This window comes from Cibotium barometz, chromosome 35, assembly GCF_041138505.1.
Source record: "Cibotium barometz isolate CiBa-2024 chromosome 35, ASM4113850v1, whole genome shotgun sequence".
Taxonomy (NCBI): domain Eukaryota; kingdom Viridiplantae; phylum Streptophyta; class Polypodiopsida; order Cyatheales; family Cibotiaceae; genus Cibotium; species Cibotium barometz.
In genome coordinates, this window is record NC_141080.1 from 23,749,219 (window position 1) to 23,821,307 (window position 72,089).

The window sequence follows — 72,089 nt, forward strand, 5'->3', positions numbered from 1 at the left end:
GCCCAGTTGGTGCCGGTCACACTTTTCTCTCCCCGCAACCACCACTCCTCATCACACACCACACCACTATACACTTCATGAACAAGTGTGGTCATCTTTATAGCAATGCTATATACTTTGGCCTCCCATTTGCCCCTCTAGCCACCCTCCCTAACCTTTTACAATCTTCTGCTCTCCATCCAAGCTGATTTTTTTCTAATGAAAATAACACTTTCTCACTATCTAATATCAAATTAATAGTATATTGAGTGTCTCATATAAAGAGATATCGTCAATTACACTATATTTTTTTTCTAAATTAAAATTATATATATATATATATAAGAAATAAATAAAATATTTTAATTAATAATTTATTATAAATAGTAAAAATAAAAAATCAATCAAATTCATCATAAATAGTAGTGATAACCTTATTAAACGTTTCAATATATGTTTTAAGATAAAAACTTTGTGTTATAGTCATTTTATGGTTTTTACTTTCTCACAAGGCTGTTATTTTTTATAGAGTTTCGATAGGTTCAAAAAGTAGAGATATAATATCTTGTCCATTTGGCTAGTTAGCCTTAATAAAAATTCAATACAAGCTTTAAAATAATAGAAATATCTTGTTTCAATTTGAAATCAGATATTTAATGTATTTAGAGCAAATGCCATTTTTCTTGTTTTTAAGCTAGAGAAAATAGAATAGTTATGCTTTTTTAGCATGAACGACCATTTGATTGTTCATTATTTGCCATAATATGCATGAAAGGGATTCCTAAACATTTTAACTTGCAAAAATGTCCATGTAAAGCATGATAAACTGTGTTTTTATCAAAGGCTATTTTTATCTTGTTTTGCTGTCTTTTTTCACTATCTATAAAATAGGATATAATAAGTACTTATTATCTCTCTTTGAAGATTCAAAATAGCTAAACTTATATTTTTCCATGAAATTTCAAGTCTTTGAAAAGAGAACTATGTACATAGAACAAGACATCCAAACAATGCCACTAAGGCTGGCCAAGGGTGTCACAATATTGCCCAACATGTGGGTAGCCAAAAAGTGCCTTGTGCACTCTTGAATGGGCGTACCCCATTACACACCAATTGCCCATGCCTATGTTTATTAAAAAAGTGACTGCCCATGCATGGGCACCTCCTTTACACACTGCCCTTTACACAACGTGCATCTCCACTAGCATGTTAGCCTGCATATACATGCAACAAGTAAAGAGCCAGAGTCAGTGCATGCCTAGTCCCAATCTGGTCATCTTTATAGCAATGCTATATACTTTGGCCTCCCATTTGCCCCTCTAGCCCCTCTCTAACCTTTTACAATCTTCTGCTCTCCATCCAAGCTGATTTTTTTCTAATGAAAATAACACTTTCTCACTATCTAATATCAAATTAATAGTATATTGAGTGTCTCATATAAAGAGATATCGTCAATTACACTATATTTTGTTCTAAATTAAAATTATATATATATATAAGAAATAAATAAAATATTTTAAATTAAAATTATAAATAAAATAAAAATATTTTAAATTAAAATTATAAATAAAATATTTTAAATTAAAATTTTATATATATAAGAAATAAATAAAATATTTTAATTAATAATTTATTATAAATAGTAAAAATAAAAAATCAATCAAATTCATCATAAATAGTAGTGATAACCTTATTAAACGTTTCAATATATGTTTTAAGATAAAAACTTTGTGTTATAGTCATTTTATGGTTTTTACTTTCTCACAAGGCTGTTATTTTTTATAGAGTTTGGATAGGTTAAAAAAGTAGAGATATAATACCTTGTCCATTTGGCTAGTTAGCCTTAATAAAAATTCAATACAAGCTTTAAAATAATAGAAATATCTTGTTTCAATTTGAAATCAGATATTTAATGTATTTTTTTGAATATAGAGCAAATGCATTTTTCTTGTTTTTAAGCTAGAGAAAATAGAATAGTTATGCTTTTTTAGCATGAATGACCATTTGATTGTTCATTATTTGCCATAATATGCATGAAAGGGATTCCTAAACATTTTAACTTGCAAAAATGTCCATGTAAAGCATGATAAACTGTGTTTTTATCAAAGGCTATTTTTATCTTGTTATCTCTCTTTGAAGATTCAAAATAACTAAACTTATATTTTTCCATGAAATTTCAAGTCTTTGAAAAGAGAACTATGTACATAGAATAAGACAATACATCCAAACAATGCCACTAAGGCTGGCCAAGGGTGTCACAATATTGCCCAACATGTGGGTAGCCAAAAAGTGCCTTATGCACTCTTGAATGGGCGTACCCCATTACACACCAACTGCCCATGCCTGTGTTTATTAAAAAAGTGCCTGCCCATGCATGGGCACCTCCTTTACACACTGCCCTTTACACAACGTGCATCTCCACTAGCATGTTAGCCTACGTATACGTGCAACAAGTAAAGAGCCAGAGTCAGTGCATGCCTAGTCCCAATCTGGTGCTCAACACATACGATAAGAGTCCTTGCATGATAAATGATTGTAAATACAAGTGCCTGAAAGAATTGGTAATCAATGATCACTTACCCGCATACTTACAAGCATCACCCTGTAACTTACACGATGCTCCCAAACTTCATCAATACCTTGTAAAAGCAATTTCCATCCATACAAATAGAGAGTGGGGACTTGAACCCCAGCACCACAGTTATTGTGGCTACACCCTGCTCTCTTCGAGAGGAGGGGAGGGAATGAACTAGATTTATCTTACACTCCCCTCCTCCCATCCCCTCCTCCCATCTACAAAAAAAAAATGAGAATCAGTAGGCATATGAGATTTAAAAACCAAATAAACATCCTAATAAAATAATCCGCCTAGTGTTTTGGAGATATTTTATAAAGCCTACAAAATATGATGTCTTAGAGATAAACAAAATACCAACATTGTGTCCAAAGTCATAACATCCAAGCAGTATTTCATCTCCTACTCACTATTATCACTCTCATCAGCCGAGTCATGATGATCACCAAATACAATTCTCACATTTGTCCTCTCTCTCTCTCTCTCTTTAAACATAACTCTAGCAAGATTGTCTCTCCTTTCTACGCCCCCAACCTGGGATGAATCAAGCGGTGCTGTTTTGGATGATTGTGCCCTCTGCACAACCGCTGAGGTCTCGGTCTGCACCAAAGCTGTAACCTCAACAAGACCCACTTGCAGCCCATTCTGAATGATTAGATCCAAAGCCAATGCATCATTGTTTGCTCTCTCCACCTCCGCTTGTGTCTCTCGAACCCAACCCTCATCAAATGAACCTCTATGCACAATGCACATGTTATGAAGGACCAAACAAGTGCTAACCATCTTCAGCACATTCTGCAATAACATGTCACATCTCTTCAATAAAATACGAAAGTGGGCTTTCAACATTCCAAAAGCCCGCTCCACAAGCATCCGTTAACTAGATTGAATGTAGTTCCATCCCCTGCAATACATGGAAGAATGGCTAAATTCCTATGATTACATAACATTAGTGTAATTTACATGTTAAAACTTGAAATTAGCTGGAAAAATTAAAGTGTTTCATTACATGATGATTGATTTCAATTATAGTAAACTTGTTAAAACACCATAATTTTCAGAGATAACAAAGTAAAATCACTCCTTTTTAAAACTTTTCACTACATCATCCAAAAGGCCAGTCACTCACAGCTGAAGTAAGTTGGCCTAGCATTTGCAACTTTTGGGCTTCTGCTGCCTTCTTGCGATCCGCAAGAGAGTCCTTGTGTTGATCTGCCATGACTTTGGCCGTGTTGGCCATGTCGACAAGGGAATCCTCAATCTTTCGATCTTTTCATGGTACATTGGGGACATTGCTCTTTTGTGCTTCTGTTTTGATAGAGGATTGTGTACCCTCTCCTTCATCTACTTCCCCAATTGGGGCATCAGTGTTACCACCCACAGCTGAAGCATGGGTGTAGCCAAGTTTGCCCGATTGTGCGTGTACTCATCAATGATATCAAACCACTAACATGTTACCTTACGATCATTTCCAGAGATCGAATTATGGGCCTTGTCCTTCTTGTAGTCTGCATACACACGACCCTATTTCTTTCTGCAACTTTCAGAGTCTTTGTCACACTCTGGGAATAGCCCTGCAAGTTGAGTGGCAACTTTAGACCATAGAAAAACCCCTTTCTTTAGAGTTTTTCCAAACTTATCGTGCATTAAGCCCCGAATGTGAATGAGCTAAACAACCCATGCATCCTTCCAAACCTCCCTCTTCCGTGTTTGTTCATCTACATTGGTCTTTGGTGTTGAGGCCTTTCTACCTCTCTTGGTCACGGGGGCTTTGTTGGAAACTTCAACCTCTTGCACCTTTGCATCATCTGATTGTTGGACTTTACGTTTTACTAGAAGCTTTTTTTACATTTTCTTACCTTTTCTGGGGCAAAAAACCCCATATTCACATCACTTCTCCCTTCTGGAGGCAAAGATGAGATCTTTGTCTCTGCTTGTGAGGGTTGTGGACTTTGACACATAGACTAGTAACCGATTGGGTTGAGCCGTTTGTCACGAGACCCTTTAATCTTCTTGAAGAAATAATTAAAGGGTCCCGTTTACGGGACCCTTTAATCTTCTTGAAGAAATAGTTAAGAACTCATAAATCATATCAAAAATTAAAACAAAGACTTTGAATTGAATTGAAAATTAAATCACATAGCATAACATAAGGCAAGAGAAGGAATAACATCACCATCAACATAAGATTGGGTGCAATCTCCCCCCCGACTTGTGTGGCTCCACTTACACACGCGGTATTTAAATCATATTAATAAATTTAGCCCTTGGAGCCATAAATAGCATAGCTTTTTTCAAAATTGGGCTTTTACAAAATTGAACCTTAGTTCAATGCTTTTAAAGCATCTCATAAAAAATAAACCTTGTCCAATTAAAATTGCTAGTGGACCTTGTTACATAAAATGACTATGTGCACATTTACACCTATACATTAATCTCGTGCCCACTTGCATATTCCATTAAACTGAATCCTACACAAATTAAATTTAACATATTTTTGTAAGATTATTAATTCATCAAAAATATGAATAAACATATACCTGTAAAAACAATCCTCCCGTTTGGGGAAGCAATTGTCCTAAAGAAAATGCTACAACAACAAAAACAAATTTCGTGCGACACCAAAATTGGTGATGCTCGCACCATCATCAAATCACAAATAATTAAATAATAATAATATGATATAGACAAGATCCCTTATGTGTGATATAACTAAATAATAATAATATGATATAGACAAGATCCCTTATGTGTGACACACACACATTGCTCATAACCTATTTCTGTAAACATATCCCAATATGATACGATAGGCACAAATATATCATATATCCACCACTTGTTTCACTATGATGAGAGTATCACTATGTACACATCATCTAGCATGGTGAGAGTTGCCACTTGTTACACTCCAATGAGCATGGCACATCAGTTGCATAAACCATTTGTTTCACTTCGGCCGTGTGTAGTTGTAAAGCATAGTCCACTTGTTTTACTTAACCACAATACAGTTGTCAAGCATGGCACTACTTGTTGCACTTTAACAACATAAACCCATCAAGCATGGTCTCAAGCTATGCCAATACCACTAGGTAATCAGTATTTAATGTGGAGTCACCCACGATACCAATTCACTAGCATGGCACACTAGTGTCCGGGCGTCCCCGTACAACTAAACGATGGACATTATGTAACATCTCTCCTGCTTGGATAAGTAACTAACCTCAAATGCTTGTTTTCTTATGCGAGCCAAATAGTCCCGAGGCTCTGCCAGCTTGAAGCTATAGCCATGCACCCTATCACTCCCTAAAATAAAACTTCCATTATAGGAGATCAATTGTCATATACTATATAATTTCAAGTATGTTCCCTAGCATATAATTTCAAGTATGTTCCCTAACAAAATACATTATATCAAAGACTTTTATGTGTAATAAATTCTAGTGTCCCATACCACCAAAAATTATCCCACACAGATGTAAAGATAAGTATGCATCGAAATCCTTCACACAGGATTAATCTCGTGTCCCATACCACAAGATTAATACATAGTGAAAAATTCATAAAGTATAATTCAAGATGGAAGGGCCAATTCCTTCAGGAAGTTCTACTTTTGATGCATAAAAACTCTACTTGAATCTACTAAAAAGTGTTAAATAATCAAATGCAATAAATATGTTACCTCAAGAGTCCGAGTAGTCATCGTGGTATTCTTCTTCTTCATCTTCATCGATCATATTAAGTCCCAATGAAATAAACTTTGACTTTTGTGGACAATTTGATGCGATGTGTCCAATCTCATTACACTTGTAATACTTCTTGGAATCATGTTTATTAGCTTTTTGTGAACCATCTATCTTAGTGTCAATACCTGTTTTATGGTCATTAAGAGAAGTGTCAAATGATTTTGGAGAGGTTTTAGGGTTCAAAGATGTTGATGCCAAGGTTTGAGGAGTCATTGTTTTCTTAGAAAAATCAATTTTGTTTTCACAATTCAAAGCTAGAGAAGTAGCTGAGCTAAGAGAATGCGGTTGAAACATATTTACCTCAGATCGAATTATAGGTTTCAAACCTGCTATGACCTTTCTTCTTTGATCCTTGGTGCGAATCTTCTCGATTACCTGCATTTGTAATAAAGTTTGCAAAAACTTGTCCACATAAGTTGATACATTTTCTGTGTTAAGCTGTCTGAAGGTAGACCATCGTTGTCGAGTCTTAGCTTTGTATTGTGAAGGTAGGAAATGTTTCTTTAAGAGTTTTTGGAACTTTTTTCATGTTGAAGGTCTATGTTCACCTTATTTGATCACATTCCACCATAGGGCAGCACATTCGATCAAGTGATTACAAGCACATTTAATTTTATCCGTTTCTAAGAACTTCTCGCCCAAAGAAATAGTCATCTAGTTTTGGCTAATCCAAGCAATGAGAACTCAAGCATCCTTCTTGCCATCATAATTTTGGAAAGTGAATGCCTTTCGACGACGACTGATTCGTGAGTCTTTCTTAGAATTATGAGCATGCAACGTAGCTTTAACAGTGCATCTAACTTGATCACTTTCCTCCTAATCCGAGTCGGAAGAATCAGAAGTATCGTGTTTGTGTTTGATACGGTTGACTTAATGCTCTAATTTGCGTCGGAGTGCTCATTCATTACCAATTTGTTCTTGAAGCGCTAAAATTTGTTCTTGAACCATGGGCGGAATGGGTAAAGCAGCCATTGTAACTAAATTAAGATAGAGAGTTTAGCTTATAAATTAGCCACGAAATGATAGGTTCACTTCCATCTCTAAAAGATTTGAGATTTCTGAATTGCTTTCAGAATTGCTACCCTTTGTGGGGAGCGGTCAGTTTTTCTCAAAAAGTTTTTCTTTTGAAAGCTTAAGGATAGGCTTTAAAAAATTTAAAGCCCTATAGCAAAAATTTACTTTAAGGAGGCTATGGGTTTTCTCTCTTTTATTAGAGAAATGATGATGGTTCTCTTTTGAGTTTTTGGATCTTGGGTTAAGTTCCCTAATAAACCATTTAGATGGCTATTGGATAAGGTATATATATATATATATATATTTAAAGCTTTAGTATTAAAAAGCTTAACTAAGCTTTTTGCCTAACACAAGCTTTATTATTTAAAGCTTACAAAGCTTTTTATTAATGTAAGCTTTATTAATAAAATCTTACAAAGCTTTTGGTGTGGCCAGTTAGCTCAAATCGGCCCAAACAGCACAGGTCCGCTCTCTGAATCACGCAGCGTATCACAGTCTGAGAGAAATCGGTGAGTTGGTGTCCGCGCGAGGAAAAAGAGAGAAGAAATTCAATTCTGCGATAAGCTGCCGTTAGCTATCAAAGGAGAATGGGTGGAAATAAATAATAAAAAATATATATATAATCTATGCTTTAATTAACCTTTTTAACAAAGGCCCCCCCAACCCAACTAACCCGCCGGTCAGCGGCCCACAGAAACAAAGCGCGCAGCGCGAATTTGAAGAGAGGGAGTAAGAAAAATTCAATTTATGCTACTCACAGCTCGTGAAGGAGAAAGGGGAGAGGAGAAGCACATGACGGCCGCGTGTTAGAATAGAGGGAAATATATATATATATATATATATATATATATATATATATATATATAAGCAATTTGAATTCTTCCTCCCCTTTTTCATGAAACGGGCGCCTTTTTTTTCACAAGAAGGATAAATTTCTAATTACAAGATTTTTAATAGCCTTCTATTATACAAATTGAGGAGCAACTGGGTTTAGCAATTATGATTATGGCTCTCCATGCTCCTTTCCTTGCTCTTTCAATCCTTACTACAATCCCTACTACGGACAGATTATGAATAGGATTAGTGTTGAGAAAAGTGGTTTTGTGGTTTTGGGAAACCCACTAATGATTTTCCACCTAGTTTTACCCTTTAAACAATAGATTGATGGAGATTGGTTACCCAATGGTTAAAAACAAGTCTACTTTCAACCATACATAAACATAAATTTATAAACGTGTTCTTCTTCAATTTAAATTCAAAAAATTTACTAAAACCACCTCTGTTTTTGTCTCTTTCACCTCTTTTCCCATAAGTTTTTGACCGCCTTCAAGAAGATTAAATTAAACCAAAGCTTTGATACCACTGTCACACGGGACCCTTTAATCTTCTTGAAGAAATAATTAAAAACTCATAAATTATATTAAAAATTAAAACAAAGACTTTGAATTGAATTGAAAATCAAATCACATAGCATAACATAAGGCAAGAAAAGGAATAACATCACCATCAACACAAGATTGGGTGCAATCTTCTCCCTGACATGTGTGGAGCCTCCACTCCCACGCGGTATTTAAATCATATTAATAAATTTAGTCCTTGGAGCCATAAATAGCATAGCTTTTTCCAAAATTGAGCTTTTACAAAATTGAACCTTAGTTCAATGCTTTTAAAACATCTCATTAAAAATAAACCTTGCCCAATTAAAATTGCTAGTGGGCCTTGTTACATAAAATGACTATGTGTACATTTACACCTATACATTAATCTCGTGCCCACTTGCATATTCCAATATACTGAATCCTGCACAAATTAAATTAAACATATTTTTGTAAGATTATTAATTCATAAAAAATATGAATAAACATATACAGGTCTGTAACACCGTTAGTATGGCGTAAACGCAAACGGTGAACCACCGAAAGCGGATAAAGGAAAAGTCCCTGGAACAAGTGGGGGACATGCAAATGCTGAGGATGAGGATGCGGGCCGTGTCAAACTATTGGTTGAAGTGACTGGCATAAGTATGTCAGGAAAGTAGGATGCTTGAGAATATTGGGAGTATAAGGATGTGTACTCGCTGTCTTGCAAGTTCTCGGAATCCATTGGAGAATTACTGGAACGTCAAAATAAAGGAGTCAATCAGATACTAATCAAAGCAGTCAATGATGATTAAGCAAAGAAGATGCAAATCAAAACATGTAGATGATACAGGCGCTTCACACACTGCCTCACGCCCACCTAAACGCGTGGCATTGGGCCAATCAAATACCCCGCCATGCAACCCTACCTTATACAGATAATACAAAACAAAGAGATAATACAAAACAAAGATGATACAGATGTTAATCTAGTTCTAGAATTAACAAGAGCTCTCACCATTATCTTACATCAAGGAGTCATGGTAGATACACCAAAGGGTCATACATTCAAGATATAAAGCAATAGTGTCCAAAGCTACAACTTGGACGAGCACCCATAATGGTGTGACGGAGTATTTATGGCGATTCCCGCTTCAAGAGCGTGTGGTAGCAAGTTAGGATGAAGTCCTAAGTGATATACTTCATGGATATGTTATGAGAGTAGTCATTGTAATAGCATTAGGCCTCTTATAAGCCTAAAGTGCTCGGTCGGCCATAGTTTAAGTGAGTGTGAACACTTATGGCCATGTATATAAGTGAATTTCTCTCATAATAAAAGATACTCTCCCATTGTATAATTGAGTCTTGCTCTTGCTAATCCTCTTGTTAATCTCTCTCCTTAATGCATGCTAGTGATTGTGTGTGAGTGAAGTAAGGTGAGAGGAGGGACGAGGACCTGTAGTGCAACGCGACGGTGTGTCAACACTCACACGGGAGATGTAGTGGAATTGCTTCTCAAGGAGTTATAGAGCTTCGAGACCTCAAAGGTTACGAGCTCGGCCATTGGAAAAGATCCTCATGAGACAGTTGCGATTCACTAGGTAATCTCTTTTTGGATGTGTTTCAAGGAGGGTTAGGGTGAGCCATAACAACAGAACATGCATAACAACATGCAGAGTTCCTATGAAGTGCTTAAGGATGAGAGCAAAAAAACGTAAGAAATACAGCATGCTATGATTCTCAGAAATACATGTATAACAACATGTAGAGTTTCTATGAAGTGCTTAAGGATGAGAGCCAAAAAACGCAGAAAATACAACATGCTATGATTCCTATAAATACAACATGCAGAGTTCCTATGAAGTGCTTAAGGATGAGAGCAAAAAAACGCAGAAAATACAGCATGCTATGATTCCTGTTGCATATTTTCTATATAGGATGCAGAGTTTCTATGGAGTGCTGAAGGATGAGAGCAAAAAAACGTAAAAAATACAGCATGCTATGATTCTTATATTTTTTTGGTTCTTTCTGTTGTATTTTCTGCAATAGAAAATACAGCATGCTATGATTCCTGTTGCATATTTTCTGTATAGGATGCAGAGTTTCTATGGAGTACTGAAGGATGAGAGCAAAAAAACGTAAAAAAATACAGCATGCTATGATTCTTATATTTTTTTGGTTCTTTCTGTTGTATTTTCTGCAATAGAAAATACAGCATGCATAAACAAAAAAACGCAAGAAAATACAGCATGCAGAAACGCAGAAAATACAACAAAAATTTCAACATGCAAAAACGCAAGACAATACAGCATGCAAGACAATACAGCATGTAGAAGCTCAAGAAAGCATGCAGAAACGCAGAACCTCGTCATATCTATACAAGTTTACAACATGCAGAATATACAACATGCATCAGAAAATACAAAAGATACGGAGTTTGAGGAGCAAGAAAAAAAAACGCAGAACATACCTGGATGGAGATCGCTCTGCAAATCGATCTGGTGTGTTGGAAATCGGTCTATAGTAACCCCCAAGAATAGAACCTGATTTATTATTACAGAATGGCGAGAAGGAACAACTGCATGGTCCACTAACTAATCGCCAATTGGCTGGAGATAGGTGCGCCCAAGTTTGGGCAGCCAAGCTCGGCTGCCCACGCAGAGGCGAAACAGGGGCAGGAGGTGGAGGCCACGGTGGCAGACGAGGAATGCAGGCGCGAGGCGGTGTGTAAGGCGCTAATGCATGACGCCTGCATTCATTGGTCCTACGCCACCAATTACCAAACTAGTGTTAACTTCTACTAGAGGCCCAATAGGGCTATGAGACAAAACCTGTGAATACAATGTGTCCATGTTATAAACAAACTCTGTGTATCTGCCTAGGGGAGATGCATTGACCAGCATGCTATAGGGTGTACAATCATGAAATGCATCTCTGCATCTTGTGTCCTTCAGGGGGGGTCGAGAATATCCATCATCGGGAAGGGAGCTAGGAAAGATCCCATCTCTTCTACAACAAAGTGCGACGCAACCTCCACGACGCTCCGTTGTCGCGCTAGAATCACATCAATCTGGGTCTGGTGGTCTAGGGCCTGGTCCTCACCGCTCTGAGCTCCGTGGTCCTCGAGATAGTGAGCCCCTGACTAGTCACTGATGCTGTCGAGGGAGGGGGGAGAGAAGTGTCTCCTCCTGATGTCTAAAGAAACTCGTGATCCAAGGCTGAGCTGAGCTGGGTCGTGGAGTCTATGTTCTAGATTAAAAGTGAAAGAAGCTTGATTTCAAGTCAGAGAAGATGGTATTTATGGGCTATAGTTCCACAAGCAAAGCGAAGAAGAAAGAGATCATCATCAACCAAGATGTCTTCTTTGTAGAAGATTTTACATGCGAAGATGATGAAGATTCAAGCTTTCACTTTCCTTTTCCTCTCTCACCTGAGCCTTCACCTTCTTCTTCTACTTCTTCACTTGAAGTAATCTCCATTCCCTATGAACCCGAAACAATTCTTGAACCCAATTCTCAATCCTCTACTTTCTCTCCTTATTCTTCAACCCATACTAAACCTCATACTACTCAGCCTGAATCCTCTCATAAGCTTCCACCCAAATGGTTGAAACCCACTCTTAAAGAATCCAAGATCAGTGATCCTGATCTCCTGAAAGGAGGAAGATCATCAAGAAGTAAAGCCGGCTTATCAGGTATTGTTGAAGTCAACCCTGCTCTAATGAGTTCTATTATTAATGACTATCCAGAGCCATCATGTGCAGAGGAGGCATTAAAAATGCCTCACTGGAAGAAAGTGATGGAGGCTGAAATTTTAGCCATTCAAAATAATAAGACATGGGAGCTTTTTGACTGTCCGCATGACAGAAAGGTTATTGGAGTAAAGTGGATCTTCAAAACCAAGTACCATGCAGAGGGAAGCTTGGACAAGCACAAAGCTAGACTGGTAGTCAAAGGTTATGCCTAGAAAGAAGGCATATATTAGCTCATCTTCATCTATGGCTGTGCATCATGAGTTTGTGAAACTCGCGCGGCGGGTGCCGAGGGGACTAGGGCCTTTGACACACTTGTTGATACCATCAATGCATATTAAAACACTTAAACATGGCCACAGCCTTAACACATATCCATCATCACTTTGCATAAAACATAAAAGCTGGACAAAACATCCACAAATGCTGAAAATGGAGCTTGCACACGTGACACCGCATAGAGGCCGGAATGGGCCGACCCCCCCTTGGAGTATTTTATTACCCAAGGAGAATAATATCATGTACAAGCTTTGAGGGACTTACTCTCCCCACGGGAGATGCCTTATCCATATACAAATGCCATAACAACACAGCCCAACACGAGGCAACTAAGCCGGAACATAGGCTGTAGAAATGCCGAGCCAACAATATAATCCATATACCTCCGTGTGGGTACTGATTCTTCCCCAAAAACCACAGGTCTTCACGCAATAGAAAGGGTACAGAAAGTACAACTCTCCATTCAGCCGGTACAGTAGGTACAATGGCTGGTATAGTCGGTACAGTGGGTGGTACAATAGGTATAGTGGTTGTACAACCGGTACGGTGGCTGGTACAGTAGATATAGCAAGTACAAAAGCTGGTACAGCCGGTACAATGGGTGCTACAGCAAGTACAGAAGTTGGTACAGCCAATACAAGGGCTGGTATAGCAGGTACAGTGGTGGCTGGTATAGCCGGTACAGTGGCTGGTACAGCAGGTACAACAAGTACAGAAGCTGGTACAGGCCTATTACTAGCCGAGGGAAGTGCTACATCTTGACTGCAGTTGATTACCTTTCTAGATGGGCGAAAGCAAAGGCAGTACAATGGGTGGTACAACAAGTACAGAAGCTGGTACAGCCAGTACAAGGGCTGGTACAACATGTACAGTGGCTGGTACAGCCGGTACAGTGGCTGGTACAGCAAGTACAACAAGTACAATGGCTAGAAATCATAATAAATGATTAAATACCCTTGCCTTCAGTATTTCTTCGCGATGGAAGCCTCCAAAACAGTCCCCAACAATCGGTATTCTTCATGGGCAGCCTTCAAGAGAGAGAGAAATGCAGAGCAGTTCTTTTCTGGGTTCGCACAGTCCCCCGTGCGTGCCAAGTGTTAGGTGGGCTGCACACAGACCGCACACCGCAAGATTTGGACCAGTTTAGCTCCCATTTTGATCTAGTTTGATTCAGGAGAGAGAATAGATAAAAATATCTTAATATTTTTGAGTTTAAAACCCCCCCACACATGTGAAGGAGGTGCCTACCTTAGGCTAAGGTCTTTTAATTCGCTTTTAATTGATTCCTAATGCACCTTAGAGAATTTATTTTGAACTTCTATTTCAAGGAAATATACTTTTGATATTAGGAGAATTTGTTTATCCAAAAATATCTCAATATTGAATTACCTCTCTCTAGAATTTTTCTTCTCTCTAGAATTTTTCTTCTCTCTAGACAAAAACAAGGAAAAATAATATTTTCTTGTATTCAAAAATAGGGAATGATTACAGGGGCATCATTAGGGCAGCCTGTAACGGTGGTAGAGGCTAGTGTGCAGCAAGAGAGCCTCCATTAATGAAAAGAGAGGGCTCCAATTTATAGATTTGGGCCTCCCGTGAGCTAAAATGGCAAGAGAAGGCTACAATGACAAGTGGAGAGCCACACAATAGCTGAAGTGACAAGTGTGAGGCCACTTGTCTCACTTTGATCCACTTTCTAACAAGTGTCAGGCCACTTGTCTCACTTTGGTCCACTTTCTTGCCACATGTCCCAATCTAAGAGATGGGTCCTTCCATAAACTTTATCTCTAAAAATATCCCAACTGGTAGACATTCTGTCATAGGCACTTTGCCAGCTCTTGGTATCTCCTCAATTCCAGATGTAATGACGCGAACAGAATTTCCATCGGAGTCGGGCCAAAAATAGCAACTCTCCTAAATTTTAGGATTGTGGTCCTTTGTATTCTAGGATAATCCCCCATTCCCAAAGCTTGTACTTTCCAAATATTTAAACATCCTGGAGTCCACCAGACCCCTTTCAGACTGGGAAATGTCCACGCTGGTGACATCCTCCCCAACTTCTTAAAAGTTGTCCGCAACTTTAAGCTTCAAGCCATATATTCAAGATATAATCATGTCCCATCGATTGGGCGAGACGAGAGTCTAAAAAATCCAATATAACTAAAGAATCCATGTCCCAAAGAAATGGGCGAGACTAAATAAGTCTCCATAATACCAATATCAAAATCATGTCCCAAGATAAATGGGTGAGACAAAAACAGTCCCATAAGTCTAGATATCATAATCATGTCCCAAGATAAATGGGCGAGGCAAATCAGTCCCATAAGTCCAGATATCATAATCCATGTCCCAAGTAAATGGGCGAGACAAAACAGTCCCATAAGTCCAGATATCATAATCCATGTCCCAAGTAAATGGGCGAGATAAAATAAGTCTCCTGCCAACAAGACATCGGTCCACATGACCCTTGGCATAGACATAAGTCTCGTCATGTCCACTTTACCACTTGCACTCCGTGTTGGTACTCTGACCACACACCTTGGATGAGAGGTGGGCTCAAGTAACAAGATAAAACAATCACTCGCAGGCATAGATAACCTAGTGTTCCATAAGCATTTCTGCTACACATAGTTTATAGGCATTTCGGCCACCAATAGTTTGTAGGCATTTCGGCCACCAACTCACACTACCCTCTCAAGTGCCCATGTTCCCTTCCATCTGCTCTCTATTGTTCCACCCACACATGGTAGAAACAATCTTCAAGAGAGCACGTAGGACAAGAGAACACTACACAGGGTATGTTGTGCTTGTCACTACCCTTTGAAGTGCCCATGTTCCCTTCCATCTGCTCTCTATTGTTCCACCCTCACATGGTAGAAACAATCTTCAAGAGAGCACGTAGGACAAGAGAACACTACATAGGGTATGTGAATCATGAGTTTCATAAGTCCAATGCATCCCAAATAAAGGGAGCCAAAAAGAATAATCCATCCCAGTAAAAGGGAGCCATAAACATAATCCATAAACCTAAGGATGGATCCAAATCCCTAGAAAAGAAGTCCAGGTGAAAAGAATTCATCCCATTAAAGGGAGCCATAAACAATGTTTCCCTGAAACCACCTCAAGGCAAACAACAACACCTTTCTCCTTGCATAGCTATACAAGGGTTAGTGAACATCAAAAACACTTCATAGTAAATAGCCAAAGCACCAACTTTGCAAACTCAAAGTACACTTAGCTTTTCTTTGCCAGGTTGGTCATGAAGCCAAAAGAAATATCTCGTCACCATATCCTTAAGATATCCTGAGATATATCTCCATATAGCTTGCCTGTAAGCTTGATAATATAATCCACAATATCCATATGGAAAGAGTGCTAAACGTGTGCACATAAAGCCAACTTCACACTTCCACGATAAAATTCTGTGAATTCATAAATCCTTAGATCAACAAGCTGTCTACTGCTCATGCTCTTGCTTCATAAGCTATGAAGCGGTTGGCCATGCTTAACAGCAATGATGGTAAGTGTGGTCCCCACTTGAGATCTTTTCTCTTCCTTATTGATAGAAGGAAGCCTCCGCTTCCAAGAAAGCCTATGCTCTGATACCAATGAAACTTGCGGCGGGTGCCCAAGGGACTAGGGCCTTTGACACACTTGTTGATACCATCAATGCATATTAAAACACTTAAACATGGTCACAGCCTTAACACATATCCATCATCACTTTGCATAAAACATAAAAGCTGGACAAAACATCCACAAAATGCTGAAAATGGAGCTTGCACACGTGACACCGCATAGAGGCCGGAATGGGCCGACCCCCCCCTTTGGAGTATTTTATTACCCAAGGAGAATAATATCAGGTACAAGCTTTGAGGGCCTTACTCTCCCCGTAGGAGATGCCGGGTTATCCATATACAAATGCTATAACACAGCCCAACACGAGGCAACCAAGCCGGAACATAGGCAGTAGAAATGCCGAGCCAACAATATAATCCATATACCTCCGTGTGGGTACTGATTCTTCCCCAAAAACCACGGGTCTTCATGCAATAGAAAGGGTACAGCAAGTACAACTCTCCATTCAGTCGGTACAGCAGGTACAATGGCTGGTACAGCCGGTACAGTGGCTGGTACAGTAGGTACAGTGGCTGGTACAGCTGGTACGATGGCTAGTACAACAAGTACAACAAGTATAAAAGCTGGTACAACTGATACAATGGGTGGTACAGCAAGTACAGAAGCTGATACAGCCAGTACAAGGGCTGGTACAGCAGGTACAGTGGCTGGTACAATCGGTACGGTGGCTGGTACAGTAGGTACAGCAAGTACAGAAGCTGGTACAGCCGGTACAATGTGTGGTACAAGTACAGAAGCTGGTACAGCCAGTACAAGGGCTGGTATAGCAGGTACAGTGGTGGCTGATACAGCCGGTACGGTGGCTGGTACAGCAGGTACGATAAGTACAATGGCTAGAAATCATAATAAATGATTAAATACTGTTTCTTTCAGGTATTCTTCATGGGCAGCCTTCAAGAGAGAGAGAAAGAGAGTAGCCATCATTAGGGCAGCCTGTAACGGTGGTAGAGGCTAGTGTGCAGCAAGAGAGTCTCCATTAATGAAGAGAGAGGGCTCTAATTTATAGATTTGGGCCTCCCATGAGCTAAAATGGCAAGAGAAGGCTACAATGACAAGTGGAGAGCCACACAATAGCTGAAGTGACAAGTGTGAGGCCACTTGTCTCACTTTGATCCACTTTCTAACAAGTGTCATGCCACTTGTCTCACTTTGGTCCACTTTCTTGCCACATGTCCCAATCTAAGAGATGGGTCCTTCCATAAACTTTATCTCTAAAAATATCCCAACTGGTAGACATTCTGTCATAGGCACTTTGCCAACTCTTGGTATCTCCTCAATTCTAGATGTAATGACGTGAACAGAATTTCCATCGGAGTCGGGCCAAAAATAGCAACTCTCCTAAATTTTAGGAGTGTGGTCTTTTGTATTCTAGGATAATCCCCCATTCCCAAAGCTTGTACTTTCCAAATATTTAAACATCCTGGAGTCCACCAGACCCCTTTCAGACTGGGAAATGTCCAGGCTGGTGACAGTTTGAGAGGAGCTGTTAAGATTACAAGCTCGATGACAGCTGGAGCCAGGCATGATATGTGCTGACATGGTAAACAGTAGCATGTGTGTGGCAATAAATGGCCACGTCCAGCTAGCCACAGTGTGTGGACATTAGTTAGGGTTATTTGGTGTGTCAACACAGCACATGTAGTATGTGGTTGTGTAGTCTTCTTCTATCTTCTTCTATTATGCATTATGTGAGTGTGGATATGGCTTCCCTCTATGGTTAGGGTTACATCAATCTTTTAGGGTTTGCTCTTGTGTGTGTTCTCTCTCACTATCTGTCTTGTATCAAGAACTCGCATCATTATCTAAGGTTTCCTCTTCTATGCGTGGAAGAGGCTCATCTGGAGGTGCTCGAGAGACCTCCTGAGCTGTTAAAACTTCTTGTTCTTGCTGAGTATCCATACTGCTGTGGTTCATGACCATTCACTTCACCAGCTTCAAGGTCGGAGTGTGGGAAATCGATTAGAGGACACCCAAAGACTAAAACCAACCCTTGTTGACGGTGCACCTCTTACCCATGTCGAAGTGATTGCTTTGATCGCAAGGAGAGTAAAAATGAGTGGGGAATCCCTTTGGAATTTGAAAACCAACAACACTAGGAAAAAAATTTGCTAGCTCTGAAAGCATATCAAAAGCCAAAAGGCTTTGATACCAATGTAGCATGCAACAAAAGACTTTAACTTTAGATCTACTTTGATAGCATGCTGAACTTTCACTTGAGTTACTTGAATGCTTGACTTCAAAACAAAGAGACAGAGAGTAGTAGTGTCATGTGCACAGTGTGTATCTACCGTGTGCTACACGCACGCAAGACTAGCTTCGAGGTTTGGGGAAGCTTGGAGCTAGGCAGGCTGATTGACGAGCTAAGTTAGGGATAGACTAACGGGCGGGCACCCAAGTATGGACGCCCGATGACCGGCCAAGAGCCTATAAAAGGGTGGCCAAGGTTAGTTATTGAGATATAGAGAGTCTCGCGAGTTTGTGAGAGCTCTATGGTCTTGGAGCCTGGATCTAGTGTAGACGTGCACTTGCTTTATGCAGCCGAGGCCGACAACAATCTCGAGCCCACGAGGGTAGCTTCGTGGCGGTATGGGACGTCGCGAGGAGGAGATTGGTTGGTACGTCAACCTAGTTAACTCAGCTAATGGCTCGGTGGGGACAGCCAAGACTATGGGCTTGCCCACGGCTGTCATGGTTGGGAGGTGAGTCAGGCCTGCACCCCCTTGTTGTTTATTCGTTTGTTTGTAGGATTCGAGTCTCATACCAGTAACGATCACGAGGAGATGCGTGGGGATTTGACAGTGGTATCAGAGCATACCTCGTGAACGAGCAAGTCGGTAGGTAGAGAAGATGAGGTCAAAGAAAGGTATGTGTTCAAAAAAGCTTGCTGTTTTTCTGTGTATACTGTTGTTTTCACATTCAGTATGTGTTTTTTTTTCATCAAAGAAACCCATGTTGATGGAGATGGTAGTCTAAGTAGGGTCGGTTTGCAAAGAAGAGGAATGATGTTTGTGCAGTCGCACGAACTGTAGAGAGAAAACAGGGAAAAAAAAAGCACGTTGCTTTTGGCAAGAGCGAGAGAGAGAGAGAGAGAGAGAGAGAGAGAGAGAGAGAGAGAGAGAGAGAGAGAGAGAGAGAGAGAGAGAGAGAGAGAGTACGAGAGGCGTTTGTGTTGGAACTGCTGGTTGTGACGCGTTGCAAGCGGGCAGACAAACGGGCGCCTAGGGCTGCGAAGCCAGGCGGCCAGGCCTGCCAAGCTAGGCGGCAGGCGCCTTGGCCTACGAAGCCAGGGGCAGACGCCTAGGCCAGGCCAGCAGGCGCCCAAGCCTACGTTGGCTTGTGGCCACGCCTACCCAGGCGGCCAGCAGGCTGCCTGGCCGGCGCCTTGGCCTACGTAGCCAGGCCTACGCAGCCTAGCGCAGGCGCCCAGGCCAGGCCAGGCAAGCGCCCAGGCCAAGCGAGGCAGGCGCCCAGGCTCACGCGGCCTTGTGGCCAGGCCTACGTGAGGGTGGCGCAGGCCAGGCCACCTAAGCGACCACAGGCGCCGGCAGGAAAGCAATCACTGGCAGCATCAACCGGCAGCTCTAATCCCGGAGGGAAGTAGAAAAAAAAAAAAGAAGCCTTCAGTGCTTTTGTTTTTTTTTTAAAGATTAAATTTGTTTTAAAAGTTTAAAAGCCCCCTCCAAGGTTAAAGGTGTTTTATTTTTTATTTTTTTAGAAAATTCAATATATATATATATCCATATATATATATATATATATATATCCATATATATATATATATATATATATATATATATATATATATATATATATATATAAACACAAAAGCAAAAGCTCAAGAAGCTTTCAGGGCTAGCTATATAAACCCCTTAAGTGGGCTTCTTGCCACACATCTCTCAAGTTTTCAAGCTCTCAAGTTCCCTCGCCAGTTGGGTGTGCAGTAGCGGAAAAGTGATGAAGATAGACTCAAAGCATTTGTGTTTGGACTTGATAATAACATTCAGTATGATGTTTTACTGGATAGTCCTAAGACTATGGCTGATGCCATTCGTCTTGCTCAGGTCCAGGAGTTGAAGCAAATAATGGGAGGCCTAAAGTGGCTTCCAAGGGCACATCCTCGTCTGCGTCGAGTGCTAGTGGGTCTAATTGAGAGCTAAGAAAGAGCAGGATGGTAAGTCCTCAAACTAGAATTCTGGTAAGAAGTGGGCTAAGAAAGAGGGGGGAGAAGTCTAATCTTACTCCTGATCAAAAGAATGCTCAGGGGGTTATTGGATGACGTTTCCCAATACCAAAAGAAGCGGTGCTTCCACGTCATTGGTCATGCCAAATCTCAGTGTCCGAAGGACGTTTCTTCTTCGAGTGGTAGCACACCCGCCACTCCAGGTGCACTTGCTTAGGTCGGGGTCATTGTGAGAGGGAGATTGATGTTGGGGGGGGGGTGGTTTATCGCTTGGTTGGTTGCTCACACAAATTCTCAAAAACAAAGAAATATCGAGGTTTAGTTAAGATCTCTAATTTGTATGGGCCTTGGTATAACCCTCACTATAGTTCAAAAAGCACAACCACACGATGTCCACGAATGTGTCCATAACATTTGACTAAATCCTTTTCAAGGTCCGGGTCTACTTTAATAGCACCGCCCGCCCCCCTCCCTCTATGTCTCTTTTTTTGCCTAAAAGAAAACAAAACTAGCAAAGAGAGTACATCGATCAATGAGGAATTCATAATATTGATTGGCCTAAAAAATGAGCAACGTACAAATGACGGTGCCATCCACTTCTGTGCTTTACAAGTAGAGCATGGCGATGCTTCTACTTTCCAAGCTTCCAGCGAGGTTCGATGCTTTGTTTACCTTTATTGTTTCTTCCATGCAGGCTACACCTATTACACGGGAGGCAAGTCAATGTCAGAGTATCTTCACGCACCTCCACAGAGGGGGTTGATTCTGCTATGGCCGTTACGAAGAAAGGCAACAACAAGGCAAAGAAGAAGAAAGGTAAAAAGGGTGACAAGAAGGATGCAGGGGACTCTTCTAAGAGTTCCAAGGACTCTGAGTGTACATATTGTGGCAAGAAAGGCCACCTTGAGCAGGTATGCTTCAAGAAGAAGCGGGATGCAAAGAACAAGGAGAAGGAGACGGAGTCCGACTCCGCAATCGTCAATTCGAAGGACGAGCTCTTCATCTCTTATGAGGGGGACTCAACTCTCTTCACTTCTGAGTCATGTACTTGGCTCATGGACAGTGGCGCGACCTCTCACATGACTCATCGTCGTGATTGGTTTTCAGACTTCTCGGAGCGCCTGGGTGGGATCACCATCGGCGACAGTTCTACCATTCTTGTCCGAGGCATAGGGACTATCCCTGTAATCTGCACTAGAGCAGATAAGAGGTACTTCTCAGATGTTCTCTATGTTCTTGACTTAAGTTTTAACCTCTTGTCAGTCAGTTCTCTCACCCAGCAGGGCACCACAGTTGTGTTTGACTCTGACTCTATGACAATCCGAGATCGAGCTTCTGGTACTATCCTGGCTCGCAGCGTGCAGGATGGTGGGCTATACAAGCTCACTTCTTTGGTTTCTCAGGCTGTAGATGGGGCTTTGTGGCATGCCCATTTTGGCCACCTTAGCTTCTCTACATTGCAGCAGGCACACAAGGGCAACATGGTTAATGGTTTGCCATCTAGTCGGTACCCAGCAAGGGGTGTGCCAGTCATGTGTCCGCGGCAAGCAACATTGTCAGCCTTTCCCAAAGGAGGCTACACACCGTTCTTCCAAACCACTGAAGCTGGTTTACGTTGACTTATGTGGTCCTATGAGTACCGAGTCACTGAACCGAGCTCTATACATGCATATCATTGTGGATGACTTCTCTAGGTATACATGGGCTTACTTTCTACCAAGATTTATGGATCGGTACTCAAGGCAGAACTTAGCGCTCTAGCAGAGAGAGAGGGTCTACACACACCTGGACATGCCGGATTTCTCTGGAATTTCTCTACATTAGACCATATCTTCACTCTCAGGTGCCGCATTGAGCAGGCTAAGGCAGATCGTCGGTGATTATTTTGTTGCTTTGTGGACTTCCACAAAGCCTTCGACACAGTGCCACGAGATCGGAGATTACAGTCATGGGGGGTTCCTACAGAGATGATTTGGGGCATCATTCCACTTTATGAGAGTGTCACAGGGAGCATCCGTTGCCTTGGGGGATTGCTTGAGGAGATAACTAGCACCGTCGATGTTAAGTAGGGATGCCCACTATCCCCGACTCTCTTTGGATTATACATAGACAAGATCTCTTGAGTTCATTGATAGAGGAGGTGGGGGTGGGGCTTCTCTACAGGGTGTCATGTGCAAGCATTGCCATGAACATTCCCAGAGCTAATCCACAAGGGGCAGCCAAGAAAAAGATCATTAGAGCTAGGATTTGGAGCACAAGGTGCAGAATGTGGCTAGGGTGGACTTGGAGCATGGCATGGAAGAGGCTGTCGGCTGCCAGGACTGGTGCTGTCGACTGCATGACCAGGGTGTCGGCTGTACCAGAAGAAAGGACTGCAGGCGCTTCAGTGTTTGTGGAGAACCAGCATAGTCAAGATGGCCGACCAGCATTTATGGAGAAAATAGGCCCAGTCGGCTGGCCGACTGTAGTACTCCTATGATCCAAGAGCCTATAAAAGGCATAGGGTGCTCATTGTGCTAGGCATTCACTCTTATGAGGAGTGGGTCCTTAGGGTCCCTAGACTAGGACTGTTTTGGTGATGTTCACCTTTTGAAGAAGGCAGCCAAGGGCTGTAGATTGTAGGTACCCTCTTTGTACCATCAGAAATATACTGAATTTCCAGCATCTCTCTCTCTCTCTCTCTCTCTACTCTCCCTTCTGTCTGCGTTATGTGTTGGGGTAAAGGCATTATGCCCACCCTTATAGTGTGTACAAGCCCATAAGTTATAGTACATAGTACACTTAGTACTTTTAATGTACTAAGTGCACTATGTGTACTAGTGCAATATACATGTGTGATAGGGGAGTCACACACTCATTCCCATGAGTTGACTTATCCCCACAACTCTCTCTCTCTCTCTCCCTCCCCCTTCTTCTCTGTGTGTGTATGTCTCCCACATGAAAACCTAACCCTAATTATCTCTCCCATTCAACTGGTATCAGAGCTTAGGTAGCTATCTTGATCCTCTCCCTCTTCCCTTCTATGGCTGCACCCAGCTCTTCACACAATCCCTCTTTCAACTGGTGCCTGTGAGCAAGGTCGACAGAAGGTCAATCTCTGCTGTGTCGAGAGAAGTTGACGGCTGGAAGGGGAGGCAGGTGAGCGAGGAGTTTTACGCGTAGCTGGAGGAGTCGGGCAGGAGTTTAGCGGCAACTCGTGTGCTTGCATAAACGCGTTGGGCGTTCAACTGGCTACTAGGCGGATAGGCGAAGGCAGCAATGCAGGCGTGTGCTGTCTGCGTGAGCGTTGAACGCTGGGCGTCCATACTCAGGCGAACACACAAGGCGTGAGCAAAGCACTCACGCGGGCTACAGGGTAGCGCGAAGGGAAGGCAAGCGAGCGAAGAAGAGGCGATACAGAGGCCCGCCTGTTTATTGGCCATCGTTGCCTGGTGAGGCAGCTTTACCTGGCGCCGTGGGGCAGCGTCAACAGCAAACGTGAGTAGGCATCAATACACGCTTCAGCAGCAGCAACTCCCGATTCAGCAACATCAGCAAGAAGCGCCCCCCCCTTTCTGCAACAGCATCAACACAAAGAAATTCAGCCTGCAAATCAAAGAAAAATCAGAAAATTACTTGAGGTATTTGCTTCAATTTTTTGGAATTTGCATGTCCAATTTGCAATTGAGCAGGTACAATCATCAATTGAGCAGTTGTTACAGGTGCCAAATTGCTCAATTTTTGAGCAAAATTGGCAAAATTGGGTGACATTGGTCACAATCAGGATCAATTTGCAGGAAATTGGATGTCAAAATTTGGGGCTTTTGATGTAATTGTGCAATTAAGCATTCATACATGCTGTATGATGTGAGAAATCGCACATTCGGGCAAAATTGCAGCAAATTGCAGTGTAGATCAAAGGGCTTTTGTGCCGATTGGATTGATTTGCATGCAGGCAATCGCATTTGATGCTTTGGGCAATGTATTGATGCCTATCAAGCACTCAATGTGCCTGTAAATCAAGGGGCTTTCATGTATTGGATGTATATGTGGCCAGGGGGAAGCACTGTGAAGACTCTGGATGCCTTCATGTGCGTTAATGTACCATGTATGATCAGAAATTGATCTTAAATCAAGGGGCTTTTCAAGATTTTATGCTTGTTGAGCTTGGCAAAGCAGCAGGCAAGACTTTTATGCCTTGAATCCTCAAAAATCAGCTTGCAGTCAAGGGGCTTTTGCCCAATTTCTGTTCGGGACTGTTGTATGCAGTGCTCGGGACTGTAAAAGTCTGATTTTCACTCATTTGGACAGCCAGGAGAGCATTTATTGCTACTGTACCTGCTGGTACAGATTTGGCACAGCTTTGTGCAAGTTTTGGCATGACTGTACACTGATTTGAGTGAGGAAAAGGTTCAATTTCAGCTGCTGTACTTGCCGGTACAGGTTTGGTACATCATTGGTGAGCACTTAGTACTGCTGTACAGTACTTTGGAAGGGGAACAGAGCACATTTAAGGTGTTGTCCTAAATCTGCAGCAACTAGATTTTGGTGATTTCATCACACACAGTGGGAGAAAAGTTGCATTCGTGCTTCCGCAGTGGGAGATTAAGCTTGGGAGAACAACTGTGAGCACTTTGTGTGCTTTTGGTGCAGTGTTTGCACATTTTGCAGGGAGTCAGGCATTGACAATTTGCATGCTCCAGAAGAAGCAGCACAAGCCTATCAAAGAAAGGGGTGTAAAGCCCGCTTCTCTTACTGCTGAAGAGTGGGAAGATATGGATGAGCTGGCAAGATCTACTATCATGTTGTCTGTGTCAGACTCTTTACTTTTCAGCATTCGTGAAGAGAAGACAGCTTGGGGAATGTGGCAGAGATTGCAGGACTTGTATGCCCAGCAAAGTGCCTCAAGCAAAGTGTATTGGTTGAAGAAACTCATAGGTCTTCAGATGAAGGAAGGGGCGTCTATGACAGCCCATCTAAATGAGTTTAATGGTATTGTCAGCCAAGTTATAAATCAAAAGTTGGCAATGGACGATGAGTTCAAAGCCACCTTTCTCTTATGCACTTTGCCAGAGAGTTGGGACACATTCAGAACAGCCACTAGCAATTCGAATGCTATGCTGTCATATGCAGATGTTGAGGGTGCTCTTCTTCAAGAAGAGATGAACAGAAAGAATAATTCTGTTGGAAAGTCCAATGCAATGAATGCACGTGGGAGATCCCAGCAAAGGGGTAAAAGCCAAGAACGGGGAAGGAGCAAGTCCCGCTCCAAAAAGGACTTGGAATGCCATTATTGTGGCAAGAAGGGACACATCAAAAAGCAATACTATAAATGGAAAAATGATCAAAAGGAAAAGGGAAAAGGCAAAGACAAAGACAAAGATGTAAAGCCAAAGGGCAAAAGTGGAGTCAAGATTGAAGAAGTCAATGTGTCACATGCAGGAGGTGACAGTGAGGATGAGGTCCTATTCACGACTTCACTTGATGCCCATTCACTTCTTACAGGAGATGGTCATGGTATGCACTCATGGATCATTGATTCAGGTGCCTCCTTTCATGTCACAGGTTGCAGAGACTTGTTTGTCAGGTATACTGCTGGCAATGAAGGAGTAGTTTATTTGGGTGATAACCATGCATACAAGATTCTTGGCAGAGGTGATGTGAGGCTTGTGTTTTCAGATGGCTCACAGCTTATGCTCCATGATGTCAGGCATGTGCCTGAGATCAAGAAGAACCTGCTTTCTACTGGACAGCTTGATGATGCTGATTATGTTACCACATTTGGTCGTGGAAAGTGGAAGATTAGTAAGGGCTCACTGGTTGTTGCCAGAGGCTCTAAGGTGGACACTCTTTACTTTATGCATGCTGGTGTTTGTCACCATGTTAATGTAAATGCAACCGAGCTGCCGGAAATCTCTATGTGGCATAGCCGGTTGGGACACATGAGTGTCAAAGGAATGGAGCAATTGTCTCGTTTGGGTTACTTGCCTTCTCTAAAATTTTCAAGTTTTCAGTTTTGTGAGCATTGTATTTATGGCAGGCAACTCAAGTGCCCCCACAAGAAAGCTCTTGGACAGAAAGATGCTCAGTTAGAGCTTGTGCATACAGATGTATGTGAGATGCCTCAGCTTTCTTTGGGAGGGGCAAAATATTTTGTGTCATTTATTGATGATGCCACACGCAAGGTGTGGGTTTATCCTCTTCGTTTGAAGAGTGATACATTCTCAGTGTTTCAGAAGTTTGTTGCTCATGTTGAGAATCAAACTGGCAAAACACTGAAGGCTTTGCGTTCCGACAATGGTGGAGAGTATATGTCCAAACAGTTTCAGGACTTTTGTGATGCTAAAGGCATCAAGAGGGAGCTCTCTACTCCTTATGATCCTCCACAAAACAGAATAGCAGAGAGGATGAACAGGACCATTCAGGAGAAGGTCCGTTCTATGTTGTCACATGCTGCATTACCTCATGGTTTTTGGGCTGAAGCTGTTATGACAGCCGTTCATCTTATAAACAGGTCACCTAACACGAGGCTTGGTGGGAAAGTGCCAGAAGAAGTATGGACAGGGAAGCCTCCATCATACAAGCACTTGAGAGTGTTTGGTTGCGTTGCGTACGTGCACATACGCAGGGAAATGCGCACCAAACTTGATCCTAAGTCTCACAAATGCATATTCCTAGGATATGGTGACAAAGGTGAAATGGGGTATAGACTTTGGGATCCCGTGAATAGAAAGATTATACGCAGCAATGATGTCATTTTTGATGAAACATGCATGTATAAGGAGCCTGCAAGGCAACAGGAGCCTGGTAGAGTCATCTTTGATGATGATGGACATCATGGACAACAACCAAGGGCTGTAAATCACATGTTGTCACATGCTGCATTACCTCATGGTTTTTGGGCTGAAGCTGTTTCTATGTTGTCACATGCTGCATTACCTCATGGTTTTTGGGCTGAAGCTGTTATGACAGCCGTTCATCTTATAAACAGGTCACCTAACACGAGGCTTGGTGGGAAAGTGCCAGAAGAAGTATGGACAGGGAAGCCTCCATCATACAAGCACTTGAGAGTGTTTGGTTGCGTTGCGTACGTGCACATACGCAGGGAAATGCGCACCAAACTTGATCCTAAGTCTCACAAATGCATATTCCTAGGATATGGTGACAAAGGTGAAATGGGGTATAGACTTTGGGATCCCGTGAATAGAAAGATTATACGCAGCAATGATGTCATTTTTGATGAAACATGCATGTATAAGGAGCCTGCAAGGCAACAGGAGCCTGGTAGAGTCATCTTTGATGATGATGGACATCATGGACAACAACCAAGGGCTGTAAATCAGCCATTACAGCAAGAAAACCAGTCCTTAAATGGTGCTGAAAATGGTCCAAATGGACCGCCAGAGATGGCAGAAAATATCCCTATGGATATACCACAGTTAGAGGAGATACCGGGCATGATTTTTCAGCCTTATGGCATGGAACAGGAGCCACCAATAGGTGATATGCAGGCTGGACAGCAACCTGCAAATGATGGTCATTGGGTACGGAGGTCCACAAGACCCTCCAGAGCCCCTGACAGGTTTGTTCCAGGGGTTGACTACTTGATGCTCACTGACTGTGGGGAGCCCTCATGTTATAAGGAGGCTTTACAGAGGGCAGACAAGGCTCTATGGGAGCGTGCCATGAAGTCAGAGATGGATTCTCTGCACAAAAATGGAACATGGAAGTTGGTGCATTTGCCTACAGGCAAGAAGGTTTTGCCTTGCAAGTGGGTTTACAGGCTCAAAGTTGCACCTGATGCAAAGCCAAGATACAAAGCCAGGTTAGTGGCTAAGGGCTTCAAGCAGGAATATGGTGTGGACTTTGATGAGATCTTCTCTCCAGTGGTCAAAATGACCACACTTAGAGCTGTATTAGCTTTGGTTGCTCATGATGATCTGGATTTGATTCAGATGGATGTGAAGACTGCTTTTCTTCACGGTGATCTCCATGAGGAGATATATATGCAACAGCCAGAGGGTTATGCAGTGAGTGGAAAGGAGAAGCTTGTATGCAAGCTGAAAAAGAGTCTTTATGGGCTCAAACAGGCACCAAGGGAATGGTATCATAAATTTGATACATTCATGAAATCCCAGAATTTCAGGAGAAGTGACATAGATCACTGCTTATACACCAAGAAAGCTTTGGATGGCAGTCTATTGATCCTCATCTTGTGTGTAGATGATATGTTGATTGCCGGGAAATCTCGTAAAGAAATGGATGCCTTGAAGAAGAGACTGCATCAAACCTTTGATATGAAGGATTTGGGTGATGCAAATCACATTTTGGGTATGCGGATACTTCGGGACAGAAATCAGCATGTGTTGTATTTGTCTCAGAGGGAATACATTGGCGGGGTGAAGAAGACTAGTACTCCTTTGCCTCCATATGTGAAACTTAGTGCTATGGACAGCCCACAGTCAGATAGTGGCAGGGCTGATATGGCCAAGATTCCGTATGCTTCAGCTTGTGGCAGTCTCATGTATGCCATGGTTGCTACTAGGCCGGACATTGCATTTGCAGTGGGAGTGGTTTCTAGATACATGGCCAACCCTGGCAAGAAGCATTGGGAAGCAGTGAAAGGTGTCATGAGATACCTGAAGGGCACACAGGACATGTGCATTTGTTTTGGCAAACAGGATGCATTAGTGCATGGTTACACGGATTCGGATTATGCTGGTCATCCAGATAACCGGAAGTCTACTACCGGTTATGTGTTTACATTCACAGGAGGTGCTGTGTCATGGATATCCAGGATGCAGAAGTGCACTGCCTTATCTACTACAGAGGCCGAGTATATTGCAGCCATAGAGGCTTGCAAGGAGGCATTATGGCTATCTCGGTTAGTGGTTGATTTGGGTTATACAGGGGATATTCCATTGTTGCATTGTGACAGTCAGAGTGCCATCCAGTTGGCAAAGAACCCTGTCTTTCATGCAAAGACGAAGCATGTGGATGTGAAGTATCACTTCATCAGAGAGGTGATAGAGAACAAGCAAATTCAGCTTGTTAAGATTCATACGGATGACAACCCGGCTGATCTGTTGACAAAGAGTTTGCCTCCAGAGCGGTTTGCTCATTGCAGACACTTGATGGGCATTGGATGAGGCCAGTTTCAGCCTTGATATGGCCTTGTATATTATCATGTACATGCTGATTTTTTTCTTTTTCTTCATTTAAGGGCACTTTGCCTTTAAGTGGGAGGTTGTTGGGGTAAAGGCATTATGCCCACCCTTATAGTGTGTACAAGCCCATAAGTTATAGTACATAGTACACTTAGTACTTTTAATGTACTAAGTGCACTATGTGTACTAGTGCAATATACATGTGTGATAGGGGAGTCACACATGAGTTGACTTATCCCCACAACTCTCTCTCTCTCTCCCCCCCTTCTTCTCTGTGTGTGTATGTCTCCCACATGAAAACCTAACCCTAATTATCTCTCCCATTCATTATGCATCAGCATGTTCTTAGTGGTGTTTAGGGCTGAAAGAAGACTCCCAGAGCTTCCGCGTGTTACATTGGTATCAGAGCTCAGCAAAGCTTAACATTGATTCAGCCCCATATGAAGGTGTACAGGTCCAAGGTACAGGAAAGTGCGGGGATATGAAGCCCAAGGCAAGGAACACAAGATCGGGAAGAGCTCCCAGGAGGTTTGTTGGTGGTGTTCCACAAAGCCAGAGGGGATGGCAGTCCTGTGAGCCAGATATGTTCTCGGGCAACGTCCCAAGGGAGGATTGTCCTCCAAGGGGTGATGTGAGAGTGCCATACTCATTTCTCAGGAATGAAGACCAAGACAGTGTTCAGAGTCAGGGCAGGAATGGATCGGGGACTAGATGGAACAGATGCATAGATCTTATTCAGAGTCAGAGTGGTTTCGGAGACCGGGCCGGGTTTTTCAGAGAAAAGGGTTGCCAGAGATGGATGGATGACAGAATGGGACTCCAAAAATAGAATGGGATGATGACAGTCATCCAAGAAGTAGATTGGAAGCCCGTCATCAAGTTTAGCAGAGGGGGATGTCATGTGCAAGCATTGCCGTGAACATTCTCAGAGCTAATCCAGAAGGGGCAGCCAAGAAAAAGATCATTAGAGCTAGGATTTGGAGCACAAGGTGCAGAATGTGGCTAGGGTGGACTTGGAGCATGGCATGGAAGAGGCTGTCGGCTGCCAGGACTGGTGCTGTCGACTGCATGACCACGGTGTCAGTTGTACTAGAAGAAAGGGCTGTGGGCGCTTCAGCGTTTATGGAGAACCAACATAGTCAAGATGGCTTACCAGCATTTATGGAGAAAATAGGCTCAGTCGGCTGGCCGACTGTAGTACTCCTATGATCCAAGAGCCTATAAAAGGCATAGGGTGCTCATTGTGTTAGGCATTCACTCCCATAAGGAGTGGGTCCATAGGGTTCCTAGACTAGGACTGTTTTGGTGATGTTCACCTTTTGAAGGTAGCCAAGGGCTGTAGATTGTAGGTACCCTTTTTGTACCATTAGAAATATATTGAATTTCCAGCATATCTCTCTCTCTCTACTCTCCCTTCTGTCTGCGTTATGCATCAGCATGTTCTCAGTGGTGTTTAGGGCTGAAAGAAGACTCCCAGAGCTTCCGTGTGTTACACATGGCTTCTTGGTGGCTTTAATGTTATATGTTGATGACATTGTATTGATCGCAGACTCATAGGAGGGATTACAATGCCACATGGATGCTCTAGAGGACTTGTGCACACAGAGAGGGCTCACAGTAAACCTTGGGAAAACCAACGTGATGATCTTCCATACCTCGCGGAGGGTGATGCAAGATACATAGATCATTTTTAGAGGTAGTAGAGTGGAGGTGACGAGCTCTTATGTATACTTGGGAGTCACCTTCACGAGCACAGGGGCATGTTTCTCTATGAGGCAGGCTTCACAGGACAGACTGACCAGAGGGTACGCTGCTTTAGCTCTACTTGAGAGACAGTGCCACCAGTCTCATTTTCAAGAACCCCGTATGAAGGGGAGGCTTTTGGACACACTAGTCACCCCGGCGATGATGTACCTATATGGGCACCTCATCTATCCTTAGCAGATTGGTTACGGATTGAGTGACCCTTGATCCTCATGCTATCACGGATGATCCTCAAACCCTAGGTCTCGCACTCGATTATACGTGCGGAGTTTGCTGCATCCCCCATGGTAGTGAAGACCATCACCTTCATACAGAGAGTCAGAGACATGGACCCAGATAGACTACCCCCCCGAGCTCTAGAGTCTTCACACAAGATTGCCTCATGAGATGGACACCCCTCTTGGTATGCGACGGTTACTTCTTGGCTAGATGGGCATGGGATTCGGATGGATAGTTTACCTCCCTTCTAGTATGACCCGGCCTCCCCTTACACCAGGCTCTCCAAGGTGGACAGGAAACCGAGTACTCAAATCTGATCTTACACAGCTATACACCAGACAGACATGGACCCCGGTGGGCTTGCTCATCAAGATGGAGCATTACCGACATCATTTTCTACAGCTCCAAGAGGACGGCTTCATCCAACAGCCTAGATACATGGATGTTTACATGTCACATGCCATGCGGGTCACCATTGGCCAGCTTAGAGTATCATCACACACGGTTGAGATAGAGACAGGATGAGCAGTGAGCATCTAGGGAGGCCAGATTATGCCGATTATGTCACATAGAGGTGGAGTCCGAGGAGCACTATTGGGCACTGATGACGTTAGTGGGGATGTTGTAGTATCTAGTCCATACTATGCATAATGGAGTTGATGGTTAAAGTTTCTTGTGTATGGACTACCATGAGGTTATAACTTGCACATTCTTATGAAGTGAATTTGGGCTTGATCTTGGATTCATCTAGGTATGTATATCGCGATTAGAGATGTTTGGGATATTTCCTTATGAGCTCTGGAGGCATAGAGAGAGTCTACTACAGGCATAGACTTCACGACCCAGTTCATCTCAAACTAGGATCACCAGCTTCTTTGGGCATCAGGTAGTGACACATCCAGCTCCTCGTCCGATAGCATACTTGGACCACCGTTATTGGCCAGGAACTCGGCCAGGGACTCACTATATCGAGAGCCACCGAGATCAGAGGAACGCGGAGACCACACCCACCAGGATCCCCCCCCCCCCCCCCCCCCGCCCGCGCTAGCCACGCCCACTACAATTCACTTTCTTCATAGCTTAGATGGTGAGAGATGCCATGATGGACTACTAGCAGAGCACTTCTCCCATTCGAGGGTTGTATTAGTACCATTGTTGGCCCATATGTTCAATTGGGCTGTATGTGAGAGCTTCCTAGCTAGTTGGTCATCCAAGACCATTGTGCCCATCTTGAAGATTGGAGCCAGTAATTACTAGACCATCATGATTGACCATTCACTGGACAAGATACATGGATCAATATTGGAGCATGAGTTGAGCGGCTGGGCCAAGAGACACGGATTTCAATCCCTAGGGAGGGCAGGCTTCAGGAGAGGGTATTCCACTCCTCACTCTTTGTGCCATCATTGAGGAGGGCAGAGCAAAACGATGTAGGATCTACTATTGCTTTGTGGACTTTTGCAAAGCCTTTTGGAACTTGCCGCAGAAGCGTAACAAACTAATCACAACTTTAATCATTGCTGAATTTTGAAGTAAAACCACTTGGGCAATTACTTGAGAGAAATAGAGAGAAGAATGAAGAGAAAGCCGACACAACATAGACCTAGAATGGCCAGCATGGTATCACCATCAAACAAGTATGAAAACAGCTTTTGGAATCCTCTAATCTGCACGTGGTGGCCTTCCACACATGCACAAGAGTTGGAGAAACTCCCCCGTTTGTGTGCCCACCCCAATGGCCTACCAATGGGTCACACAACCGGTTATCTTCTCATGTGTTTTGGATGCACACAAGAGAGTGTCCTTCGAAGAAGAAGTCATCAAGCTCCTCCACCTTCTTGCGTACACTTGAGCAGCACCTCCGTCACGAAGTGTTCTTCTTCTTTTTGCAAAGGAGGCTTTCACTTGGTAGGGTAGCTTTAGCCTCTTTGTCTTGTCTTCGTAGATGAATTCTCCAGACTTGATAGAGAAGCTTTAGCCTTCATGCTCTTAAGCTCCTAAGTGTTGTCTCTTCCTCTCACAAAATGATTGTGAAGTTCTCTCTTCTCACATATGCACAATAGAGTTCTCACTTGTGCATAAATAAAGTTCCTTCCTCTCCTCTCACATGTTCAAATGTGTGCATACTGGAATTCTTCTTCTCATTCATGTGTACAATGAAGAGAGCTAGCCTCTTTATATAGTGGAATTCCTCTCCCTCTTAAAAATAGAAAGAGATGGCCACACTTTAGTAAATGAGTGTGCATGGGAACCTTTCCTATTAGCTCTCTCTCTTTAAAATAGAAATCAAAAGTGCATCTCCCTCTAGAAAGAGATGGGCATCTCTCTCTTGAAAATAGAAAGTAATGGCTCTTGACCATCCTGATTCGGAATCCGGCCTCCATTTTCCCAAAAGATCAAGGAAAAGGCCTGAAATCAGGCTTTGATATGAAAGGTTAACATATATTTAAAACTAGTTAAAATAGAAAGTTTTTATCGCAAAGAACACTTAACCTCCTACGAACTACAAGTCGCTAAATCAACAACCAATAACATGCAAGAATTTGATGCTTTACGGATGAATGCCTAAATGCTAAAGCATTCCCAAAATAGCATTCAATGCAAGTTCATCAAATAACTTTATGTGCATGTGCCTAAGGTGAATACCATCCATTCAATACACTTTGTATCCATCTATACTCTCTCCCATAAAGGTAAGAGTGCGTAGTCCATCATGCTTTTGAAGCATATTTAATCACACTTCTCCGCTCTTTATGGAAGGATGTCCATGGCCAATCATACTTCCCCACTTAGGGATGGAAGCATGTCCAATCATACTTCACTGCTTAAGGATAGAAGGATGTCCAATCAGGGTTCCTCCGGAACAAGAACACATGTCCAATCAAGAAGTCCGCCATGCTAGGTCAGACTACATGTCCAAGACTCAAATTATATTTATCTTCAAGATTCTTAATATAAGATTTCCCACAAACACAGGTGGGTGACATACCTCCCCCCTATGTTGCAGATGTCCTCAACTGATAGGCATCTAGAGATAAGGGTTCAATACCTCTAGATAATCTTCCAAGTCTTTTGTATCCATCCACTTAGCATCAAGGGGTGGATAGTTCTTGAATTTTACCAACAATTTCCTGATGACCTTTCCTTTGGGGCCTTTCCTTTCTTTATGATAGATAATTTGTTCAAGTTGTAATATCTCTATTGTCTGCCCATGTAGTTCATGTGGGTCTTCCATGAGACGGGAGTAGAAGGCACCTATCCATGATATGGCTTTAGTAAGCCTACATGAAAAGCATTATGAATTTGCCAATGAGAGGGACATACATCATTAATCATTTGCTTGATTTTGAATGGTCCATAATACCTGTTTGAGAGTTAAATAAATTGACTCTCTTTCCCTTTCTTCTTCTATATGAGAAGCCATCTCTCATTGTAAATAGAGATATGGCTTCTCATATAGATAGCCATTGACCCGATCCACCTTTACATGTGGCACTCCACTTTCCACATGACCGGCCACAAAGCGAGGTGTTCTGTCACGTGCATCCCGCACTTGGATGCCACGTAGACATATCTGTATAGAAGGTGCAGGACTTGGGATGGTGAACTGGTCCCATGTGAGCCCAGTCCGGGACGCGAGTCAACCAGGGATCCATCTCAGTCGTCCGAGGTCAAGTGTGCATTGTCCTGCATAGGAGTCCAAGGTCAGGTGTGCACTGTCCTGCACATGAAACAGTGCGAGTCTGCGCTGTGAGTCTCCCTCTGGAATGATGTCAGTGATTTTGTGTATCTGGTATGGTACTGGATGCCAGATCACTGTGTAGTTAGTTAGGGTTTGCTTTTAGAACAAGGGGCCAGCCTATAGGGCTACCCAAGTCTTAGTGTGGGCATGGGGATGGTGTGAAACCACCCCCATGAGGGCCAGGAAGGCCCTGGCTGAACCTACCAGCCATGGAGGGGCTGTAGGACAGCCCTAAGGACAGGCTAGGGGAAGCCTACAGGCTGTACAACCTAATTATGGCTGTAGGGGCAAGTATGGGACAGCCCATACAGGCTGCCCAGTCCCCAAACAGCCTAGAAACAGTGCCCAAACCTGGCTTAAAGCAGGCGCCGGATGCCCAGCCAACAAGGGAAAGAAGCGCAGCTTTTTATGGTATTTTTCTAGCATTTAATGCTAATATTTAGTCGTGGGACAGGATTATTGCTGGCCGCCTGGACTTAAGCTGGCCGATTGCTATTTATGGAGTAGTATAAATAGGGAGCCCACAATCCCATTGTTTCATCTCATTTTTCACCAAGAGCCAAGGCAAACAAGGGCTAGACAAGCCAAGGAGTTGCTAAAGCAAAGGGGTGAAGGACTGCAGGTCAAGGGCAGAGTTTTCTCAGCGAAGAAAGGTCAAGATTTCTGTATTTTCTTTTCAGATTTACATCATTCTAATAAAGCAAATACACCATCCGTGGTAGGGGCCCTACAGAGGGTATTCGGGACCCAATACTGTGTACTCTCCATCTCTCCCTCTCTCTCTCTCTATTTTCTGCACATCTTCATTCAGTTTGTGCGTTAATTCCGTCGCAAAAAGAGTGCTGATTTCTGAGCATTGAAGTTATTGATCTTCTCCGAAGCTTCCGCATGTTACAGTGGTATCAGAGCCTACTTCAAGTGCAAAGATTCAGCAAAGAAACCAGATTTTTTTCTCGCTCGTGTGGTTGGTTTTCAGACGCCAGTGGACTACCCCTTTCGGAGTGACTCCTGTCCCTTGAAGGATGGTTGGTTTTCAGCCTCCGGAAGCCTCGATTGCGTTCCGGAAAGGAAGTGTGCTTTCCTGCTATGGCGAGCTTCGACGACGAGAGAGACCAAGAACCATGGGGCCAGAGTGCACCAGGCAGCCCAGCTAGGGCACCAGGCTTGAGTGTTACAGATATGTTCTAGCAGATGATGTGAGCAATCGCAGACCAGACAACCAAGTTGGACGAGCAGAAGGCGCAGATCTTGGCTCTGGAAGAGCGTACCCGTTCTCCAGCGTCGCGTTTTCCATCTCCTCCTTCCTCTCCTTCCGTATCCCAGATTCCAAATCCTCGACACAGGGACCCTCTCGCGGGGTCACGATCGCAGCCGAGCTCTTTGCTTGAGTTGCAGATGCGTGCATTGGAGATCCGACATCGTGAAGACGAAGCCATGCGACGCGTGGAGCACGAGCGTTACCTAGTAGCTTTGGACGCTAGATTGACACCGGCGGCGCTCTCGAATCATTTTTCCGAGAAAATGAACTTCAGTAAGTATAATGGTAAACTCCATCCCACAACTCTCTATTCATGGTTACATCAGTTTGAAGCTTACTTTGCCGCAGTTAGAAAGACAGATACTGACAGAGTGATCTTAGCCAGTTGGTACTTGGAAGGTGAGGCCATTCCTTGGTGGACTCGGTGGGCTCATGCCCACACCAGATTAGGTATGGCAGCTTATGCGTGGGACGAGTTTGTCCGCGACCTTAAGCAACGGTTTCTACCGCCCCACTACCTTGAGCGACTCGAAGATGAGTTCAGGGGAGCGCGTCAGAACGCGCAACCAGTCCTTCAGTTTGCCAATAGAATTTCGACCTTATGTTTGCAATTAGGCTTATTTGATTCGGACAAGAAAGGGCAGTTTTTGTATGGCCTTGACACGCAAATCTAATGGGAGGTGCGTATGTTTAGGCCAGCCACCTTTGAAGATGCACTCTCGCTTGCGCAGAGTGCAGAAGTGAAACATAATGGTGGCAAGCCCAAGACTTCCCAGCCGGCTTCTCCCAGAGCTACTGCTCGGGGGGCAAAGGCCAGAACCAGACGGGGTCTTCCCCAGGACAGAGCCCGGGAGTCTCTGGCTCCAAGAACTTGAGCAATGCGTCTAAGCTTACTCCAGACCAGAAAGCGGAGGCAGGCAAGACAGGTGGTAAGTTGAGTGCTAAGGAGCTTTCTCAGTACAAGAAGGAGGGTAGATGTTTCTTTTGTTATACAAAAGGACATACTTCTCGGGATTGTCCTAAGAAGCCTCCAAAGCCCGCCGCCGCTGCCACCACAGCATCCGTGGTGAGCTCAGCTTCCACACAGACCCCAGTGGCTACCCCTAGTTCTTCAAACCCCGGTGCTTCAGTTGGAGCAATTATTAGTCGGGAGCTCGAAGATAAGCAGAAGGGCGCCCATGACTAGGAGTATGAGCGCAACGAATTGCTCAAGTCCTTTGGCTACATAGGTGGCCAGAGAGTCGTTGTCTTGTTTGACAGCGGCAGCACGGAGGATGTGGTCACGGAACAGGCCGCTAGGCGTGCCCGTTTCGACCTGACTTCGGTGGACAAACAGGTTGAGGGTTTTAGCATAGGCATGACAACGAGCGTCAAGTATGAAGCTCTAGGTGCTAAGTTAGTTATTCAGGGCATAGAATTTGTGCGTGATTTTATGGTTGCCCCTCTTGTAGGAGGAGACATAATTTTGGGTATTCAGTGGTTTCACAAGTTTCTTCCAGATGTCAAGCGGGACAAGCACACGTTCCAGATCAATCGGAATGTGTCGAACGCCCCAGTGACCATTAAGTGTGAGCTAGGAATTCCGAACTTTCCGCTCATAAGTCACTTGTAGGCTAAGCGAGCAGTCAGGAAAGGCGCACAGTGTGCGATGATATACACCCAGATAGCCTAGACGGTGGCCAGTGCTTTCGAGAAGTACTCGGCTCTCTATGAAAAGTTCCAGAAGATTTTTCTTGGGGACAGCCTCCCTCCCCAGCTCCCTCTGTCCAGACCGGAGGACCACAAGATTGACCTCCTCCCAGGCTCGGAACCCCCGAGCAAGTTTCCTTATCGCCTTGCCAAGGCAATGGAATCGGAGTTGGACTGCCAACTCCAAGAATTGTTGTAATCTAGCTTCATCCGCCCTAGCATGTCACCATTTGCAGCATCGATCTTATTTGTCAAGAAGAAAGATGGGTCTTCCCGTTTGTGTGTCGATTATCGTGGACTCAACAAGCTAACTATCAAGAACAGATTCCCGATGCCTTGAATAGATTATATTCTTGAGAGGCTGAATGGAGCAAAGGTGTTCTTGAAACTTGATTTAAAGAGTGGGTACCACCAGGTGCGGATTGTGGAGGGGGACATCCCCAAGACAGCCTTTCGTACGGAACGGGCCCACTATGCATTTGTGGTCATGCCATTTGGCTTGACGAAAGCCCTAGCTACATTTAACCGTATGATGATGCGTGTTTTCCGGGATTTGATTGGAAAGTGTGTGTTCATATTTCTGGACGACATACTGGTATTTTCAGCTACGGTTGAGCAGCATGACATTGATGTGGAGAAAGTTCTTAAGTTGTTGGAAAGCAACGAGCTCTACGTCAATGAGAAGAAGTCAGAATTTTATCTGTTCGAGGTGCAGTACTTGGGATACATAATTAGTGCCGAAGGCATTCGACCTGATCCGGCTAAAGTGGCCGAGATTGTCAACCGGTAAGTACCTCAGACAGCCTATGACATCAGATCCTTTGTGGATATATGCCAGGCATACTCCACCCACATAGACAAGTTTTCTGATCTCTCGACGGATCTCACCGATTTGCTAAAGGGTGTGAAGACAAGAAGGCAAAAGATTCGAATGACTTCACGAGCGTTGGAGGCATTCAAGAACCTCAAGGTGGCTTTATCAGAAGCGGCTTGTTTAGCACTTGCCTCGTGGAGCGAGCCATTTCAGGTGATCACCGATGTGAGTAACATCGCAATTGGAGGTGTATTGCAACAGAATGGTTATCCAGTAGCTTACATGTCTCATAAGTTACTGCCCGCAGAGAAAAACTACTCAGTCTATGATCGTGAACTCCTAGCAGTTATATAGGCCTTGAAACATTGGAAACATTGTCTGTATGGCCGTGACTTTGAGGTTCGCACTAACCATCAGGCATTACGCTGGATTCAGACAATGCCAAGTGCACAGTGGAGTGATCGACAACGCCGCTAGAGTTAGATATTCTAGCAATTCGGTGGTATGATTGAGTACCTTCCAGGAAAGGCCAATCCAGTGGCCGATGCTTTGAGCAGGAAGGGACAAGTGACTACGATTCAAACCACTAGACTCGATCTTGTTGGTATAGGATTAGATGACATGAAGCACATGTACGTGGATTCCGAGGAATTCGGTACACAGTGGGAACAGGCATTGGATGCCACAGGACCATGCCACTTTCTGATACGCGATGGTTGGCTTTCTACAAAGGCCGACTCTGTGTCAGGAAGTTGTTCAGGGCGGCTCTTCTCCATGATGCCCATGACGCCATTACAGGTGGTCATAGGAGCATGAATTCGACTCTGGAGAAATTGGAACGGCAATATTATTGGCCAAAGATGAGGTGAGATGTGTTTATATATGTACAACGCTGTGATATTTGTCAAAAGGTGAAAGCTCCTCGTGGAAAGAAGATAGGGTTGTTACAACCCTTGCCAATTCTTGAGGCTCCTTTCCAAGATATTTCGATAGACTTTGCCAATTCTTGAGAGTCCTTTCCAAGATATTTCGATAGACTTTGTCACACGAATCTGCCTCCGAGTCTGAGTAAGCGTAATACACAGTGCTTAACTATTGTTGTGATAGATTTAGCAAATTTGTTATGCTTATTCCTTGCAGTGCCAATGTGACCGCCGAGGATGTTGCCCAATTGTTCATTCGGCATTGGTACCCGATTGGCGGGATTCCTAAGACCATAGTGTCAGACCGAGATGCCAAGTTTACCAGTCATGGAGGGCATTGTTTGATAACTTTGGTACTAAATTGAATTTTTCGAGTGCATTCCACCCACAGACGGATGGCCAGACAGAGATATACAACCAGTTGGCCAATGTGCTGAAGTGCTATGTCCACGATCAGCAAGGTAAGTGGGAATCATATTTGTCTTTAGTTCAAGCTGTTTTGAATGATTCTTTTTCTTCAGCTATTGGCAGGACTCCAAATGAGACAGCATTTGGAAGACCTTTCCAGTCATTGTTGACCAGGACCTCGTCTTCAGTACCTGAAGCGAACAAAGTGACGGAGTCTTATAAGGAGATTTTAGAGTCAGTTAAAGACAGGTTGGCTAAAGCGCAAGAGGCCTACACTCGACAGGCCAATAAAGACCGAAGGGATATGAAATTTTCGGAAGGGGATTGGGTTTATCTTCGGATTATGAAGCAAAGGTTGAAACAGGTGGGCAAGCGATGCCCAAAGTTGTCTTTCAGGAGCTTCGGACCTTTTCCCATCAGGAAAAAGATTAATGAGGTGTCTATGCAGTTAAAGCTACCTCCGAGTTGGACTATGCACGATGTGTTTCGCGTCAGTTGGTTAAAGCCATATGCAGGTCCTATCCCTTCAGAAGTCAAAGACGAAGTGGAACCAGATATTGTTGATGCAGTAGAAGTTATGGTTCCAGAACAGATCCTTCTGCACTGTTTCAAGCATGGCTCAGGCCGAAGACCAAGACAGTTCCTCACGAAGTTTCAGGACCGAGGGACCCATGAAGCGGTATGGCTCGACAAAGAGTTTTTGGAAGACTATCCGGCGTTATTGACCGATTATTTGGAGGCTATGCAGCTTCCGTCAAGTTAAGCAGAAGGGGATGTCATGTGCATCCCGCACTTGGATGCCACGTAGACATATCTTTTCAGAAGGTGCAGGACCTGGGATCGTGAACTCGTCCCATGTAAGCCCAATCCGGGATGAGTCAGCCAGGGATCCATCTCAGTCGTCCGAGGTCAGGTGTGCATTGTCCTGCACAGAAGTCCAAAGTCAGGTGTGCACTGTCTTGCACATGAAATAATGCGAGTCCGCTGTGAGTCTCCCTCTGGAATGATGTCAGTGATTCTGTGTATCTGGTATGGTACCGGATGCCAGATCACTGTGTAGTTAGTTAGGGTTTGCTTTTAGAACAAGGGGCCAGCCCATAGGGCTACCTCAAGTCTTCGTGTGGGCATGGGGATGGTGTGAAACCACCCCCATGAGGGCTAGGAAGGCCCTGGCTGAACCCACCAACCATGGAGGGGCTATAGGACAGCCCTAAGGACAGGTAGGGAAAGCCTACAGGCTGTACAGCCTAATTATGGCTGTAAGGGCAAGTATGGGACAGCCCATACAGGCTGCCCAGTCCCCAAACAGCCTAGAAACAGTGCCCAAACCTGGCTTAAAGCAGGTGCGTGATGCCCAGCCAACAAGGGAAAGAAGCTCAGCTTTTAATAGGTTTTTTCTAGCATTTAATGCTAATATTCAGTCGTGGGACAGGATTATTGCTGGCCGCCTGGACTTAAGCTGGCCGATTGCTATTTATGGAGTAGTATAAATAGGGAGCCCACAATCCCATTGTTTCATCTCATTTTTCACCAAGAGTCAAGGCAAACAAGGGCTAGACAAGCCAAGGAGTTGCTAAAGCAAAGGGGTGAAGGACTATAGGTCAAGGGCAGAGTTTTCTCAGCCAAGAAAGGTCAAGATTTCTGTATTTTCTTTTTAGATTTACATCATTCTAATAAAGCAAATACACCATCCATGGTAGGGGCCCTACAGAGGGTATTTGGGACCCAATACGGTGTCCTCTCCATCTCTCCCTCTCTCTCTATTTTCTGCACATCTTCATTCAGTTTGTGCGTTAATTCCGTCGCGAAAAGAGTGCTGATTTCTGAGCATTGAAGTTACTGATCTTCTCCAAAGCTTCCGCATGTTACATGTTCCAACACTCACCCGCACAATGCATTTCTTTTAACAACTATCACACACACAACTACTCGAGAGCATGCATAAAAGAGAGAAAGAAGAGGAGAAGAAATACTTCACGGAAGCTCTATTTAATTTCTCAGTCTTAGAATGCTCGTGTACAAAAGTAACCTTATCCTCAATTTTGTTGTTCGTATCTCCTCCCTTATGTAGAGGCTCGATCTAATCGGTAGTCCAATCATGTGGCATACCATGTTAAAGAGCAAGATTGAACATTTAACAAATCCAATTGTGTGTTTTCTCTTCCATTCATTTAAGCGTCTCCGGCCTTCTTTGATGTCTTCAATGGTGAATAGGAGCGGACTATGAGAGTAACAAGACATTGACTATGTACTTGATGGGGAGTAAAGCTTCTTGCAATGTTCATACATTTTCATACATGTCCATAAGAGTAAGGTTGCCCAAAACATTCGAGCACCCTTCTTGATGTTTTTTCAAAACTTTCCACAATCTCAAGCCTTTTCTTTGACATAGATGGTCCCGGAATTCACTTCCCCCCTCCATTTTCAACGGATAAGTGTCTTGTAAACAAGAGCATATTTGTTGTATGTGGCTTTGTGCGAGTGTGCATCAAGGCTCATCCGAAAATTCACGCCTCTTGGCATTTTGCATCAAACCATCTCTTCTTTCAGCTATATGTGTATGTCCATTTGTTTTGAATGTTATGGCAAAAGATCGTTCGGCACAATCTCATGTCATCCCTTTGAAAGTGTACCATTGTTTGTCCAACGAAGCATCTCGATGCAAAGTAGAAAACATCCTTTGTACCATGTCTACAGTCATAAATCATACATTGCTGCTTTTCTAAAGTCCAATCGAAGAAGTGTTTTGCTGCAAACCTTTAGGGGTCTCTCCTTTTCCACCTTATGCAAGGTGGATACACCCATGAAAGCGATATTAAGATTCCTAGTCTATCAAGTAGATCCTCTAAAACATTTATATTGTGCCTTTAATCTTGTAAGATTGTCTTGGTAACTGCAAATATATATCATTTAGAAAACAAGAGAAGTGTTCTATTTTAAAAATTGTTATAGTTACTAATAGCTCTTTTTGTTGCTTCTAGATGATGATGGAATAGCAAAGAGACAGAAGATGGGTATGAAGCTCTTCAAAATCTGACAAGTTTTTTTTTTTTGGTAATTATGTGGTAAATTTGATGGGCGTTCGTTACAACAAGTAGTCAATATATTAAAGAGTATCTCAGGTCTTTTCTATGACCACATTGAAGATATGTTTATTGGTGTCTTAAAACCCTTAGCTGTACAAAGGCCATTCAAACAAGACATTAAAGACCCATTCACATATCTCTATAAAGCTTGTTCAAAGATTTCAGTCATGAGTTACATGAAATTTAAAAGGTGTAAGTTAAGTACTAGCACGAACCCAAATAGAAAACAATGAGTGAGAGGCAGAGCAATGGATGATTAAAATGTCCCCATGTAAGATTCCTCCCCAGCCTCTCAAGATGTCCAGCATCTTTCCCTGTAATCAATCCCCTCTTCAGAAATATAAAAAATCTTGTCTCTGCGTGTTTTGACATAGAGAGAGAAAATATTCTAGAGAGAGAATATTCAGATTTTGAATATTTTTAGATAGAAAAATTTCTCATATTATTAAAATAAGTTTTCCTGAAACAGAAATTCAAAAAGAACTTTCCAATGTACAATTGGAATTAATTGGAAATGGGTATAGGTCTAGATTTTCAGAAATTTTTGGATTATGGTTCAATTAAGGCTCTTGTGGACCAATAGGATCAATCCATGTGTGGGGAGGAGATAAATCCAATTTGTAAAAGAAGATACCCAAAAATGAGTAAATGTCCACTGACTATGTACAAGATTTATTAGTAAAAGACTATGAGTATTACTAAAAATATGAGATATTTTGGGTATAATGATTCCATTTTGACACATATGTAAGGAAGGGGAGCCCCTTAATAAGGCGCCTACTTCACATGTACAATTGAGTTTTAAATCTTCAAAAATTGTGATATTTTTATCTCTCCTCTCTCTTGAACCAAACCAAATAAAAAAGGAATCAAACCAAATCAAAAAGGAACCAAACTAGGTCCAAATTCAACCAAACTGAAATCTGGAAACTAGCTTTTGGAGAAACGTGCGGCATACATGCTAGTTCTCATGCGTGGAAAAGCAGGAGAAGGAGTCGACTGAAAGAAGGCGTGCTGCTGCTGTTTTCCCTGTGCAAACCAGCTGTACAGTTCAGTACGGACAGGCTGCTGCAGGTACACGCTTTGGTTGCTGGCTGCGCACAGGTTCTGGACAGGCTGCTGCAGATTCTGTTTGCAGGTACAGCTGTACGGACAGCTGTATGGACAGGACAGAAACAGGCGCTGGACAGATCTGGTACAGGCTGGCTGCGCAGGTACAGGCGTGTACAGGTGCTGGCTGCAGGCGGCGTATGCAAGGACAGCTTCTGGCACGTATCTCGAGGCAGTACAGACTGGTACAGGGCTGTTTTTCAGGACTGTACAGACAGGTACAGCACTGAGGTGGACACAAGAAGGAGGGTACAGACAAGTACATACACACGTGTGAAGCAGGGTTGTGGAAACAAGTGCCTGCAAGTACAGATTGGTACCGTTGCTTCCTCCAGTGCAGATTCACGGGCTGATTTTGGTAAGCTCCGCATCTGTTCAACTATCTCTCTTTCTACTGCTTTATGTCTGTTTTGCAGATTTGAGTTATCTGGCCCCTTGTGAGAGGAGGGGTATGGCAGATTGACAAGGGTGCAGACAGAGGTTGAACAGTACATGTATGTATGAGTTGAGATGTTGAATCATGTGCTTGAGTTATGCTAGATGTATGCTCATGGCTGCCCTGCTTAGTGGCCTTGGCTGATCAGAGGGAGGCACAGTGTGTTGCTTTAAGACACAGATCTGTGTACGTGGATCCTTTGTGTTAAGAGGTATTGTGGGCCGTCAGATTGGACATACAGGTGTAATCTCTTGGCTGATTTTGTTGTACTCAGCCTTTCATACTTTTGGAATTGAATAAAGAAATACCGCAAGGGGCGCTAAGCTTTGGGGCCAACAGGTGTCGCTTTGTTTTCAGATTTGGGCACTCTAGCCCTAATCTTTTCTGTTTTCATATCTAGACTACAAGTGGACGGGTGACTGCTAGTCTACCGCACTCTGGTTTCTATCAGAGGCCGGTTTCAAGGTTCCGTTGCCGGGACCAATCATCAACTTTCTGAAGGGGGTGAGCTCGTGGTTGCTTTGAAGAAAGCCATCGCTGAAAATTCAGCAAACATGTCTGATACAGAGGATGAGTACTTCTATCATGAAGAGGAAGAGCAAGAGACTTCTCCTGAGAGAGATGTATCTGAGGATATTCATGTAGGAGAACAGGCTGCAGATGCTGAGCCTTATGAGGATGTAACACAGCCAGAGGATGTACATGGTAAAGAGGATGATGATGCTCAGTTCAAAGATCGTTTGGCTAGTGTTATGGATGTATTTATGCAGCTCACACAGAGTGAGAGATTTGCTGAATTTATGAGATCTCGCACAGAGCCCGAGAAAAAGAAGAAGAAGGTTCGATCTAAGAATCTTCCACAGGGTCATAGTGGTGCCATCCCACAGGAACCATCTTTTGGCCAGTTTCCGAACATGCAGCATGCTTATGGTGCAAACTCTCAGAGTTCCTTCTATGGACAGCCACCTATTCCTCAGCAGAATATGCATCCAGGTTATTTTGGTGGTGGCTCGGTGTTCCAATCTATGACTGGGGGTTATCCTCAGGGAGGCATGGGTATGCATGGGCCTTTTGGAGCTAATTTTCAGCCTGGTATGTAGGGGAATATGTATGGTGGTATGCAAGGAAATATGTTTGGGGGCATGCAACCTGGAATGCAAGGCAATATGTTTGGTGGTATGCAGCCAGGTATGCATAATGGAATGTTTGGAAACATGGCTGGAATGTATGGTATGCCTGGTGTGGGAATGGGAAATGTTGACCCAATGATGGGCATGAATGTTGGGGGCAGCAATCTTGCGAAGCCGCTTCCATATGACAATCTAACGCCTATGGGAAAGGCGAAGGATTACAAGGGGGAGCTGCAGTGAAGTTTGATACATTCAGTGGGGCCAAAGATAAATTGAAAGCACTTACCTTTTTACAGCAGTTTGATGCTGCTTTTTCTGGTGGGAATTACACAGAGTCCTCTAAGGTGAGGAAAGCTGCCACTTTTCTCAAGGGCAATGCTTTGCAGTGGTGGTCTACTCTTCTTTTACAGGGCATAGCACCCACTACATGGGTACAATTCAAACAGGTTTTCTCTTCCGTATGGCTCAAATCTACATTTGAGGTGGATGTTATGACCGCATGGCACAAATTGGATGCTTCAAAGTGTGAGAATTTGGAGGATTATAACAAGAAGTTTTGGGAAGCTTTACTCCCAGTGACTTCTTATCATGCGGTGCCATTATCTGAGCAGGTAGAGAAGTATTGTTGTGGGCTGCCCAAGGAGGTACGAGATTATTGTATCAAGACAAGAGTAACGAACATGTCACAGATGATTGAAAATGCTATGACAGCTAATGCGTTACTCATTGGTGGTTCATCTGGGTTTAAAGGCAGTAAGAACTTGAGCAAGAAAGCTGAAAAATCTGGGCATGCTTCTCGTGATGCTAAAGGGTCTTCAGAGACGAAGTATAAGAAGTTGCCAATGCCCAAGAGGACTTTTGAGGAAAGACATGCTTTGAGAGATGCTCATAAGTGTTTTTACTGTACTGAAGAGGGACATATGTCATTTAATTGTCCCAAAAGAAAGTCCCAAAAGGACTTTGACAATAAAGGAGAGCCCAAGTCAAAGAAACCAAAACCTTCTGCAGGCTTAGTTCCTGATCTTGTGGGGGAACAGCCAGGTGGTGAAGCAACAGAGTTGTGCAGGGCATGGGGCAAAGTGAGAGATCAGAATGCTTTGATCTTCTTTGACACAGGTGCTAGAGCCAACTTCATTTCACCAGATTTGGCTGGCCGATTGGGGATTCGCGCAGAGGAGATGGGGCCGTTACATGAGGCTAATATGGCTTGTCCAGGGTATGCAGAACCCGTTACTCCTATCATTGGGAAGCTTCGGCTTCATTTGCAGGGTGCGAAGAGTTCTTTATCATGCCACTTGATGGTTGTGATGTTTTGTTGGGGATGCCATGGTGCCACAGAGTACATGCAGTGGTGGATACTTACAATAGGAAAATCACTCTGACTCATAGAGGGAAAGAACATGTATTGGATGTAAAACTCAAAGGGGAATCTGTTCCTATTGTATCCGCTTCGGCGATTTCATCAGTAATGAAAAAGCATCTTTCCGCGTACTTGATTTATGTAAAGGATGCACAGGATGATGAGTCTAAGTCTAATTTGTCTATGTTAGATAAGGACAGGACTGATTTCTTATGTGGGTTTCAAGATTGTTTTTCTGAGTCATTGCCAGGAGAACTTCCTCCTGAGAGGCCAGAAGATCATGCCATTGATCTAATCCCTGGTAGTACTCCACCGAATAGACCGCCGTACCGTGTTAGTGCAGCCCAACAGGAAGAGATTATGAGTCAGGTGCAGGAGCTTTTGAATAAAGGGTTGATACAGCCTAGCTCATCACCCTTTTGCTCACCTGTGCTCTTAGTGCAGAAGAAGGATGGTTCTTGGCGCATGTGTATTGATTACAGAGCGTTGAACAAGAATACCATCAAGAATCGATTCCCCATACCGAGGATCGATGATATTTTGGACCGCTTACAGGGCTCCACAGTTTTTAGTCGTATTGACTTGAAAAGCGGGTATCATCAGATACGCATTAGACCCGAGGATGTGCATAAGACAGCATTCCGAACCACGTTTGGATTGTATGAGTTCTTGGTTATGCCCTTTGGTTTGACAAATGCGTCTGCCACATTTAACAGAATGATGGACAGGATTTTCAGGCCTCATAGAGAGTTTGTGGGCACATTCTTTGATGATATGATTGTGCATTCACGAACTGAGGAAGAGCATAGAAGGCATTTGGCCATTGTGTTTGCAGAACTCAGAAACCATAGGCTGGTTGTTAATGGCAAGAAGAGTGAGTTTTTCTTGCAGGAGATACATTTCTTGGGGCATATTGTGTCCGCGCATGGAGTCCGTATGGATCCAGCAAAGGTGGAAGCAATACTTAATTGGCCAGCTTTGAGGACCATGCATGATGTACGCAGTTTTCTAGGATTGTGTTCCTATTAGAGGCGGTACATACGGCACTTTGCTGAAATTGCTTCACCTCTTCATGCCTTGACAAAGAAGGCAACTCCGTTTAGATGGACTGATCGGAAAATTACAGCATTCAAAAAGCTCAAAGAAAAGCTTACTTCGGATCCAGTATTGGTGCTACCGGACCTCCGAAAGGCTTTTGTTGTCCAGTGTGATGCATGTGGAAGTAGCATTGGTGCAGTTCTCATGCAAGAGGGACATGTGATAGCCTATGAGAGTAGAATATTGCAAGATGTTGAGAAGCATTTACAGGTTTATGAGAAAGAGATGTTGGCTGTAATTCACGCTCTTTCTACATGGAAACACTACTTGCTTGGGGCTGATTTTACTGTACAGACAGATCGTCAAACCTTGCGTTATTTCCTCACACAAACTAAGCTTTCAGAGAAGCATATGCGTTGGGCAAACTTTTTGTCAATGTTTCACTTCCAGATTGTGCATGTGGAAGGCAAAAAGAATGTTGTGGCAGATGCTTTGTCACGCAAGCCACAGGTCTTTGGAGTTTCACTTGCTTATCATCATGAGCTTGATGAAATGAAAGAGCAGTATGCCCATGATGAGGACTTTGAAAGGTTGTATGATCAGATGTCTGAGGGTCAGCGGCATGAGCACTATACTCTCAGAGATGGGTTTTTATTGATGCATGGCAGACTGTGTGTTACCAGGCCATTGCGACTCAAGGTTATGATTGAAAGTCATGCTCCACCGTATGCAGGTCATAGAGGTATTGACTCCACGGTCAAAGCAGTGGAGACTTTCTTTTATTGGCCAACCTTGAGAAGAGATGTTGATGCCTTTGTGAGGCAATGCATCGTATGTCAGAAGGTAAAGTTTGATCGTCAGAAGACACCAGGGTTATTACAGCCTTTACCTATTCCAGATAGACCTTGGGAGAGCGTTGCCATGGATTTTATATTTGATCTTCCACGGACACAAACGGGAAATGATGGCATCTGGACTATCATATGCAGGTTCAGTAAGCAGGCTCATTTCATTCCCGAGCGTAAGACGATCAAAGTGGATCATATGGTGAAGTTGTTCATGGCGAATATCTTCAAGTATCATGGCTTGCCTACGTCATTAGTGACCGTGATCCACGGATGACGAGTTTGTTCTGGAGAGGGTTGTTTGACAACATGGGTACAACTCTCAAGTTTTCATCGTCATTTCATCCTCAGACAGATGGTCAGTCAGAAGAGGCTAACTCTACAGTGTTGGATCTTCTCAAGTGTTATGTGTCAGAGCACAAGCAACAATGGGAAAAGTATCTTCCTTTGGTGGAGTTTGCATATAACAACACTGTACATACCTCCACAGGCAAGGCGCCTTTTGAGATTGTAGGAGGGAAGAAGGTACGTGTGTGTGAGAGAGAGAGATTAAAATTCTCTGTTAGTTATAGCTTTAAATATTACATCATGCTTTATTTGTCTTCAGATTTTGAACGTGAATCATGTTAGCTCAGATGCGAAAAGAGTTTTCTGCATCAACTTCTGTTAATTCAGCACGTTCAGTTGGTGACGTGATAATGAAATCTTATGCCTGGATTAGAACTTTATCAGAGAAGGAGATGCACATTTATTTTGGTGATCCAGTGAGAAGTGTTGATTCCATGATAGAGAGTGTACTAAGGGTGCTGGAGAAACCTGCGTGGGAGACCTTGGCTGAGAGAGGGAGGGTTCAGTGCAATGAAGGTGCAGTAAAGAATGGCTGGAAGACTATAAAAGCCATTGAGTTGAGAACTAGCAGAAGAGAACATAATGAGAAATTTGTGCAGCTTGCAATATGGTACCTCTGTTGCAAAGTGAAAGAGCTGTGTGCTGACCATGCTATCGACACATCGGTTTCAGGAATTCCTGGGGATGGTAGGAAACCTGATATCTGTCTCTCCACTATTTTTATCCATTCATGTCCATCTCGGAAGAACAGAAGCAATGTCTTTACAGATCTTGAAAGTCTGATGTTTGTACTAATGTTTATTGTTGCAGATGGTCATCTTCCATGGCGCCGTAAAGTTCTGGAGTATAACAGGCGCTATTTGCATATGTCAGTGAAGTCAGTGAAGGTGTGCATAATGTCTGAAGATAAGGACTTTCATGACTGGGCAGAAGGGATGGTATGGGATCCTGATTTGAAAAGAGCTGTTGAGAACTTGAGAAAGTTGTTTTTTTTCTCCTGTGTATCGAACTGATGTAACAACTGAGGAGTTCGTGCAGGCACTATAAAAGAAGATCGAGGCTGCAGCCTTCAGCATTTCGGGATATCTTTTTGCAGTGTCTGAAGCAAACTGTACATCTGTTTTTTGTTGATTGTACATGGGAACCACAATTCGTTTTTGGTGGCAAACTTTCTCCCTCCTATCGTTGAAATGTTTCAAGTAGCTAATATAACACAAGAAGCTGCAAATTGTGGAGGAGGAATATATATTCTTCACTACTTTCCTGGAAATTTCGAGAGAAGGAAAATTTTGGAGTTGTAATTCCTTCAACTAACTCTGAAAATTTCCACTGTTTTGCTGAAATCTGTCCCTGACATATTTTCCTTGGACAATTTTGGATGAGAGAAGCAAGAGTTGAGGACCTTGCACTGATTTGAAGAAGAAGACTGTTTTTCAAATAGAAGGCTTTATTTTCAAAAGGGGAGGCTTGACATAAAAGCCCTATACTATGGATTAAATGCTTTGAAGGGAAGGCACTACAGAAATAGTAGCATTAAAGCCCCAAAACAAGGCATTTACCATCTTTGAAATTCATTGACCTTTAATTTTAACAAAAGGCTTTAAAGCCTTATTTTTGCAAACAAAAGCGAGTTGCAGAAAACCAGGTGCAAAACCAAGCGAGCAGAAATTGGGCAAGGCACACACAAGCAAATGACGACGATATTGCGAGCTCTGCAGATCGACACACACAAGCGCACACAAACGAGCAGATCCAATGCAAAATCCGCATCTCCACTGGCCGGATTTGTCAGGAGGAGCACCAATCTTGCAAGATTTCACGTGTGTGAAAACCTCTTCACAGTAGTCAATACTGTCTGATGTATGGGGGCTCTCAGGGGGAGTACTCTGGTACTCTCACCTTAGTCAAGTCTTACCTCTCCCCTTCTGTTGTTTATAATCACCCTTGGCTTTCACAATGCAGCTGGTCTATCTCAATGCAGGGTTTGTATGCTAAAACGCCTCTTATGATCAACAATATGCTCATTACCTCTTCTTTGTTTAAAGCACATGTTCTGAGTTGCTGTGAGTGTGTACAGTCTTATTTTTCTCAGCCCTTGGACATGTGGCTTGCCTTTGTTCAGTGCATGCAGAAATGTGTCAGGTCTTGTGGTAAACACTATGCCTACAGGAAAAGAAGTCATATTCTTCATGCTCAGAAAGTGGTTGCTGATTTGAGGTCTTTGGGTATTGCTAGACAGCTCACTGCTCTTGAGAGTCCTCACTAGCTGTTCAGTTGCAAGTGTTGACTAATGCAGATGCTGAATCTGCTGCTAAAGCCCAGTTCTTGTCCAGAAGATTGGAACTGAAAGATGTCACATGCTCTTCCAAAGGGTTCTTTAATAAACTTCAGTCTAAGAGGAACATGGACTCCATTGCTCTTCCAAAGGGTTCTTTAATAAACTTCAGTCTAAGAGGAACATGGACTCCATTGCTAAACTAGTTACTGAGAATGGCCCTACTATCACCTCAGGGGTGGACGTTGCAAAGGAATGTGTGTCTCACTCTACTAATATTCTGAGTACAGTTCCTCCTGTAAATATGCATCACCCTTCTCAAAAGATGAACTTCATTATGCCTTGCAAAAATTGGGTACCCCAGGCCTTGATGGCCTTTCAAAGGAATTCATGCTTGCTTATTGGGATGCTCTGTCATATATGACCACTTCTCTCATTAATTCTTGCTGGGCAGATCAATACATGGACCCACATTTGAAGTAGGGGATCATTAAACTTATACCTAAAGAAATTTTTTGTTCTTCACTCTCTCATTGGAGGCCAATAATCAGGTTGGGTATTATGTACAAAATTCTGGCCAAGGCCATGGCCATCAGGCTAAACCCTCATCTCAGAAAGCATATACACTCAAGCCGGTCTGGGTTTATTGGTGGAAGGTCAATTTTTGATAATATCCTTACTGTACAGCTGAGCATTGAGCATGTACAATCTTCTGGACAAGAACTGGTCATGATGCAGTTGGATTTTGTAAAAGCTTTTGACACTGTTAGATGGGATTTTATATCTGCTGTGCTGGCTAAGATGGGTTTTGGTCCCATCTCTGTGGTGTTTTACAAATCCTGGCTGCTGAAGCCATTAATGTTAACGGAAGACTCACTGATGCAGTTTTCATTAATAGGTGGGGCTATCCCTTGAGTCCCCTTCTGTTTGCAGTAGCCACACATCCTTCGTTTTGCATGCTGGAATCACTAGCTGATAATGGTATACTGCTTGGTCTTCAACTGTCTATTAAAAAGGTTCTTGGCCTTGGCTTTGCTGATGATACTTTCATGTTTTTAAAAGCTACTAATGCCAATATTCAGAGATGTGAACATGTACTCTACTGCTGCAGGTCTGAACCTTAATGTGGGTAAGTCAGCTCTCATTGACCTGTCTGCTTTTGATTTTGCTTCATTGGTCTGGCATGGGAAATTTTCAGGCATGTGGGCTACCCTTTAGGAGTTGATGTATCCAATTCAGACCTTATCTACTGGGTTCTTAACAGAGTGAGGAAAAAAGTGGACTACTTGCATGCAGATGAGTGGCCCCTTCATGTTAGATTGAGGATTATTCAGTCCATCCTCATGCCTTATTTCTTGTACTTCTTGCCTTTACTTGACTGGAAGCAATGTCATATGGACAAGCTGAATTCTCTGCTACTGCAGTTCTTTTGGGGTGGTAATGTTAAAAGACCCTTTGCCTTGATTGGCTGGGATAGCATGTGTCAACCTAAGCAGCAAGGAAGGGCCACCTTCATTCATAAGATGTTTGACAACTCTTCTATATGGTGTTTATGCTTGTGGTCTGGTAGAATGAGGTATACAGGGAATTCCTTGCTTGCTGAGAATGATTTATCTTTGAAAAACCCCCGGCTCTCACACTAGGCCCTAAAAGCAAATATTTACACAAAAAGGGTATTAATTCCATCTCCCAGGTGCTGGACTAGGGAGAGTTTTTTTCCTTTTTTGCAGTGAAAAGGAGGTATGGGTTTGGCTCTCAGTGCAGACTTGCGTGGCACACTGTCTGTGCAGCTGTTTTTAATCTTCCTCTTCCCATGACTGTTAACAGTGCTGACAGATTCAAGGATTGGGCCTTGCCAGTTGCCACACTCTTCTTCTAATTGGTGGTCAGCTAAAACCAATCAGTTATATCTTATGCTCAGACAGGGGCCTCTCATGGGGGTCAAATGTAATCACACTTGGAGGTTGCACAAAGACAATCCTTGGTGGTGTGCTAAACTTGTCGTCTCCTCAGCTGGGTCTCAAATCACAGGATTTGCTCTGAAGGCTTTTAGCAGGTGTTCTTCCTCTGGCTTGTATCTTGGTTAAGAAAGGCTTCACTAATGGCAGATGTGCTAGATGTTCTACTGGTAAAGAACATTACAAGCATGCCTTTTGGTATTGTCCCTCAGTTAATGAATGGTGCCATCAGCTTCTCCTGCTCATAAAAAAAGCTTCAGGTTACAGGTTCACCAGATTCACCATCACTTTTGGCACCTTTCAGGTGCTACAGATCATCTGCATCTGCTTCATCACATAAGATTCTGGTTCTTATGGTTTATATGGAGAACTAGGAATGAAGCTGTGTTTCAAGGGTCTCTGCTTTTCTCTGCAGGGTTACCATGGCGTTTGCTGAAGACAAAGATGCTGGGTTCTCGGCCTCGTCTAGCCCTGGGACCCTTGGCGGCAGGCCCAGCACGTAGTTTTGGAGATTGGCAGGCCTTCTGCAGCCTCCCAGAGGAGATCCAGGTGGAGAGGCTGAGTCACTTCAGAGGGGGGTTGATTATGAGGGATGACATTCAGGAGGCACTCACAGAGGAGTGGTTCACGCCTCTCGAGCTAGTGGCCCCACGGTGGATGGGAGCCTTTACAGAGTTGGAGATCCTGATTGCTGTCCGAGCTTGCACTGAGGATGGCAGATGCCTCTACTATGAGATCCAGGATGAGGGCAGACTTCAGAGAGTGGAGGTGGAGTCGCCTTCGGTTGCAGAGTGCATCTTTCAGAGGATACGGGTAGTGGCCGCTGCTTCTCGGAAGTGGCATATTGACCCAGACCCTGCAGATGTGCTCCCTGATTGGCGCATATGGGCATATGCAGCGCGCCCCTTGGCCCGGCTCCAATGGGACCCTGGTGAGTACGAGTGGCATGATCCTTATGCATCCCCTGAGGCCACAGAGATCACCTTTTTCCAGTATACTGTTCGGTTGGGGCGACATATTTTGACGGCGAGGAGGATGGTCTCTCCAGCTGCATCGGGGCACTGGCGACTAGAGGGACTCTCACAGGAGTTCCTGGAGGATTTTTGGACTCGGCTCTGGGCTAGTCGACAAGCACGCAGGATATCGACTTTCCAGTGGGACTGGTCGCCCACAGGGGCTCAGCAGTTGGCACCTGGCTTGTCTACAGCGGTCTTCCGGTGGCCTGCGTCCGATGCGGCCACCCTCTGGAGACACAGAGACATTGCCTATGAGACTGCCCTCAGGCGCAGTAGATTTGGCTGCGGATGCTGTGCATTCTGGCCCCCCTCTCTCCAGAGGGTATGTATACGTGGGGAGCCGCTGCTTGGTCAACTTCGTCAGGGCCTGCTATGGGCTATGAGACGGAGCAGGACAGCCAGGCCATCAGATTCATTAGGGGCCAGCCTCGCCTTGTTCCTTCACCGGATTTCTCGTCCGCCAGCTGGACACAGGAGAGGGATCTACGATGGGAGCTCCTCAGCAGCCTTACCATCTGGTTCACCTGGAGAGCCCGGTGTTTCAGGGCCTTTGAGGGGAGACTGGAGCCACTAGCAGAGATTGTTCGGGGGATTTGGCAGGAGTTGATCCACATCCTGCGAGGACAGTATGACCGCATCCGGGGCGACTCGGATGAGGCGATCTTGCGGCGCCAGGCTTTTCACACCACTTGGCGCAGCGGCCCCTTCTATACCCTACACGCGGGGTACCCCCGTTGGCACTACAGGCCACCTGTTTGGCTTTTCCCCCCTCCTATTGTATGATATAGCCCCTCAGTTCTTTGTACTGATACTTGTACTTTCCAGCACCTAGGGAGAGTCTCCCTGGCTGCCTTGTTTTGTTCTCTGCTTTGTTTTTCTTACGAGCAGGAGAGGATCTTTTATAGCCCTATGGGCGTTTTTATATAACTAATGAAAGGATGTTTTCTCGGGAAAAAAAAAGAAGGATAGAGTCTGGGAAAGCAAGAAGAACTTTAGTGATCTTATATATATATATATATATATATGTGTGTGTGTGTGTGTGTGTGTGTGTATATATCTATACATGTGTGTGTACATATATACACACATAATATATATATATATATATATATATATATATATTGAGAAATAGAAAAAGTTTTTGCCTCTATGTATATATGTGTACATATACACACATACATTTTATATATATATATATATTGAGAACTAGCAAAAGTGTTTGCCTCTATATGCACTAGTGCTCACTTGTACATAAGCATATATGCACTATATATCCAGGACACGACCACTGACACCCAAGCAAACACCACAACAAAGATAGGCATTAATGCCCTTTTATTTGATGAGCCCTGCTCACACCCATGAGAGAAAGCAGTAAAGCGGCTTTTACAAAGTTGGGGAGGAAGTGTGGGAACAAATCCCTAGGTAGAGTAAAGAAGGTATAAAGAAGAGGTGAGGGTATTAGAACCCGGGTTCTATGCACACAAAAAGTTTACCATGCCAACTTCCCAAGAGGAACTTTATGCTCGTTGTAGCGCATGTGTAATAGATAGTGTGAAAATAAATAATAAAAGAAATCAACCATAACATCATAGCATGAAACAAGAGCATGAAAAATCAAAAAACACAAGATTGGGTGCAATCTTCCCTCGGACGTGTGTGGCTCCACTCCCACACGCGTTATTTAAATCATATTAATAAATTTAGCCCTTAGAGCCATAAATAGCATAGCTTTTCCAAAATTGGATTTTTTACAAAATTGAACCTTAGTCCAATGCTTTTAAAGCATCTCATCAAAAATAAACCTTGCCCAACATATGTACAATGGGCCAAACCATACAAAATTAAATATTTAGCACACATGTGCTTGGCTAGATAATCTCGTCCAACGTCCACCTTGGTTGTCCCGAACTCATGATCTATACTTAACCAACGTCCACCTTGGTTGTCCCGAACTCATGATCTATACTCAACATAGTCCAAAATGTTAGATTTCAATTACTTTGGAAACACTCACAAAAATAATTCTAACAAATGGAAATCATTCACTACCATGCTTCACACATGAACCATGTATCACACATAATTAATTGGATTCACTCCCATGATAAAATATTCGGATAAATCTCACTCCCATGATAGTCCTCCCATTTCAGAAGACAACCGTCCTCGGTTGTAACTATCAGCACACACACGAGTGATCAAACACATTAATTGTTCCTACATTGAATTCACTCACAATGTCATTATGTATTTGAGTGGATTCACTTCCACATGTCCTCACGCGTATCATACGTGCCTTAGAGTTGATCGGATTCACTCAACGATCAAATTCATAGAACCTTTACACGCATCACACGTGTCTTAGAGTTGATCGGACTCACTCACAATCAAACTCCTACATTGGATTCACTCACAATGTTTTTATATGCGTCACACGTATTCACAAAGTATATCACACGTCTCACACGTGTCAGCTAGTTGGACTCACTCACAACCAACTAGGGTCACCCTCATTAAGAATTAATTCAAAAGAGTTGATTGGATTCACTCACAATCAAACTCGTACATTGGATTCACTCACAATGTTTTCATACGCGTCACACGTATTCAAAAAGTATACCACATGTCTCACATGTGTCACAGCTGGTTGGACTCACTCACAACCAACTAGGGTCACCCTTATTAATTCAAAAGAGTTGATTGGATTCACTCACAATCAAACTCACACATTTCTTACATGTGTCACACATGTCAGAGTTGGTTGGATTCACTCACAACCAAATTAATCACAATTGGTTGGATTCACTCACAGTTGGTTGGATTCACTCACAACCAAATTAATCACAGTTGGGTCACCCAAGATATTCTTTTCACTTATTGGATCACCCAATAAAAAATTAATTATCGTAACATTCCCTCTTGTTCAGGTTGCAACTGACCTCAGTTGCGTATTTAATTAGCAATTGAAGAGAGTCAGAATATAATATCCGTCACTCATAAATAGAATCCCTCTCAACAGTAGATTGAGAAGTTATCTGTCTCACAGATAAATATCACTTAGATTATCCGTGTCGGACATCCAAAGAGTATCCTTTACATACACAAACATAAGTATCTTTCACAAACACTAATACAAATATATCTTACAGACACCTAATTAACCTTATTTGAAAATAGAAAGAGAATAATTTGAAGAAAGTGTTTTAAATGAGGTATTAAAGTTTAAAGGTTAAATGTGAAACAACAATAAGTTACATACATTCTTCGGTAATCAGTCGAAAGAAAATATGTGCATCATTGTTAGTTCACTGAAGTCTTGATAGTGAATGGTCTAATATGTATTTTCTTCCTCGTATAGAAAGTACATATTAATCATCGCACTATCTTGATCATTATATTTGAATTCAACTATAGTTTTTTTAATAATAATAATAATAAATTAAACAATGGATAAGTATGAGTTTTAGGCTTACCTAGATTATCATAAATACCTTGCTGTTGAGAATTATCCTCTTGATCAGAAGAGAAGTTGTCGTCCTCATGGTTGACTCGTGAAAAATAACAATCATTGATGAAATCTGTAAGAAGTAAACCTCGAGAAAACTTTTTAAAGTCTCATGTTGCTTGTCTTAAAATCCTTAATTTAATCTGTAAACATATCAAGCTTACACACAAATACATGTATAAAGTCAAGTCTATATACTAGTGAGGTGAAATAATCTCACGGCCTTAATGTTAGGATCTAGTATGAAATTTTTATCCCAGACGTGAGTCCTTGTAGAGTGGAGAAAACATTTAAAACCATTGAATCCAATGATGGGTCAAGATCGTAATAATAATAATAATCACTCTTTTTATTATTTATTTATTCTTTTCAAGCTTAAATAGATGTGCAGTAGGTGCGAATAAAACGTCAACATATTTAAACAAAATAAAAACTTTAAAGTCAAAAGCTTTTAAATTTTAGAGCTTTAATCCTAGCTTTGGTAGAGTCCCCCCCTTTTTAAGCTTTTAAAAGAAAATAAAGATTACTCATGAGCATAGGATATTTTAAAAAAGTTTGTTATGAAAGTTTAAAAAAAAAGAACTTCACTGCCACCCGTCGTTTGGATTTAGACTAGTGTTGCGACCCATCTTCGACAGGCAAGAAGCGTTTTGCATTTAGGTACATGCAAAAGAAATATGTGTAAAATCATCCTTTCTTTCCTTTTAGAAGCTAGGCACATCGAGTTACACACAAACACACATAAAGATGTACGTATGAGTACGTGTACGTGAAGTCCATTGAAACTATACATGCCACAACTGGAAGATATGTGTAAAATCACCCTTTCTTTCCTTTTAGAAGCTAGGCACATCGAGTTACACACAAACACACATAAAGATGTACGTATGAGTACGTGTACGTGAAATCCATTGAAACCATACATGCCACAACTGGAAGATATGTGTAAGTGTGTGCACGCCTATGAATGCATGTGTGCATGTCACATACACACATGTAAATATGTGTCTGTGTATGCACATGCACCCATAATATCCATAGATACTAGTCACACTCATACATATATGTATACATCGTCCTTAGCTTGCCAAACTAATATATAAAAACATCATGATTGTCATATATATCCATATAGAACTTCTAGCATTACAAACCCATAAAATGATGAGTATCTTAGCAAACCTAAACACAACCTCAAAACAATCTTCGGACAACTGGATTATCTCTCCTTGTGGTAGCCTATATCCCGCACCTCCATCTGGCAAAATGTATGCCATAAAAAATATTAGCATTGAAAATATAACTCTCATAGAAAAAAGTTGGATAAGGATAAAGCTTACAAAACTCATTTGGTGGATCAATATTTTAGGCGAACAGCGTTTGAACAGGCTTATAACCAGCAAATCAAAAAATTATGTATTGTCCAGTGCTTATGCACCGAAAATTTAACTTATTAGGCTTTTCATAATCCACAAACATTACACGTACATGAAGCTGATCTGCAACCTTTCACAATAATAGATTGTAAATTCCTAGGAGCCCAAAGCTCTCGTCTCGTAACTGTCTCGACCATACAAACCCAACAATAATTTGGGTTTGAAAAATTGAAGATATTCCCTGTTGTTGCAAATGAATGTTTCAATAAAAATATAAATTAATCAAACAAAACATAAAATCTACATAAAAAGAAAATTTATATATATACCATAAAACACCAGTTCTCTCTAATAGTTCGATAATTAGAGAAGCTCTTGCTTGGCCTTCCCAAAATGGAGGGTCTACAATTCAGCCATGAATATTAAATAAATCTGACAAGGAATCTATTATTTTCTCCTTTTAGGAATAAAAGAACTAAGGAGTCTGTAGACTTGGCATGAAAGTCTGAAATTTCGAGGCGTCGAATGATATGGAATGACGTCACGTACCATTTTCAGCTTTAACAAAATCATAGCTAATGAGAGGTTTTGCCACAGCATTGCACGACGGTCGCAAGAGGCGTGGACATACTGCCCTGCAAACCACTTATGCTGTAGTCTCTCCACTGGGTTAGGAAAATATAAATCCTCGAAATGGCGTGCGAGTCTCGCTTGGCTTGTTCGAGTTGAAGCGGAAGAAATGAGATGCTCGAAGGCGAACGCAGTCATATCTTGAGACTGGGTGAGGTCGGGAATACTAGATAAATAGGGAACTTCTATCTATAAAAATAATTTCTTTGATTAAAAGTTCTTCATTAAAGAAGCTTTACGGAATGAAAATACATTATGAAAATGCTTTTTATGAGTTTTTATTATCAATTTTTGATAAAAATTTATTTATCTTTATTAGCTTTCAACAAAGCTCTGATACCAACTGTGAGATCCCTCTGCCCCCTCTGCACACCGGACTCCTGGTAGCTGACAGTGGAAGCAGCCCCCTCATGTGCGGGGCAAGGTTTCTCACTCAGGGCCTTGTCCACTAATGTCCGGGCACGAGACTAGGCTGGTGGTCACTCCAAAAACCGAAACCGGGAAAATTTTCCATGCCCGGAAAGCGGGGACGATTCCACCTTTTTGAATTTTTCTTAACGAGTTTTCTAACGAGATCAAAATCTAAACTATCCTTCACCTGAATAAACCAGATAGAAGGAAACTATCCTTCACCTGAATAAACCCGATAGAAGAAAACTATCACTGATATACTTTGATCATCTGAGTAATTTTAACGCTTTTTTCCTAATCAAGATCAGGCACAGCCGTTGATCCACTCAATTGAGAAATTTATCAGGGACTTAACTACCTACTCAAATCCTAGCGTAATCCTAAGATTTTTCAGTTTGATTATTAAAACTCCACTGATTCTAGCCTAACCCCATCCGGCCCATGGGTTAGCCACCACCCTACCACTGGAATCGATAGAACCAAACAAGTACTCACCCACCCATCATTGAAATGCCTTTCTTAACTTTAGCTTTAGAAAACAGATACGCACACACTCCTCTTTAAAACTTTAATATAAAAAAATAATCCATTGACAAAACAGATATGATAATAGATTTCATAACTCAAAATTTTCATTCAATCCCTTGTTTCACAAAAATAGTACCACTCTGGACTCTCCGTTTGGACCAGCTGGTCAGCAAACAACGAGATCTAGTAACAGATTACAATAATCACTTCGTCAACATACTTATATATATCTTCCTCGACATACAAATGGGTATCCTAAGCACCGCGAGCCTGTGCATCGCCTGGTCAGAACCCTCCAGGATCCTCCTTAGGTGTCCTGGTACTTCACTCAGGGACCGCTTCGTCGGCCCTCGCCCATCGTACCGAAAGCACACCATTTTTCACCATACCCAGGCTGGTCAAGACCTGGGCAAGTTTTTGTCACGTGAGCTGTCCCTCAAACACTCCCCGCCAACTGTTGCAACCGAACTTCCCTTAGATAAATATATATGCCAAATACTCCCTCCAGCATTCTGGCGTAAGACAGTCCTTTAAGAAAACAGGGTTTCTATGCAAGTTTTCTGTTTTGATTTTGTTTGAAAACCATGAATAATCTTAAATCCGTATCTCAATACTTCTAGATCGAGGTCTGAATTCTAAATAAAATTTCTCGAATTCTGTTAACTTGATTCTCAGATCAAAATCAAAATTCTTAACTTAGTTTCAAATTCGGTGGGGGATTTTGAGTACATTTTTCTTGAACTGGACACATCATCATTGAATGACGAAGGAATTAGGTCTTGGTCACCAATAGTCTGAATCACAGTTTGGGTCTGGAAAGGTTCTTCCTAAACTATCTTTCTCGAAAGGTACTATTTCAATTTCTCTTTTTCTAAATTTCGTTCGACGAATATTTGCTTACAGATTTCTAAAACATGAATTTCTTATGAGGAATAAAATATTCATTTATCTCGATCTCCGACTTCGATAGTTTAATTGAATTTTCTCATTACCATCTTAGTGAATATGAAACGGTAGCATTTCTTCTCACAGATTATCTACTTATTTATTTTTCTAATTTTTACAAAAATTAAATAGAGGATTAAGGAGATCTCTTATTTAATTATAAAGATTCTATATGCATCTAATTATGCATAAAATCTAATTCTGATGAAAGTCACACTTTTATCATCATAAAAATCTTTTATGTTGAAAATCACTCTTTTATCATGAAAGACTTTCTTTTATGCATATGTTTATGCATATAAATCATTTATGAAAATCACTCTTTTAATATAAAAGAATTTCTTTTATGCATATGTTTATGCATAAAAATCATTTATGATGAAAATCACACTTTTAATATAAAAAAATATCTTTTATGCATATGTTTATGCATAAAAACTATTTATGATGAAAATCACACTTTTAATATAAAAAAGAATATCTTTTATGCATATGTTTATGCATAAAAATCATTTATGATGAAAATCACACTTTTAATATAAAAAATATCTTTTATGCGTATGTTTATGCGTAAAAAATATTTATGATGAAAATCACACTTTTAATATAAAAAATATATCTTTTATGCATATGTTTATGCATAAAAATCATTTATGATAAAAGTAACACTTTTATAATAAAAATATTCTTTTATGCATACTTTTATGCATAGAAATCAATAATAATAAAAGTAACACTTATAATAAAAAAAGTATTCTTTTATGCATACTTTTATGTATAGAAATCAATAATGATAAAAGTAACACTTTTATAATTAAAAAAATATATACTTTTATGCATTATTTTATGCATAGAAATCCATAATTTAGAAAGTAACACTTTCATAATAAAAAAATTATCAATATGTATCTTTCTATTCATAGAATTTAATTCTATTGAAAATCATTCTTTTATAAAAATTAATCAATATGCATCTTTCTATGCATGAATGAAAATGACACTTTTAGAATACTCTAACGATGGGGATTACTCTTTTTGATTAAATAAAGATGAAATTTATTGAACATAAATTTTCAAAAAATTTCGCCATAACCTCCTTTGTATGGTTGATCATTTTTTAATTTTTAACTTACTAAAACTAACTAGAAGTTCACCAAGAGTATTTAATCATTCTAATGTAAACATTTTCTACTACTTATTTAAGAGAAATATTATGAAAAACTTGATTTTATCCAATAATCAATCATCTAGGATAAAGAATGGTTGGATTTACTAAAGAAGAGAGGGGAATGCATTTTTTCAATGAGGCATAACATCATTTCATTTTAGAAAAGAAAAAAATCATAAAAGAAATAGAAAAGAGAAGAATCTCCAACTTACATGGATAATTTGAGAGCTTTCCTTTGGCTTGATGGTTTGAGGGTTCTACTCTTGTTTGAAACAAGAGTGGCCACCAGTCTTTTAGAAGAGGGAAGGTCAAAAACTAATGAATTATGTGTAAAATTCATAATTTTTGGCACTTGGGAGAGGCAGGGTAACAGTGCAAAACACTATTGAGTTTTAACAAAGGGGAAGGCTTCTATTTATAGGAAAAAGTGAGCTTCTAACCAAGCCAACTGATTCTAGAATTCTCCAGATCAGTTTGGTCAATTTTTGACCAAACTGATTCTAGAATTCTCTAGATCAGTTTGGTCAATTTTTGACCATTTTTGGGTCAGTTTAGTCCACTTTATGGATCTAGTTGAAACAGGAGAGAGGAGAGATAAAAATATCTCATTATTTGGGATTTTAAAACTCATTCAAGCATGTGAAATAGGCGCCTCCTTCATGAGGAAAATTCCCCCATACTGAGGTGTCAAAAATACATCATTTCACCTAAATATCTGTCTTTTTTTAACTATTAACCTTGTCCTTAGTCAACTCTTCATCTTATGTGAGTATTTACTCCATTTTGGGAGATTTTTCTTTTATTCTTATATTTATCTCCTCCCTACATTTGGATGAATCTTATTGGTCTCTATAGGAACCCTAATTTAAAATTTTGAAAAAATCTTGACCCCCAGGATAATGCCTCTCTTGAACAGACTATACTTAATTTCTAATGCATCTTCTGAAAATCTTTTTGAACTTCTGTTTTAGGAGAATTTATTTTAATAAGATGAGATATTTTTCTATCCAAAAATATTTAAAAACTGAATTACCACTCTCTAGAAGATTTTCTCTCTCTAGGTCAAAACTGATAGAAACAAGATCTTTTATATTTCTGAAGAGGGATTTGATTACAGGGGAAGATGCTGGACATCTTGAGAGGCTGTGGGGAGGAATCTTACAGAGGTGCCAAAACCATGTGATGTAATGGTCTCCTTCCCATGCATAAACATCAAAAAGCCTTGTTGCAAATTCATAGAGAAGGTTCCAAGGGTTGATTGCCAATCACACTCCAAAACCATATCAATCAGGCCCATATCTAGCACCAACAATTCAGCTTTGTAAGTGTACTCCTTTGAGAGAATTAATTCCAAATTTATGCAAATCATTGTGCAATCCATGTACTCCTTTGAGAGAATTAATTCCAAATTTATGCAAATCATTGTGCAATCCATGCTATGCTTCAACTTTTCTCTTCATTGCTAATGCCTCCGGGTACAACTTCAGATTTTTCAATGATTTGTAGTTCACAGTACAACTTCAGATTTTTCAATGATTTGTAGTTCACAAAACTATGTGTGCTACCACTATCCACCAACACAAATGCATCTCTTCCCTTGACCTTAGCCTTGAATCTCAATGTATGTGCCTCTTTGCAAGTGGCATAAGATTCATTTGATATGGAACAAAGAGTAGCATTGTGTTCATATGCATTTGTAGCACCCAAAGTATGAGATAAGCCATCATTGTAATTATAAAGATCACCAAGAGAACCACTTGGGTCAAAAGGAAACTCCCCTTCTGGTTCTAAAGAATAGTCGGCATCCAAAGACTCATATGGCTCATCAAGTGGCTCCATTTCTTTGTCAGTAGTATCATCCACCACTTCCGAATAAACCATTATAATTTTGACATTGCGGGCTTTGCACTCCTTCAAATGGTCCTTGCTATACTTCCCACCACATTTGTAGCATAGGTTTTTGTCCCTCATCTCATTGATGTAGTCTTCCCTCACAAATCGGTAGGAAATTTGGGTACATTGGGAGTGGTAAGAGGTGTCTTTGTGAAAGCATTTGACCCATAATTTGGCCGACGATTCACCCATGTATTTGCATACTTTTCTTCATATACCTCAGCCAAGATCATTGCATCCTTGAGAGTTGTTGGTCTTTGTGCCTTCACATCCTTTCTAATTGCATTCTTTAAGCCTTTGATATACTTCACTATTTTAAACTCTTCACTAAACCCTTCAACATGAAGCATAAGTTTGAGAAACTTATGTGTATACTCATTCACACTAGAGTATCTTTGTTGTAGATCGTCCCATTCACAAACCATTTTATATTTGTGCATCTTGGAAGTGAATGCGTCTCTCAAATATTCTTTGAATGCATCCCAACTTGCGGCCTCATAACCTTGTGATTGGAGATGCCTACTGGTGTTTGGTAATGACTGGGCTAGTCTAAAGAGGCTCCATGATGCATGTACATGACATGCATGGGATGTAGTAAATGGCAGTCCACAAGGCAGTAGATGGTTATTCATAGGGTTAGGAGTGAGGTGGAGTGTTGTCCATCCCATTCTTGTACATCAAATTGGAAGCCCAAGACATTTTCCCAACCTCTATGACTTGCTGCCCATGTTGCCCATACTTTTGTCCCCTGTCCACACAGCAGTGCCTAAACTCAGCCCACAAAGTTTTGCCTAGACTTCTTCAACACTACCCAAACTCTTCCCATGCACTGCTCTCTGCTACCTTGTTTGAGGTTGTTGCATGGCCTACACGTGTTGCATGAGTACTCTTTCTCTCGTGCAACCTCCAAGCTCATCATGGGCCTACACATGTGCACACAACAACAACAACCCTTTGGTTGTGCTTTGGCTACTCTCTATGGGCATAGCCACAAGGGCTAGTTGGGGCTAGCTTAGCCATCTTGGCTGGGGGCCATGCTCAAGTTCTAGCACTTGTCAGATCCATGGCTCTGAGACTAATGTTGATACTAATGTAAGGTCTCCCATAGACCACCCCCAAGGATTATCAGACCTAGAACTGAAAACCCAACAAGGTTTGATAGACTTGACATTGTACACATCGCATGACTATAATAGATTGTGGCTAGAAACTCACCACCTTACCATAGATTCAGTTCCTTGAACCACCCCCGATGTAAGGTTCCCCCCTTCCAAAATAGGGAAAACACTTAAGATAGTCCACTAAGTCTTATCTTGAAGAAATTTTCCTACTCATCGACACCTTGACCATGCCGAGATTCAAGGATATGATTCATAGTAGGTAAGACCTAGTTCTATCCCGCAAGGAGAGCGTGGTCTTCTAAAAATTAAATCACCCATAGGGAAATTGATCATAATTTGGGCAACTACTAGTCTTGATTCCTAGAGACAACACTTTTTTCCTCATCCATGCAAGGCACAGCCCGCTGGCCTAGTCTTCTAGAATAGAATTGCCTGAGAATCTATTTATCTAACGTAGGGCTTTCACTTAATATGTTGGAAAGCTACCCGACTAATCGAGTCCACCCGTCCGTAGGATGGTGTCGTCGGGCATTCCATCCTCCCACTTTCCACCCTACTCATGCGTCAATTTGTTTTCTAATTAATCCTACCACACTGTTTGACATAAATAAACATGTTCCTTAATTAAGGCCCTTTTGACAAGGTTTGTTAAAACAGCCTTTTGCCATCGTATAATAATGCCAAAGACAAGATTTATAAAAAAGTTTATACATGAATCAATTTCATACAAGCCAAACCGGGTCTCTTATTCTTTTTCTTTATACTGCTGATGATCTAGAATTCGGCCTTCCAGCCTCTACATGCTGTGGGCAAAACCCTACGGGACCATATACCTCATCGTTGGCCATTGGGGAGGACTCAAGCCAGCCTGTCACCCTCTCAGGCTCCGTCACTCGATCCTCTTGCCCCTGAGAGGGATGTCTACGCACTAGGGTGAGCTATTTCACCGCACTAGCCTTGGCCCTCAGAACTAGGCAGCATCACAATCACTCACCTCAATCGCGGTGAACCTCATTCTCCTAATGGTATGAGGGATACCATGGGCCAACTCCAGGCCTTACTAACATCTCTGCCGTCCAGCTATACAAGCACAAGAACGGCGCAGCGTCAAGGCAGGGAGAGTTATACATGTACCATAATTTAACCAAGATAACAATCCATTTACTCAACTAAACCATAGGACTATAATCCATGTTACCTTCTTAAGAAAACAATCCTTTTCACAAAGATTTTAGCATTTCAACTTGAGATTGTGATAAGATATTCTTTATTAAGGCATATGCTGTTGTTTAAAAGAATACAAACTTTAACTAGTAAATCAATCAAATAGATCACTAATAACAATTAATAGAGAAGCTAGGGACATACCTCAACCCCCAAGAATGATATATAATTGAAAAACAAACAAAAAATATACCTTATAGAAATTTATCATTTATCGTTGTCTTTGCTCGTTAATAAGAGTTTCAAAACTTGATATATGAGAATAGAGAGTCGTCTAATACCTTCTCTTACGAATTGAAATCATCCAATTATTCCCAAAATTTATCTCCTCTTACTTGTACTCTGACTTTTCTCTCTTTCTTCGAAGGTCTATGGCAAAATAGCCTTCTCTTGCAGGGCTACAACATACTATTCTTTCTTTAAAAGAAAAGCTATGGAGTTTTTGGTCTCTTCCCCCGAAAGACCATAGCAATCTAGCCTTATCTTCTAGGAGATTAGATAAGAATAAAGAGATATATACATCTCAAGCTCTAGGATTACCTTGATGCTACTTGTGCTGCCTTCTTATAGTTTTCCCTGTGTAGAGACCCTGACAGAATCAGCAAATTGTTTTGGCCATAACTCCCTTATAAGAACTCAGAATATGGTTGTATAACCAGTCAAAAGAACCGAAAGCTATCTAGTCTACAAGCCAATGCGGGTAGCATAGGCAAAAACGTCTATATATAGCTGCAAACACGCCATCTTTAGAAACGTGTTGCTTTTCCACATTTTTAGTATACATGGACTCTAAATATGTAAAAGTACTCTAAATATGACCTCTTATCACCTAAATTCGAATTTCTATTTTTGGAGATACTTATCTCTTGATAGAACTATTCTTGTCTTCTAATTTCTTTTAGGATTTTTGGAGCTAATATTTTTATTCTAACACTTTCCTAATGTTTCTAGCCTTATTGTCTCACTCTTCTCTAAGTACACTCTCTTTCCTTATTGAAATCTATATTAAAAGAGACACATATATGGCTTGGGAGGGACCTTACAATCTCCCCCACTTAAAAGATTCGAGATGTCCTCATCTCGCGAGCTGGGGTAGTATCTAAGTAAATCCTCCTGTCTCTTTCAACGTGGTGTCCCCACTAGGTAGAAATCTTCTTATATCTAAACATTGTTCCGAGTCCCTTATTTCATGTGTTTGGCTTGTTTTGTTGTGCCTCCAAAAGGTCTATTATTCTAAAGTTAATTGGCCTTATTATCCTAAGTTTATGCATCCATATACCTCTCATATGCTATGAACCTTTGAATTCCTTATTCTATACCCCCATGTAATATGGTACTTAACAAATTGTCATGGAAAAACTAAAGGAATCAATCCTTTACGCAATCTAACCTATGTTAGCAATTTCATAATCTTAGTATCGTCTTGTAGAATAGCTCTATTCATCATGCACATAACTTCACATGAATCTTGCACCAATCCTCTTCTATTTACTCATAGAAATACTTGTTGAATTCGATTATCTTTAACCCTGCTATCCCTATTTCTTGACCTAATTTTTGCTCTAGCTCATGATTCCTTGTTGCAACCAAGGGTGGGCTTGACGTTCCTCTTCTTGAATTAGGGGACCTCTTCTTGATTAACATGGAAGGACTCATGGGTGAAAGCAAGGGATGGTGGTACAAAATTGGTTGTCCTTGACACCACCTAGGCTTGGTAGAACAAGAGTAAAGAAAAAGAGGGCAAAAAGGAAATAAAGGAGAAATATTAAGCTGTGAAAATTCCCTGAGATGTTATACTTTAGTCTTTTTTTTGAAACGTCCCATAACAGATAGACGTGGGTGGAGACGTGGATGCAGACGCGGGTGGAATGCAAGGAAGCAGATTTCTCTCTCTCCCTCTCTCTCTCTCTCTCAGACCTCCCCTCTCTGTCTCTCTCTCTGTCTCTCTCTCAGACCTCTCTCCTGCACATCCTCTATCCCCTACGGAACACCATAGCCCTCTCTCTCTCTCTCTGTATAAACATGGCAGCTCAGGCCGTCACACCATATTTACAGAGACGATGCTGGAGGTTGAGTGTGATCCCTTCACTAACCTTGAGTCAGGGATACCTGCATTTACAGAGGATACTATCAATGAAACCCAAGCTGCTCACGAACCTGTCGGCAACCAAGAATTTCTCCGGGACTATTGGGCGCAAAAGAAGCGTGAGCAATGATGCAAGGAGCGCAACCCTGCTAGGGAAGGTAGCCTTTCAAGAACCAGGTCAAGGAACAATATATGTAAAGCCATGGCTAGATGTTGGCGTCGACAGACCCAAGGACTAACAACAGTAGAACAACAGGAAATTCTAGAGCAGCTCATGCATCATCAGTCGTTTTCCAAGTTGAGGAGTTCGGATGTGCAATCGAGTCTTCTTTCCAACGTTCGCAACCACCATAACAGTTCTAAACAGCACTAAATGGGTACAATGAAGTTTCAACAACTCCCAAGCCAAACCCAAGAAGAATAAAAACAGTACTAAAAAGGGTCGGATTGTACCAAAATAGTTTTAAACAACACTAAATTGGTACATGAAGTACCAAAAACTCTCCAAAAACTACCAGAACAGTACTAAAAAAGGTTGGATTGTACCAAAATAGTTTTAAACAACACAAAATTGGTACATGAAGTACCAAAAACTACCAAAACAATACCAAAAATGTAGCAAAGCAGTACCAAAATAATATCAAATAGTAGCAGAATAGTACCAAATACTACTAAAATAGTACCAAATAGGTTACAGACAATGCTAAAAAGGTAGCAAATCAGTACCAAAATAGTAGCAAACAGTAGCAAAATAGCACCAAATAGGAAACAAAACAGTACCGAAACAATGGCTAAGGAAACAGGGTAGATTTGACTTAATAGATCTAACTGAAGTCAAAGTTAGTGGGGATGAGCTTGTTAAAAGGCTGCTCAGCATCTCTAAAGATCACATCTGAATCTACACTGCCCACTGTCAGGGATCTGGAGGAGTGGCTGTGGGTATGCATGTGGACCATAAGAATGAACTAAAGGATGTGAGGATTGACACATATGATCAGCGGGTTGCATTTGAAATGTCCACCTTCTCCTTCATTAGTATTTATGTTGGAGGTGCCCAAGCTCTCAGAATTAGAACCTAGGGTACATTGAGAAGTGTTCTTGAACCCATCATTCTAATGGTGGATTTCAATATGGTGGAATCCAAAAATGACAGACTTAGAGGTTTGGGTTAAAGGTGGTGAGCTCCAAGCTTGGCAAAGCACTACTGACCACTTTGGGTTATGTGACGTTGGGAATATTGGTGAATGCATGTGGCAGAATTATGCCCTTGGGGACTTGACCAGCTGCATCATATGTGAATGTAGAACTAATGAAACCAAAAAGTAGCAAAATAGTACCAAAATAGGTAACAAAACAGTACCAAGACAAACCAATGACAAACCAAAACAATACCAAAAGGTTAACAAATCAGTATCAAAAAAGTACCAAAAGGTAACTAAACAGTACTAAAACATGTAAATTATGCCAAAATAGTTGTAAACAGCAATAATTTGGTACAATTAAGTACCAAAAAACACACAAGACTCCCAAAAATACCCAAAAGACCCAAAAACTTGTCACAGTGAAATTCCAAACTAGTACCAAAATAGTGCAAAAAGTACCAAACGAATCAAAGAAAACAAAAAATACCAAAGATAATACCTAGATAGCACCCAAGACATATTTAGCACTACCATATAAGACCAAATAAAAGCTCAACTTCAGTACCAAAACACTTCAAAAGAGTACCACATGAAGCAAAGAAGCACAAAAAGTACCAAAGTTAGTGCCAACATTGAACCCAAGATGTAACTGCAATACCTTAAAGACTCTAAAACTTGTAGCTAGAAAGTACCAAAGCAGTATCATAATAGGTCAGAAGAGTTTCAAATGAACAGCAAAGCACCAAAAGTACCAGTCTCATGGGTGCAACCAATTATCCAAGACAACCAAAGGTGCCCTATTAGACTAAACTCAGTAACCTGAAAGTACCAAAACAGCACAAAAATAGTTCAATAGAGTACCAAATGAAATAAAGAAGCACCATTAAGTACCAAGAAAGGCAGCAGCACAACACCAAGTGTTATAAAAAATACCAAAACAAGTAAAGAAAGTACCAAAACAGTTCAAGAAG

General features: G+C 41.9%; 1 protein-coding gene across 8 annotated transcripts; it reads left to right on the forward strand.

Moving 5' to 3' along the window:
• Positions 1-11,851: 11,851 nt before the first annotated feature.
• On the forward strand, positions 11,852-56,040 carry LOC147618254 (uncharacterized). 8 transcript variants are annotated; one of them, XM_086774696.1, is made up of 6 exons: positions 11,852-12,366; positions 43,466-43,529; positions 43,562-43,606; positions 50,097-50,524; positions 50,648-50,775; positions 50,876-54,339. In XM_086774696.1, exons 4-6 carry the CDS (start codon positions 50,113-50,115, stop codon positions 50,882-50,884), a joined length of 549 nt encoding a protein of 182 aa, XP_086630822.1. In that variant the 5' UTR covers positions 11,852-12,366; positions 43,466-43,529; positions 43,562-43,606; positions 50,097-50,112; the 3' UTR covers positions 50,885-54,339. The 8 variants fall into 8 exon arrangements, with proteins under 8 accessions (XP_086630822.1, XP_086630817.1, XP_086630816.1 ...); XM_086774691.1 differs by having other exon boundaries at positions 50,648-54,339; XM_086774697.1 differs by lacking the exons at positions 11,852-12,366; positions 43,466-43,529; positions 43,562-43,606 and adding an exon at positions 21,135-21,731.
• The last annotated feature ends 16,049 nt before the right edge of the window (positions 56,041-72,089 follow it).

Coding starts and splice junctions, on each gene's coding strand:
- LOC147618254 (XM_086774690.1), top strand. CDS start 54,290: ATGGTGCCATCAGCTTCTCCTGCTCATAAAAAAAGCTTCAGGTTACAG.